A 72,089-nucleotide genomic window follows, 5' to 3' on the forward strand; every position below is an offset into this window, starting at 1 on the left:
CTGCAGCTCCCCAGGACCGGCGCTGACACCGCGCCAGTCCTGAGGAGTGGAGCTGCGGGCAGGAGTTTTTAGTTGAGGCCGCGGCTTTGGCCTAGTCCGCGAGGCCAAACGCCGCAGACTAGGCCGAAGTTGCGGCCTCGCCTAAAAACTCCTGCCCGCAGCTCCTCAGGACCGGCGCGGTGTCCAAAAAGGAAAAAAACTTGATTCGAATCGTGAGTCGTTTTGTATTAAAAAAATCGCTGATTTTTTTTTTTTTTGGAGAAAATCGCCCAGCTCTAGCTGATATTAATTTGTACTAACAAGGGGCAGGATTGCTTTCTAATTACTGATAGATTTCAGCTGGTGATTTGCTTTCCATGCCTTTTTGCACCTCCCTTTCTTCATGTGTTCAATACCTTTTCCCTGTGTCATTCCAGTTTATTACACATAACTTCATTTCTGAACTTATTTGTTTTGGTTTCTTTGTATGTATGGATTGCATGGGTTGTTACCGACATGTGGTGAAAATGTAATGTCAATAGCACCTTTAGAAATATATTTACCTAGAAAAATGGTGACGTGTTCAATACTTATTTTACCTGCTGTATATTACCGTTCGTTTTTGTGTGCATTGAAATAGTTTTTTTTTTCTGAAAATATAAATTTGATAAATAGCATAAATGTCATGTTACATACCAAAAAGCGACTGCAACCATTTTAATCGGACAGGATTTTTACTTTCAGAAAATATTTAGTGGGAGATGTACAAAAACTGGAGCACACAGAATCTGGTGAAGCTGTGCATAGTAACCAGTCAGCTTCCAAGTTTTATTGTCAGTTTCATTAACCACTTCAGCTCTGGAAGGGTTTACCTCCTTCCTGACCAGGCCATTTTTTGCAATAATGCACTGCGTTGCTTTAACTGACAATTGTGTGGTCGTGCGACACTGTACCCAAATACAATTTATGTCCCTTTTTCCCCACAAATAGAGCTTTCTTTTGGTGGTATTTGATCACCTCTGTGTTTTTTTTTTTTTTGCGCTATAAACAAAAAAAGACCGACAATTTTGAAAAAAAAAAAAATTTTTTTACTTTCTGCTATAAAACATCCTGTAAAAAAACACATTTCTTCATAAATGTAGGCCAATAAGTATTCTGCTACATAGTTTTGTTAAAAAAAAATCGCCAATAAGCGTATATTGATTGGTTTGCGTAAAAGTTATAGAGTCTACAAACTTTGGGATAGATTTAGGGACTTTTTTTTATAAGTAATGGCGGCGATCAGCGATTTTTAGCAGGACTACGGTGGACAAATCTGACACTAAGTGACACTTTTTGGGGACCAGTGACACCAATAGTGATCAGTGCTAAAAAAAAAAAAAAAAAAAAAAAAAAAAAAAGCACTGTCACTGTATAAATGACACTGGCAGAGAAGGGGTTAACATCAAAGGGTTAAATGTGTTCCCTATGTGTGCTTTCTTACTGTAGGGGGAGTGCTTTCTACAGAAACATAAGATCTCCATTTTCTTTCTGGACAGAACAGCGGTCTGCCTTGTTTACATACTCTCTACGAACGTTTACCGGGTTCCCGGCAGATGTGGCGTCCGCCGGACCCAATGATTGGCTCCTACGGCGCACGCGCGCCCCAGACCCGAAGAACAGACGTGATTATGCGCTAAAGGCCTGCCCTGCCGCAGTATATGTATATGTAAGTGGGGTGGTCCTTAAGCGGTTAAACAAGCTGAAGTTAGAAGCTGATTGGTTACTATGCACAGCTGCACCAGATTCTGTGTGCACCAGTTTTAGAAAATCTCCCCCATAATGTTTTGAGGTTTTAAGTGCAATTTTCTGTAAAATGTCCTTTTTTTGTGTGTGCGCAAAACAAATAATAAAAAAGGCTTTGACAGCAAAAGGGTTAAGCTTACCAGTGAATGCGTTAGGGTTTGGCATACACAAGATTCTTCACCTATTTTCAGAGAAAAGGTATTTTCTTAACAAAAAGACGGAGACAAGGGTACCACTGATATTTTTATAACTTCTCTCCATACACACATAACAATGAGGAGGAACGATCCAATTCATTATGCTATATGTAGAAGCAAAAGCTCTGAAGATGCAAAATCTACAACTGAGTCCTAAACCTGTACAGATCCGAGAGGCACAGAGAGCGTTTAATACACTACAAGATATCCTATCTGCAGCTTTTATTGGCCCTTAATCTTCCATCAACCACACCTTTTATTGTTGAGTCATGGCTACATATTGCTCAATGCTTCAGTACTAAGCCACTTAGTAACCCATAATGCCCAGCTTCCCAGATGATGATCTGAATTTTCAGGACAGATTATTTTCAGTAACTTCTGCTTTGGTCCCTGACCACAACACACTTTATCAATAAAGGATTCATACAAGCAACACAATTATATTCACGTACATTTCCAAGACTGCTTATGCACTGCGCAATAAGAGGACAGTTACAGAACAAACTTACCAGATAATAAAATAAACTAGGGGTATTTTAATTTGGTACAGGCTGCACTTGCAATGACATGATTGAACTGCAGAAATTCCCACTTTCACAAGTGATGCTATTAATGCTAGATTTTCTTTATTAAATCATTCCACTTCTAGTTTTGTGTATTAGCACCCTTTCACACCAGGGTTGTCTGCCATACAACCTTTACCTATGTAAACCTATGCAGGCAATTGAAAAGGTGTCATTGTCATAAAAGGAAAACCTGTTGAATTAAATAGGGAGTTTGCTGATTCAGAAGGGGAATCCTGAACATCAGCTTATTTGTAAACACTACACAAAGGCTTCACAATGGCCGCACAGCCAAATTTTAAAGGGAGTTTTCTCTCTTCCCTAGATTAACCATGGATATTTACAGCCTACATCACTCTATGATTTTTGGTATCCCCACCACTGCCAACGTCAAAAATCCATATCCCAATCCTGCAACTCTGACTCCACGGGAGAGGCTTCAATGATGTTAGGTGATCAATAATACAGGAGACAATAAAGGGGGTTTGCAGAGGTTGGATTTGAGCAGGTGTATATACATTGAGCATGTAGATGTACAGCTGAGGCAATTGTAGTTAGCGAGGGGGAGGGGGGGCAGCCAATGATGTAACACTGACAACAGGATGAGTGACGTGATGATCAGGCCAGAGTGACTTGTTTTTCCTCCGGGGTTTCCTCCAGCAGTTGCATAATCAGTTCATGAAGTGGCCTGCAGACCTTAGCATAGCCAATAGCCGTGAGGTGGAGGAAGTCGAACATGTCGTTTCTAGAGATAGTGCCATCTGAGTGAACAAAGCCAAAATCAAAGTCCAGCAGCTGCACTCCAGGAAGACGTGGGAGCCATGAGCGCAAGAGCTGGTTGACGCGTGCATTCTTCTCTCGCAGTGGATTTGGCTTCTCTCCACGTGGCAGTAATCCCTGTAGGGTGGAAACAAAGGGTCAGGCACAGAAAGTATTTTGAAAATGTAAAACTTTTGCATGACAAGATTGTTTTGGATCTCTCAGATCAGTTTTAGGTCCATTTGTAGACATTCGAGCCGTTACATATTTATTTACTATTCCATGACGATGCCGGCCTATACAATACCTTGAAAAAGTATTCATACCCCTTGAAATTTTCCACATTTTGTCATGTTACAACCAAAAATGTAAATGTATTTTATTGGGATTTTATATGATTGACTAACACAAAGTGGCACATAATTGTGAAGTGAAAGGAAAATGATAAATGGTTTTCCAATTTTTTTTACAAATAAATATGTGAAAAGTGTGGCGTGCATTTGAGAAGAAAAGGAATTTTGGGACTTTAAATAAAGCAGGAACCAAAGGGGTAACTGCCTCCATCCCTATCATTGATTAAAATTGAGAGCAAGTGGTGGGACTTTATATGAAGCACACAGCAGCACAAAAGGAAGTCAAGTGACTGGGAAATACTGTTTATTCATGTTGTATAATCTAACATACAACTAAATGGGTATATAACCTTTATATAAAGTCCCACCACTTGCTCTCGATTTTAATTTGTGACGTGCATTTGTATTCAGCCCCCCAAGTCAATACTTTGTAAAACCACCTTTTGCTGCAATTACAGCAGCAAGTCTTTTTGGGGATGTCTCTACCAGCTTTGCACATCTATAGAGTGATATTTTTGCCCATTCTTCATTGCAAAATAGCTCAAGCTCTGTCAGACTGGATGGAGAGCGTCTGTAAACAGCAATTTTCAAGTCTTGCCACAAATTCTCAATTGGATTTAGGTCTGGACTTTGACTGGGCCATTCTAAGACGTGAATATGCTTTGATCTAAACCATTCCATTGTAGCTCTGGCTGTATGTTTAGGGTTGTTGTCCTGCTGGAAGGTGAACCTCTGCCCCAGTCTCAAGTCTTTTGCAGACTCGACAGGTTTTCTTCTAAGATTGCCCTGTATTTGGCTCCATCCATCTTCCCATCAACTCTGACCAGCTTCCCTATCCCTGCTGAAGAAAAGCATCCCCACAACCTGATGCTGCCACCACAGTGTTTCACGGTAGGGATGGTGTGTTCAGGATGATGTGTAGTGTTAGTTTTCAACCACACATAGCGTTTTGCTTTTAGGCCAAAAAGTTTAATTTTGGTTTCATCTGACCAGAGCTCCTTCTTCCACATGTTTGCTGTGTCCCCCACATGCCTTCTTGCATACTGCAAACGGGACTTTTTATGGCTTTCTTTCAACAATGGCTTTCTTTTTGCCACTCTTCCCTAAAGGCCAGATTTGTGGAGTGCACGACTAACAGTTGTCCTGAGGACAGATTCTCCCACCTGAGCTGTGGATCTCTGCAGCTCCTCCAGAGTTACCATGGGCCTCTTGGATGCTTCTCTGATTGATGCTCTCCTTGCCCGGCCTGTAAGTTTAGGTGGGCTGTCATGTCTTGGTAGGTTTGCAGTTGTACCATACTCTTTCCATTTTTGGATGATGGATTGAACAGTGCTCTGTGAGATGTTCAAAGCTTGGGATATATGTATTTTTTTTTTATATAACCTAACCCTGCTTTAAACTATTCCACAACTTTATTCCTGTCTGGTATGTTCTTTGACCTTAATGATGCAGTTTGTTCACTAAGGTTCTCTAACAAACCTCTGAGGGCTTAACAGAACAGCTGTATTTATACTGAGATTAAATTACACACAGGTGGACTCTATTTATTAATTAGGTGACTTCTGAAGGCAATTGGTTCCACTAGGTTTTAGTTAGGGGTATCAGAGTAAAGGGTGTTGAATAAAAATGCACGCCACACTTTTCAGATATTTATTAGTAAAAAAATTGGAAAATCATTTATCATTTTACTTCCACTTCACAATTATGTGCCACTTTGTGTTGGTCTATCACACAAAATCCCAATAAAATACATGTATGTTTTTGGTTGTTACATGACAAAATGTGGAAAATGTCAAGGGGTATGAATACTTTTTCAAGGCAGTACATGTATGCATGGTCACCTGTACCAAGGCTGAACATGGTTTATGGACATCAGAGAGTTTAACTAAGCCTTTAAAAAGTGTCAATTTGAAAAACAAATTGTGGATGTAATTAATACTCCCAAATCACTGCGTAAAGGCAAAAAACAAAGGATTTATGTATTTTTAAAAGTTTGCAGCACATGTTCATACAACCAAAGCAGCAACGCGATAATGGGGTCCCATACATATACTGTAAGTATTGTTTGCAGCTGATGAGGAAAAAAAAAAAAAGGATGTAAGCACAACAGTCTTTGAGTGGTCAGAAGACTTACAACACTGTAGCATTTGCTCAAATTCAACAACTAATGTACCTAAAATCCACCTAATGCCACAAATCAATATTCAATCAGATTGACATTTGTACTTGTCTCCATTTTTAGTGTACTCTAAGACTGACCATATATTATACAACTTTCGATTCATCAAAATCATATAAAATCAGGTCAAACCTAAACACGTTCAAATTGTATGCAATCAGGCAAACCTTTGGACTACATAGTCGAAGGTAAATCGAAAGGAAATTGAATTAGAAAATTGTATAATGTATGGCCAGCTTAAAGCTTTACTAAACCCACAACAGTAAAATTAGTCTGTTTATGCAGTAAAGCATGCTTGCTATACTCACTGTGGAACCTAAGGGATTCCACAATCCTCTGAATTGTGTAAAAATGCTGTTTTGCTCCCCTTCTTTTAATGTCCCCAATCTATCTGCTGATAGAACAGAGCACTAAGAGGCACCCTGAACATGCTCAGATTGTTGTATATTGCTACAGAGGTTTTTTTTTCCTTGGGAGGGTGCCTGTGATCAAGCACAGGGCCAATCAGCACTGTCAAGACAGAGGGTCAGGAGTCATGCAGCCTCATAGGACAGAGTAGAGTGAAAATTCCTCCTACAAGCTTTAACCAGATACTGATAGAAGTCACAAGACTGCTATATACTGTTGATGAGAAAGGGTATTTAGCAGTTTTTATATTTACTAAAATAATTGCATTTCCATGTTCTGTGTACTGTGGGAAACCAGATATAGCGAATGCAGGGTCCTGGGTTTAGTAACACTTTAAGGCAGTGGTTCTCAACTCCAGTCCTCAGGACCCACCAACAGGCCAGATTTTAAGTATTACCTTGGGGAGATGCAGACTAGAATACTGCAATCACTGAGCAGGAAATTATATCACCTGTGATGTATTTCAGTTATCTTACAAACCTGGCCTGTTAGTGGGTCCTGAGGCCAGGAGTTGAGAACCACTGCTTTAAGGCCTCTTTTTCATGGACGGCAAGAGAGGAAATTTCAAAAAGAAAAAAAAAAAGGTTGGGTTTTACTGCTCCTTGGCTTGCCTAGACGGAAGTAAACATAACCACCTGCCATGTTAGTACAGACTACCATGGTTGCACTGCCAGCACTCAACACAGTTCGCTTCAGCAGGCAGCATTGCATCCAAATGCCACCTATACCTATAAATTGGGCAATGCTTAACCACTTGCACTACATGCAGTTGTGGTGAGGTGCTATGGGCTTTCAAGGGTTAAAACAGACATCCAGGAGGTGATATATCATAGTTACATAGTAGGTGAGGTTGAAAAAAGACACAAGTCCATCAAGTCCAACCTATGTGTGTGATTATGTGTTATATCGCATCTGAGCTTTCTGTCAAATGACTCTGGAAAATGATCCACTGCGGATCTCTTTTCAGAGGGATGGGAATGACAGCTGCAAGTAGAAAAAAACCCTAAGAGCCCTTACACACCGAATGCAATTGGCCACAGGTTGAGGCTGGGTTCACACTGCAGCATGGAGCGGCTCACAGCATGGGTCCGGTGCATCCCCGTTAACTATTCCAGGTCCGATTTCAGTCCGAATTTTTGGCTGAATTCAGATCTGAAATGGACCAGAAGACGCACAGGACTCCTGTGCAATTTGCACTGGAACCGCTTCGGAGATGGCTCCATAGAGAGCCAGACACAATCTCCTGACATGCGAATTGGATGCGGATCAATTCGCACTAGTGTGAACCCAGCCTGGTGCATTTTGAACTGCACAGACAGCCCAAAATCAAGGTAATCCTATTGGCATAGTTTACACCATTGCAGTTCAGCGCAGTTAAAAAAAAAAAAAAAAAAAGTAGAGCATGCTGCATTTTTCTGCACCACAAATGCAGGGAATGCGCTATAATCATGCTTTAAATGCACTGCACCACGCCCTTTAAAGTGATTGTAAACGATCACCTTGTAAAACAATCCATTCAGTTTACAATAGAAATACAAGGCAAAACATTTGTGTATAGATATTTAAAAACAATATCAATACCTTTTTTCCCCTTTTTTTATAAGTGATCATATTCCCTCTGTTCTCAGCTGCATAGGAGCTGGGGGGGAGGAGCAGCAACAGTACACTGAGCTTCCCAGTGAAAAGCTGTGCAGGGAAGGCATGTCAGGACAAGTCTGATCATTGGAGGAGAGCAGGCAGAGTTCCCAGCAAAGCTAGAGAACTGAGCACACCGTGCTATCCTGCTTAGGGTGGTCAGTTTTTAATAGGAAAGCAGAGGGACTGACAGGACCACTAGGGATTTCACACAAAGGAAGCAATACACAGAGAACAGGATACCTTTACATACAAGTACATGTTACAGCAGGCACATATCGGGAATATGAAATGTTGGGGTAGCAAACACTTTAAGCCAAGCCCAAAAACATATAGAAAAATGCACTGCTAAGCGCAGCGCAAAACGCATTTAAACGAGCTTCAAATGCATGCAAATATGCAGTCAAAAACGTGGTTATGTGCAGTTTTTGGTGTGAATGAGCCCTAAAAGGCCTGGTCAAACACACCTCCTTTCTTTCTGTGTAGTACAAGTGTGAATGAGGACATCTGTAATGACTGAGTGAGGACTGTGGCCGTTTTTCATCTATGCCTGCAGAAAGCACTGGGAAGCAAACACATATCCGCTAAGAGAAAATTCAAGTTAGACTTAACGGTAACTTGTTTTCCTTAAAGGGGTTGTAAAGGTAAAAATTTTTTCACCTTAATGCATTCTATGCATTAAGGTGAAAAAACTTTTGACAGTACCGCCGCCCCCAGCCCCCCCGTTTTACTTACCTGACGCCTCGAATCTTCGCTCCTCGTCCTCGTCAGCTTCATTGCAGCTCAGCCTGGTCGCTGATTGGCTGCAGTGGATGGATTGAAAGCAGCGCAGCCATTGGCTCGCGCTGCTGTCAATCACATCCGATGACGCGGCGCGCCGGGGGGCGGGGCCGAGTGATACAGCGAGCGGCTATAGCCGCCGGCTGTATCACGGGAGCGCGCCCGCAAGCACTCACCACCGTGCGAGGGAGCTCGCATGAAGGTGGTAAATGCTTGCGGGGAGGAGCTGAAGCAGCCGCCGAGGGACCCCAGAAGACCAGGTTCGGGGCCACTCTGTGCAGAACGAGCTGCACAGTGAAGGTAAGTATAACATGTTTGTTATTTTAAAAAAAAAAAAAAAACATCTTTACAACCCCTTTAAGTCTTTCAGGACAGCACCTGAGAGATAGTGACTCTACTGGACCATATCAAACACCTCCTTCCTCCAGATCTTTAAAGGGAGTCAACTCCCTACCACACATCAGTTGTAGAAGAGAACCTCTGGCCCCAGCTGGAAGACATAAGTTAGTCACAGCATAATACATAGAAACTAAGAGGGCGGGTCATGGCTGTCCTGAAAGACTTATGGAAAACAAGTTACCGGTAAGTCTAACTTGAATTTTCCTAAAGCGTCTTTCAGGACAGCACCTGAGAAGATAACACAGACTTACCCCCTTAGGGTGGGACAACAGCCTGCAGGACCTTCCTGCTAAATGCCTGATCGCTGGCAGATGTGAGGCCCAGCCTGTAATGTCGCACAAAGGTGCGAAAAATTGACCACGTTGCAGCCTTGCAAATTTGTTCAGGGATGGCACCAGCAATTTCTGCCCAAGTGGCCGCAAGCGCTCTGGTTGAGTGTGCAGGAATTCCAGCTGGCGGAGACAAACCTCTATGCCTCGGGATGGATAATTTCAGCCATCTGGCTAATGATCTTTTAAAGGCCTGGTTACCTTTTCTTGTTGCCCGAAAAAAGGACAAATAACGAATCTGTATGTCTAAAGTCATTTGTTATTTCTAGGTAATATGAAAAAAAAGTCTCCTTCTCCCCCGATGGGTTAGAGCAGAAGGTTGGGAGCACAATATCCTGTGAACGATTATGCATTGAGGCTACCTTAGGTAAGAATTTTGGGTCTGTCCTAAGGATAACTCTATCCGGAACCACTGAGAGATAAGGTTCCCTAATTGACAGAGCGTGTAGCTCACTGATCCTGCGTGCTGAAGTAATGACGATCAGGAACACAGCTTTAAGAGTGAGACATTTGAGTGATGCTGCATCCAGAGGTTTAAACTGACTCTTTGCTAGGGTTTGCAGGACTACTGACAGGTCCCATTTTGGGAAACCTTTAACCGGCGCTGGCTTTGATCTTGCAAGAGCTTTAAAAAATCTGACTACCAGCGGTTCAGAGGCCACAGGTTTCTCTAAAAAAAAACTGCTAGTGCAGCAACCTGTACCTTCAAGGTACTGACTAGTAGTCCCCTATCTGCCCCATCCTGTAAGAACTCCAAGATGGAAGCAAGGCTCCTTGGGTCTTGGGTAGATGAATTGCACCATTAGTTATAGACCTTCCAGACTTTAGTATAGATGGCTCGTTACTTTTTTCCTACTCAATAGCAATGTTGCAACTAGACGATCTGAGAACCCCTTACTCTTTAGGAGCTGCTCTTCAGATACCATTCTGCAAGCGACAGCCTGGCCACTTCTGGGTGATTTACTGGACCTTGGATTGGTAAATCTTGCCTGAGAGGTAGATGCCAACAAAGTTTGGTCACCATCCCCAGAACGGTCGAGAACCAGGCCCTTTTTGGCCAAAATGAGTAATTAGAATGATTGCTACTCCTTCCCGTTGGATCTTCTTTAATAACGGTGGGATTAGCTGGAATGGGGGAAAAGCGTAGCAAAAGTGAAATCTCCACGGATGGGCCAGGGCATCTGTCCCTAGTGACCCGTCGAGATTGTTCAGAGAAAAGTAACAAGGGACCTGAGCATTCTCCTTCGAGCGACCAGATACACCCCTGGCTGTCCCCACATCCTGGAAAGCACCACAGAGACCTCTGGATTCAGAGACCACTCTGCCTCCTGAATGGGGTACCTGTTTAGGAAGTCCGCCACTCTGTTCAGGGTCCCCTTTAGGTGGAATGCCAACAAGGATAGTAAATGTTTCTTTGCCCATATAAGGATCTCTGTTACCTGTGCTTCTAAGGATCTGCTCCTTGCAGATGCACATGATAATACTGGAGATCTTGTGCGAATATCACTAGAGATAAAGCGATCGCCTTCAACTCTCTCCAATTTGAGGACCTTATTGCTTCCTTCTTGGACCAACTTCCCTGGGCAAAGTTTTCCTCTAGGTGGGCCCCTGATCCCCAAGAGCTGGGGTCCGTTGTTAGTCTTCTTTCGACTGGGAAGCCCCAAGCCAGGCCCCTTGATAGGATCTCCTGATTCCTCCACCACCATAGTGACCTTTTCACCTTGGTTGGAATCTTCACCTTCATGTCCAGGGATCTTAAGCTGTGATCCCATGACCTTAGGAGAAAGGCTTGTAGACTCCTGAAGTGTAGTCTTGCCCACTGAATAGCTGGCATTGTTGAAATCAGGACCCCTAATGCTGACATTAATTGCCTTACTGTTATCGGTTGGTGGGTCTGCAGCATAGCAGCCGTGCACCGAACCTTGTCCTTTTCTTGCGGGAGAAAAATTTTCTGTTCTTTCAAATTGATTCAATAGCCCAGAAATCCCAACCTCCTGGGACGGGTCTAGGGAGGACTTCTGGAGTTTCAGAATCCAACCCAGAGACTCCAGATGGTTGCGTGCTTTGACTAAGTCTTGCTGTAACCTCTCCCCTGAGGGATGCCCTGTAGTCACTTTGGTGAAAATCCATGCGGATAACAGACCAAATGGTAAGGCCCTGAACTGTAGATGGTGAAAAACGCCTTCCATATCTACTGCCAAACTGAGATACCTCTGGGACTAGGGTGAAATTGGGACATGCAAATATGCATCCCTTAGCTCTACTGACGCTATGTAACATTCTGGGGTCAGTAGATTTCTGACTGAAAAAATAGAGTACATCTTAAACCTTCTGTACTTCACGGATTTGTTACGAGGTTTTGGGTTGAGGATCAATCAGAATTTTCCCGTTGGTTTTTTTTACCAAGAAAATGTGAGAATAAAATCCCTGTTGCCGCTCTCCTGGTGCCACTTGGACCACTACACCCTGCTGCATCAGCTCCTTTAACCACTTCAGCCAAGGAAGATTTGGCTGCTCAACGACCAGGTCATTTTTTGCGATACGGCACTGCATTGCTTTAACTGACAATTACGTGATCGTGCGACGCTGTACCCAAACAAAATTGAGGTCCTTTTTTCCCCACAAATAGAGCTTTATTTTGATGGTATTTGATCACCTTTGCGTGTTTTTTTGCGCTATAAACAAAAAAAGGAGCGACAATTTTGAAAAAAAACAAAAAAAACACTATCTTTAACTTTTTGCTAAAATACATATCCCAATTTTTTTTTTTTTTTAAAAAAAACAAAATATTTTCCTCAGTTTAGGTCGATATGTATTCTACATATTTTTGGTAAAAAAATAAATAAATAAAATAAGCTTATATTAATTGGTTTGCGCAAAAGTTATAGTGTCTACAAAATAGGGGATAGATTTATGGCATTTTTATTATTTTTTACTAGTAATGGCGTTGATCTGCGATTTTTATCGGGACTATGATATGATATTGCGCGCGGACAAAATTGGACACTTGACACATTTTTAAAACCATTGATAATTATACAGCGATCAGTTCTATAAAATGCACCGATTACTGTATAAATGTCACTGTCAGGGAAGGGTTTTACACTAGGGGGCGATCAAGGGGTTAACTGTGTTCCTTAGGTGTGTTCTAACTGTGTAACACGATCTCTCTCCTCTCCCCTGAGAGAACTCAGTGTGTTTACACACAGGTCCCGGTTCTCGCTCTGTCATGGGTGCCCGGCGGTCATCGCGCCCGCCGAGCACTGGCATCAGCTCCGGGCACACGCTGTGGGTGCACGCCTCCTACAGCGTCTTAAAGGCCCGACATACAGCTACGACGGTTCGCCCAGGGAGCCATTCTACCACAGTATAACTGCGGCGGCCGGTCGGGAACTGGTTAATAAGGACTTCATGGCCAGGGCTTTCACTGGATTGTTTGGGGAATTCGTCACAAAAAATCTTCTTGGGGGAGATTCCGTAAACTCTATTGCGAAGCCTTGAGAAAGAGTGGTCAGGATGAACTGATTTGACGTTATGCCTGACCACTGCGGAAGTAAACTTTGCAGCTTTCCGTCCACCCGCAGGGTCAAGTCATTGGGATTATTCGGTTTGCGCAGGAGGATGGAAAAGGATTCCGCCCTTGCCTTTAGCTTTTTGCGCAGTCCAATTCTTCCTCCTCCCCTGGGACTTATCCTGCTCCTGAGCTTTCGGAGGTCGAAAAAGGCGCTTCGGGGGTTATTTCTTCTTCTTTACTGGAAAGGATTTCTTCCTATCGGCTGTCCTGTCCAGGATGGTATCTAGATCAGAACCAAAGAGAAGGTCACCCAAAAAGGGAATCCCACAGAGTTTACTCTTCTACGCCACATCGCCTGCCCAAGTCTTCAGCCACAACGCTCTTCTTGCAGAATTTGTTAGGGCTGTTGATCTACCAGACATTCTAATTGCCTCAGCTGAAGCATCCGCCATATAGGCTACCGTGGAGGACAAGGTAGTAAAAGAATCCCAAATTTCCTGTTTGGGTGAATCTGCTAATACATGAGCTTTCAGCTGGTTAACCCAATATTCCAGGTTTCTAGCTACACATGTCGTAGCCATGGCTGGCTTTAAATTGCTCATGATCGATTGCCAAGATCTCTTGAGCAAAAGATCCAATCGCTTGTCCATCGGATTCCTTAGGATCCCCATGTCTTCAAAGGCTACATCAGTGGACCTAGAGACCTTGGAGAAGGCAGCGTCGAGCTTTGGGACTTTGTTCCATTCCTCGAAAAGAAAGCGTCTTGTGGGCTCTCGAGAAAAAAGTTTTTTGCTCCGGATCTTGCCATTCCTTCTTTGTGGAATCTGAGATGACAGAATGCACCGGAAATGTTCACCCCTTAGGCTCACTTAGACCTGCTTACATAAGGTCATGTAGTGCAAGTTCCTTTTTCTCTTCGCTTAGGCCAAGAGTAACATGTATGGCTCTAAGGAGACCATGAACTTCCTCCAGGGATAGCATAAACTTGGAGGGGGCCACTTCTGCCCCCTCACCCTCCTCCTCTTCCGAACTGTCATTGGAAGGTGCAGGGGATTGTTTTTCCCTGATAGACAGACTGTCAGACAGAGTTTCTACCACTGAGACAGAAAGTGAACCCTAGGAGGACTCTGATGTGGAGGGCTGACTCACAGCCGGATTAACTGAGTGTTAATCAGGGAATGATTGAATCGTGGCATAAAGTTCCTTCTTTACCGAGGCAAAAAAGTCATCACACACGGAAGCAGTTTCCTCTTTCACTAAAGAAGTAGTAAAAGTACTGCATGAGGCTTTTTTCCAATTTTCTCCCATCTTGGCCTTGCATGAGGGGCATTTCGTTTTTCCCAAGTCAGAGCTTTTGGCCTGAGAGAAAAAATATAAAAAAGGGAAAAAAACAGGGGACCCTTGGTGAGACCCAGTCTCTGCTTGTGGACCCCCCATAAGGTGCACTAAGAGGGGAAGAAACACAGCCTCCAGTGCCCAGACAGGCCCCCACCACCAGGGGGAAAAAAAAAAAGAAGACCTGGAACCCCAGGAAAGGAAAGGGCAGACTTAGTTAACTGCCCCCTACCTAAGCCTTGCTGGTGCCTGTCCCCACCACTGTAGACACCGTGTCTCCCATACCGGGTGTGCAGCGCTCCACTTGTGGCTTTGCATGCCACTTCCGGACTCCCATAGTGCCGCTGCACCGGACCGGAGGCAGAAACAGGTGCCAGCTCCTGCCCTGCCTCCTCCCCCTGTGCCCGGCCGAAAAGAAATCACACTGGGTGCCGACCCAGTGACCCGCTCATAGGTACATCACTTCCGGCGCAGCTGAGACTCTACTCGGCCTCTGCAAAAATGGCAGCAGCACATGCAGCCGTCGCTTCTGGAAGCCTGGAGCAGGGTCACTGGACCACACGGCTCTCCTCGAGCACCTAGGAGGAAAAGAGGAGCCCGTCCTTACCGCTGTAGAGACCCTGGTAAGGCGGGAGGGCTGGGGTCCTAGAAAAAAGGTGAGGAAACCCCTGTCTCTCAGGACCACCCTAAAAGATCATGGCTCCCCCACAAAAGATGTTCCCTCTGGGCCAGAAGAAACACAAGAACTGATGTGTTTTAGGGAGTTGCATCCCTTTAAAGATCTGGAGGAAGGTGTTTCCTATAGTCCAGTGGATGGAGTCACTATCTCTCAGATGCTGTCCTGAAAGACGCTTTGGAAAAACCCATTAAACTTACCGGTAACGGTATTTCCATGAATCTTCCAGGACAGCTACTTGAGAGATGATTGGCTCCGCCCTCTATAGGAAACACAAATCAGACACAATTTAAAAGGCCCCTCCCTCTCATCTGACCCTCAGTTGTTTGAAGATCAAGTAAACCTCCACCAAAAGTGCATTCGGCAGAGGAATAACAGAAACACACTAAAACACCACCACCCAATAAAACACCACCACCCGATAAACAATAGGAGACCAGTGAATACAGAATAGGGTGGGAATATAGACGCTGTCCTGGAAGATTCATAGAAATACCGTTACCGGTAAGTCTAACGGGGGTTTTTCCCCCTCATCTTCCAGGACAGCTACTTGAGAGGATAAGCAAGATTCTATACCTTAGGGAGGGACGACAGTCTGAAGTACTTTCCTACCAAAGGAGAGGTCCTGGCTGGAGAGCATCTGGACTCTATAATGCTTGATAAATACATGAGGAGGACCAGACTGCAGCTTTAGAAGTTTCTTCCCATGATGCTCCCGCTCTTTCTGCCTATGACACGGCCAAAGATCTTGTTGAATGAGCTCTAACTCTGGAAGGAGGGGTGTGACATGACGCTCTGTAAGCTTCACAAATTGCTTCCCTAATTCATCTGGAAATGGAACTTTTAGATGCTTTGGTCCCCTTCTTGGGGCCACTGAACAACACTAAGAGTTGGGAGGATCTCCTAAATGCACTAGACCTTTCTAAATAAAGCAGAAGGCATCTCTTCACGTCCAAAAAACTAAATCTTTCCTCTTCCGCATTCTTGGGGGAGGAACAAAACTTGGAAGAACGATCTCCTGGGACTTGTGAAAGCTGGAAGAAACTTTGGGCAAGTACCATTTGGGCCTAATCACTACCCTATCCTCTAAATCCTCAGGAAAGGGTCCTTACAGGAAAGGGATTCTAGACCAGAAATCCTTCTCCCCAACGTAATAGCCAAAAGAAAGGTAATCTTTAAGGAAATCAATTTCAGAGAGGCCTCATGCAATGGCTCAAAAGGAGCCCTAATAAGAGCAAAAAGAAAAGAGAAAAAAAACGACAGATCCCAGGGAGGATTCTGTTTAACAGCCCTGGGTGTACGCCTAGTTCTGGCTGAAAGGAACCTCTTGGCCAAAGGGTCCTTAGCTAGTCTTCTTTCTGCAAACAGAGACAGGGCAGCAACCTGAACCCTAAGGGTGCTGACAAAAAGTCCTTTCTCCACTCCTCTCTGTAAAAAAATCGAGTATAAAATGGAGTAGAGAAAGAATCCATTCCTGTCTTCTGCCAGGAAACAAAAGTTTTCCAAACTTTCCCATAGATCTTTCTTGTGACTAACTTAAGGCTGTCCAGGATAGTCTCAATAACCCTCTCTGAACACCCCCTTAACTGTAGGATGTGCCGCTCCAGGCCATCAAATGGAAGGTCTGAGGGTTTGGATGGAGTACCGGCCCCTGACTGAGAAGACCCCTCAGCTCCGGCAGGGGCCAGGGGTGTTCTACTGAGAGCTCTCAGTGAGGAGAACCAACTCCTCCGCCAGAACATTCGCTGTCCCACTTATGTGCACCACCCTGACTGAAAAGACATTGTTCTCTGCCCAGGACAGAATCTGCTGGCTTAACATTAGAAGAGTATCCAAGTGAGTGCCCCCTTGCTTGTTTAGGGACGCCATGGTCGTGGCATTGTCTGAAAAAATCAACAGGTCTTTTGAGTTGACCCTTTCCTCCAGAGCAATTAAAGCCTTCCCCACTGCTAAGGCTTCATGCACACGAGACGCTGGTGCAAACTCTGCTGAACACGTTTTTAAAAGCTGAAACCGAGTTTAGAAACGCCCGTTTTGCAGCGTTTGCATGCCGCGTTTAGCTGCGTTTGCGTCTAGAAGCGTCTGCAGAGCAGAGAATGACATTTTGCGACCCAAACTTTTCTGCAGCAGAGAATGACATTTTCCGACCCAAATTTGGGGCCCCATATCTCGGGGCCACTTGGTGCTATGAACCCCAAATTTGGATATATTATATTGTTAGTCCAACTGTGTTAGCACACTAAATTTGTGATTCCTAGCACCAAGTGGCCCCGAGATATGGGACCCCAAATTCAGGTCGGAAAATGTCATTCTCTGCTGCAGAAAAGTGCTTGACATTTTGCGACCCGATTTGGGGCCCCATATCTCGGGGCCACTTAGTGGTAGGAACCCCAACTTTGGTGTTCTAACACAGTTGGACTAACCCTATAACACATCCAAACTTGGGGTTCCTAGCACTAAGTGGCCCCGAGATATGGGGCCCCAAAGTCAGGTCGGAAAATGTCATTCTCTGCTGCAGAAAAGTGCTTGACATTTTGTGATCCGATTTGGGGCCCCATATCTCGGGGCCACTTGGTACTAGGAACCCCAAATTTGGATATGTTATATTATTAGTCCAACTATGTTAGCACACCAAATTTGGTGTTCCTAGCACCAAGTGGCCCCGAGATATGGGGCCCCAAATTTGGGTTGCAAAATGTCAAGCACTTTTCTGCAGCAGAGAATGACATTTTCCGACCTGACTTTGGGACCCCATATCTCGGGGCCACTAGGAACCCCAAAATTTGATATGTTGTAGTGCTAGGTCCACTGTGTTTGCACACCAAATTTGGGGTTCCTATCATCAAGTAGCCCTGAGATATGGGGCCCCAAAGTCGGGCTGTAAAAACACTTATAAACGCAAACGCGGTACCGGCGTTTAGCCGCGTTTGGCGTCTGAAACGTGGAAAACTTTTGCGTCTGAACCCATTTTTTTGCTTCTGGAAAAATTAGGTTAAACGCAACTGCCTAAAAGCACCAAAAAACGAGACTGTGTACATGGACACATAGGATAACATTGAATGGGTTCAGGGGCAGTTGAAAAAGGTGTCCAACTGCCTCTGAACATGAGTTTAACAGCGTCTTGTGTGCATGAGGCCTTACAGTTCTCTGAAATCCGACGACTGGCATGCCTCCTCTGGCAGCCAGGCTCCCGAGTGAGCTCCCCAGCCCCACAGACTGGCATCTGTAGTCATTTTCATTGGGGAACACTGTGCCCAGTCCTTCCCTCCCTGCAGATGTTCCCGTTGCTCCCACCAGGACAGATTGAGAAAATCCTCTCTTGGAAGCTGTATGAGCTGATTCAAAGAGCTTTTTCTGCGATCCCAATGATGCAGAAGAAATGCCTGAAGGGGCCTGGAATGCAATTGGGCCCATGGCACCCCCGGAATGGCTGCAGTCATTAAGCCCATTAACTGCATGATCTGACGAAGGGAGGCCTATGGGAGCAACCTGAAGTTCTGCACTGAGAGAAGAATCTTTCAAATCTTTTCTTCCGGAATAATCTTTTGTGCAACTGTGTCTATTAGGTAACGAGGCAAGACTTCTGCTGATTGACCTTCCACCCCAATTTCTGAAAGGTCCGTAAGATCAATTGCAGATCCTGAACTAGGCTCTCTTTCTCTCAGGCAAAGACCAAAAAAATCGCCTAAATATGGAAGGATCGATACCCTCTGTATTCGAAAATAGGCCATGACTTCGGCCATGATTTTCGTGAAAATCCTTGGTGCTGCCGAGAGACCAAAAGGGAGGGCTCTGAACGGCCAATGACTTGGACCATTCTCAATGAGAACTGCATATCTGAGGACCTTTTGATGATTCTGGCAGATTGGTACATGAAGGTAAGCGTCCTGAAGATCCAGGGTTACCAGTAACACTCCTGGTAATAACAGATTCCTTACAGAATAAATGTTTTCCATCCGGAATGGTCTGTAGTCTATGAATCTGTTCAGGACGCTTAATTTGATGACCATCCGAAACCCACCCAAAGCCTTTCTTAACAGAAAGACGTGAGAATAAAATCCTCTGAATTTTTGATCTTCCGGAACGGGAGAAATAGCCCCCTCCGTTTCCCACATCGCAATCAGATTCACCATGGCCTGCCGTCCTTCTAGGTCCCTTGGCAGATGGGTAAGAAAAAACTCTGGGGTGGGGGGCTTTTAAATTCCAACCTGTAACCTTTTTATATCATTTGGGGGATAAAAGTATTGCTGGTAATCTCTGCCCATTTCTTAATGAAATGGGACAATCTCCCTCCTACCCCCGCTCTGGCGTCCCTGGGGATTTTTGGTAGGGGCTGAAGGAGCAAAGAGTGCCTCCCTTTTTGCTTGTATTTGTTAAATGACCACTTCTTCTTTGCCTGTTGCCTATTGGTCTTAAAATTAACTTTGTTCTGAAAGCCACAAAAAGGCCTCTTATTCTGGGGCTTATTCTTTTGAGAAGATGGAAACCGGTTACTCTTCCCTGAGGAACGAACTAGGACTTCCTCTAAGGAAGAACTGAAGAAGAGCTTGCCCTCAAAGGGTATGCCGCAAAGTTTATTCTTGGAGGCAAGATCACCTTCCCAAGAAGGGAATTCTTGGGAAGGTGAATCCTTGCAACACAGGTGGATGCTACAGCTGGCCCTAAAGAAAAAGCAGAGGCATCCCAGGCCTTATGTAATAAAGAGTCGGTCTTCCTATCTATCTGATCCTTAAGGACTCCAGAGTCCTCAAATGAAAGATCTGACTTTTTAGATACTTGTGACATAGGAGCATCTTATCTAGGACATTTGAGAACTCCTCAAAATCCAACTGAAAGGGAAACCTCTTATGTCCTCTAGACCGGAACAACCTTCTTTCAGGTTCTTTCCACTCAGAAAGGATCATGTCCTTGAGTGAATGATGCACAGGAAAAGACCTAGTTTTCTGTCCTTGTAGACCTCTGTACATCTTATCCTGAACAGACTGGGCTTGCTGAGGCATCTCAATCTGTTCAGAAGTATATATTGACTTATATAGTTTGTCAATATCTTCAACTGGGAAAAGATACCTAGTTGAGCTACCAGTATCCTCATCCTCTGATGCAGACTCCTCATCAGACGTAGATACCGGATTCTCACCTTCTTCCAGGTCAGAAACATTACTTGAACTAACGGTCTTTGATACTAAGAGAGGTAGAGATCTAGCTGAGACTGAAGGCTCCTGAGTCACAGACTTAGATGTGGAAGGACCTAGCCCGGCTACTTTGTTGTCAAAGGACCAAAAAAAGCCACTACCTCCTTCATAGAAGTCATCAACTCCTTTATAGAGGCAGTAGACCCAGAACCTGCCTTTGACGGAATACAATCCTCACAAAATAGCTTCTTCCAACTATCAGAAAGCCTGGCTCTACAGTTCCCACATTTTTTCTTTACAGGTTTATCAACCTAGAAAAAAAACAGAAAATAAAACCATAAAAAAGGCTTATACAGACCCCCCTGCTGCAGTAGCTCTTTATTCACAGATAAGGGCTTACCTTGAGGGCAGTATTGGACCTATCTCAACTCGAGCAGGTGCTTCATGCTCAGTCCTGTCCTCAGATTCCATAGAGGAGAGTGTAAACCAGCTGGTGAGACTCCTCTGACCACCGCTGCACTGTTAAACTAGTCTGCCCTGTATTTGACAGACTGTTTCCAAAGCAGTGAGTCCCCTGGATTGTACCACGCTGAGATCCTTTAGGAAAACAGCGTCCAGGAAGTGCGTCATGTCACTTCTGGTTCCATCTTGCCGCATCACCGGAAGTCCTCAGACTCCATTTTGGTACACCCAACGCAGGGAAGACACGAGGAAGATGCTCCACACAGCTAGATGCTGGACATGGAAGGGAGTTGCCGCTGCTAAACCACCAGAGAGGCAAGTAACCCAATACACATAGGGAGCCCTTCTCGGTCTATAAACATAGAAAAACACCCCAGACATGGCCACAACCAGTCCCGGTTATCACCAACAGAAGGGGGTCCACCAACCACAGTTACCAGACCTATAAAAAACACAAACACTACTGTGTGCTCCTGGAGGGTCTGGAAACACAAAACAACTGAGGTTCAGAGGAGAGGGAGGGGCCTTTTAAATTGTGTCTGATTTGTGTTTCCTGTAGAGGGCGGAGCCAATCATCTCTCAAGTAGCTGTCCTGGAAGATGAGGGGGGGGGGGAAAAAAGGTATTTTATGGCATTTCCAAATGAAAATCAGTTAAAAAATAACATGCAGGCTGTATGACTATTATAAGAGAAGTGTGGGAATCAAACAAAACAAACACATACTCACCTAGATGGCTGCAGCATGGATCTGAGCTGCAGCTGTACCCCACCGGCTCTACACTGAGAACTGAGCGATAGCAGGCTGCCGATTGCTCACTTCTTGTGTCTGCACAGACATTTGCAGACAGCTAGCTCTAGCCCACTGTCAACTGAATCTGGGTCATGGGAGTGCAGAACTAACCCACAGAAGTATGGACAAAGGAGCTTTGACCATTCTTCTCCTTTATAACATAAAAAGATGTGAGACTTCAGTTGGGGTTTAGGACCTGTGTTAACAGGCTTTGGGTCTGTGTCAATCACATCCATTTTACAGGCTTCTAAATTTGTTTAGACTTCCAAAAGACCTATAGACTTGTATGAAAATGCAAAAACTGCTTGAAGCGAACATAGTCTATTGAAATAGACCCTTGATGTGTAGGCTTGGCAATGTCAGGAGGACATCTCTTATCGTTTTCTACTTACAATGATAATTATTTTGGCTTGTGGCTGCAATGTGTTGATGAGTTTTATGATGGCTTCCACTCCTCCGGCCACTTCATCTGCAGAATTTTCATGGTTATTGGTGCCAATCCATAAAACAATAACCTATAGAATTAGGACAATTTATTTAGACTGCAAATTGTGTATTTTGACTTTTTTTTTTTTTTTACAGATTGGGTCAAAAATATCTAACAAGTTTTCTTACTTTCGGTTTGATATTCTCTAGTTCTCCAGTTTGAAGCCTCCAAAGGACGTGGCGTGTGGTGTCCCCACCAATGCCGAAGTTCAGTGCATGCAGTGGAGAGAACAATTCCCTCCAAATCTGTTGGAAGATATAGGGAGATTAAATCTTATTGTACGATTACAAAACCTGAAAATAAAATATTGCTTTTAAACTCCACAATGAGACCAAAACAGGCAGATTGTGAACATTTATTTAGACTGCATCTACCTACCTTATAAGATATTAAAATGCATTGTGCAACTTATGGTAAAATTACTACATTACATCTTTTTTGACTGTGCCTTCAACCATCATGTTTATTCTTTGCTACTGACTGTTGCTTTTTTCCCAGCCCCTGAACCCTAACAGCCTGCTATATATATCCAAAGCCTGGGTTTGCCCCGAATTTTGACTTTAAGGCCCCAAGCACACAGGATGTTTTTTTTTTCCCCCCTTTTGGATGCCTTTGCTCCAGGGGAGAAAAAAGCAGAGGTAAAACGCACCTAAAGCCACGTTTTGCAAATGCATTTAGGCGTGTCAAACATCTGGGCGCTCACCCTCCATTGGCCAGAATATTAATTTATTCTGGCCATTGGAATGAATGCTCATGCGCAAAATGCACCTAGCGTTTAGGCATGCTTAGACATGTTTACACATGCTTAGGTGCATTGGGCCTTATTTTGTGGCAAAATGCTCATCTCCTTAATGCGTTGCCACTGGGTTTTTTCTTTCTGTAACCCACCTAGGTGTGCAAGGACACACAGGCTAACATAGAAGGGAATTTAGAAAAAAATGCCTTGAACAGCCATGTTTTTAATGCCTTGTGTGCATGAAGCCTTGAATTTAAGTTTGGACTTTGGAACAGATCTGGTTAGAATTGGGAGCTTTGGAATGCATTGTGTTCTAAAGCTACACACAGAGGGTGGAAAGCATGTGGAAGGTGATTGCAGAATTCAATCATTACAGAGTTCTTATTTGGAAGATAAGACAACAAGTAGAATTAAGAAAGAAAAATACTTAAAGGGTAAGTTCAAAAAAAAAAAAAAAAAAGAAAAAAAGGAAGTGGATTTATTATTCTACAGGAGTCTGCAACACATTGCAATTGCAATCAGTGGATCCCATGTGCAATGTTGGACTCCTGCAGACTCTTCCTTTAGCTTTCTGCCGGCACCTCTGTATGGACTTTCAGGCAGAGAGCTGGAGGAAGTGGAGGATATGCAGGATAAGCGAGATAAAGGGGTTAATATACAGGCACAACAAAAACAGGATGCGTGGTGGTGGTGGTGATGTTATAAAAAAAGTGATCCCACAATAACATTTACTAACCCCCTACCTTGAATCTGCTGCTACGTTAACAAATTAACCCCCATCGTGAAAGAAAGGGGAAGGCCCTCAAATGTAAACAGTAGTACTATTTATAATTGTGTTTGCTTTGACTGGCCACCTCAGTGATCACAGGGCACAGAGCCACTCTGATTGGTTCTATGCATATTTCCTAAGATCTGCACTGTTCAATGACAATGCGATTATAGGCACTTGTTTGTGCACACACACCATGTAAACATGGTGGCGTTTAAAAAAGGCACTCCAGAACACCACGGCCACCACTCTTACCAGCCTGTATATACCCCTTCACTACCAGGCCATTTTTCATTGCTGTGATAGTCTAACAGAAGTTCAGTCAATTTTGTGAAACATGACTTTTTTTTTGTTGTATTTAATAACTGCATGTTTTTTTTTTTTTGTTTTTTTTTACTATATAGAAGGAAATGAAAACAGAATTTGAAAAAAAAACTGTCTTCCTTACTTTTTTATTAAATAAAAATACCAGGACAGTACAAACACACCCAAAATGACCCCTTTTTTAGAAGGTAGACATCGCAAGGTGATCTCATTTATAGGTTGAAAAGTCATCTCTACAGCACAATCTATACATTCTGCCCTTGCTATAAATACTGTTTGCGTTAACCCTTTTGCTGCTAGAGTTGTTTTTTGCACAGCCTGATTCACACCTATGCATTTTTTAGTGCATTTTCAGTTTTGCAGAAACACACTAAAGTCCATTTAACATGATTTCCTATGAATGTAGTTCACATCTGTGCATTTTATGGAAAGGGCCAGGGTTTTTTTTCTTGTTTTTTGTTCCATAAACATCAATGGTTTAAAGATGTGTATTGAAAAAACGCAAAATGCACCTGCAGTATGCAAACTGCAACCTGCACAAGTGTGAATCAGGCCTTAGTGTGTAATGTTAATGGGCAGGACAAAGGCAGTTTTCATTATGAGTGTGTGTACTGGAGGAGGAATAAAAGAGAAAGACGTGCGTGTTCAATATGAAAAGACTGATCTGTGTGCTGGAGGTGGGATCTCATTGGGGAAAGACCAGTCCTCTGACTTATTCAACTGTGTCTGTATTCACTTGTTTAGTCTTTAACAAAATAAGGAAAAATATAAAAAAACACTATATAAAAAATGCAGTACATTATAATATGTATTAGATATAAATCCTAAAAATAAGCAGCTTAGCATGTTTTAGAGGCAACCTACTTACAAAAAAGAAAAAACGCTTATTACCTCATACTGCTGCATTAACTGCACCATGGAGTCACCTACAAACAAGACATCTGGTTCTTTGTCCTTGCAGTCCAATACAAACCTGTTGTGCTGAAAGAGTGAAAATAAATTGTTTCAATTAAACATTTTTAGAAGTAATTACATTACATTGTTATTCTCAAACAATAAAAAAACCTACAGCTTTTTCATGTATGTTGTTAATGTGCACCTGTTAGAGGACAAGTATGTAAGTTTCCATACCTGACTTCTTCCTTTATAGATGTTAGTTTCCTGCATGTCACGTTGAGACTTTGCCTTTTAATGCTTACCGAAACACTGACATGTTAAAGCTCTGGCACCTATAGTTACCTAATCTTCAGTTCTGTCCCCAGCACTCTTATTGATCCAGCGGTGCGGCGCCCCTCCTATTTCAGGTTAAATGGCACTTTGCATTATTCAATCCACTTCCTGTGAGCACAGGGCATCAAGAGGGGAACCACCATAGTGTAGTATCTTTTATTAGTTTTTATTTTATTAGCATCTTTTATTAGTTTAAAAAGAATTGCTGCCATTACACTTACATAGGTAAGGCAAAGAACTGCATATAAACCCAGAAGCACCGCGCTGCGTGCGCTCCATGGGCCAAAAGTGACGTCACCTGGAAGTCCTGTCCTGGGAGCGCACGCAGCTTCCGGGTTTATATGCGATTCTTTGCTTTACCTATGTAAGTGTAATGGCAGCAATTTTTTTTAACTAATGAAATAAAATTTAACAAAAGATACTACGCTATGGTGGTTCCCCTATTATCTATTTGAGAGTGCCTAGGAGGATTGATTACACTGTGGTGGCTGGAGGAGAGGCGTGGAGAGAGAGTGACATCTGGTGGCCAACACAGAACATTACCCAGGAGGGTGAATCCCACAAGCACATTTGACTCATTGCTCTACGGTGTACAGCATAGGGTCAATTGCTCTCTGGTGAGTGTGGAAAAAAAGCACAAATTGTTTTGCATGGAGCACAGAGAAGATTCCATGTAATTTCACACAGCACTTATGAACTATTTTGGCAAGAGCACTTTGCCTTGGATGTATGGACTGGTTATTCACTAGAGCAGCGTCTAACAGGTCATGTTTTCAGGATTTCCCTCAGATGAAACGGCTGTGGTAATTACTAAGGCAGTAAAACTGATCAAATCACCTGTGCAAAATTATGGAAATCCTGAAAACATGACCTGTCGGGGCGCCTTGAGGACTGAAATTGGGAAACACTGCACTAGCGGACTTTATTATATTATTTTGAGCACTCTTTTTGGACAGCCGGTCACACTGATAATCATTGAAAACTACAATTGCATTTGCATGATGGGAATTTAATTTGTTTCAGCAGGCTGTGAAAGTGACACTGCTGTTCCTTAATCCCTCCTCATGATTCCTGGGCTTAGCTCCATTACCCTGTATTCATTGATGATGTCACAAGGTAAATGTAGCACAGACTATGCAAATGTAGATTGAATAACATGCTAGTATTTATTCTAGCCGAGAACAAGAAGAATTTAGGAGATTTTTAAACTTCTAACCCAGCTTTAATAATTTAGTAGCACAGGATAAGCCTGTTTATTGTCACATTTCAATACTGTTGAAAATTAAGCATCTGCAAACAATAGGAGTGCAAGTCTTTTATTTATAAGAAAAAAAACTGCCCAAAAATTCCCCAGTATTACCTGAGAGAGCCACCGGTCATCCCCGTGTACATCCTCAGCAGCATGAGGGACAGCAGCAGAGTTTGTGTCCCCCTGACTCATTATGCAGACAATCTGCCTGTAAAAACAAAAACGTGTACATGAGTTATATGTGGTAATTAAAACAAAATACAACGCAAACGGGTATACTGATATATAAAAAAAAAATGCACAGCAATTTGCCCACTGTAAGTGCAAGTACATTCTTTTTGTGCAAAATAGCAAATGTTATTAGGCTATTTTCTGTGCTAGCTGAATATTTTTTATTGTTTTAAACAGAAAAAATACTGCATTTGGCCACCATATTGGTGCTAAGTATCTTTACTTAATACAACCATCGACAGGAGCTCTTTAGAGCGGTTGAAGAGAATGGTGGAAGCCTGCTGAAGGAAGAAATTAGGTCAGTATTACAGCTTCTTTCTCTACCCCTAGACTAGGGCTAGGTTCACACTAGCCTGCAAGGCAAAACACAGAGTGTTATCGTGCAGGCTAGAGCAGTGTCAGCCCCAGCTGGGAGTATTGTGATGTGCGTTTCGGAGCACCACACCACACCTTCTTTTTTAAAATGTATTTCAAGTGTCCAATAGTGAAGCCTCATTTGTTGTGCTCCTCTGTGGGGACATGCAGTGCAGTAAAATAAAGACATGCTGATTTTTTTTCTGCACTGCAGGGCATGGCACACAATCCTTGGGGTGCGAAAGGGCCTCATAGAAAAAAAAATTGTTTGTCTACCCTTATCCAGTGCAGAAATACGCAGTCACATAGTGTGAATGGGCCCACTGCAAGGGTGTAATTCAGCTTTAAAAAGGGGAACTAAACTTGCACTGTCTTGGCATGTTAAGAACAGATAAGGACTGTACACTGCACTGAACCTTGTACCTAGAAAACAAAAAGTCACCAGGAGCTGCAGAAAATATCTTTTGACTGTGTGCATGGCACTGTCCTAATCTATTCTCATTAGTGATGAGCTCAGTCATGTTCACATTCTACACCAGTCCGTCTCCACCTGAGTGAGCCCCCAAGGAAGCTTTCAGTGTAATGAAGACTAGAGGTATTGAAAATAATGGTAGAATCGATGCATCGCGATGCAGTCTTAAACGATTCTGCATCGATGCAGAGAACGGCTGCATTGCAATTTAATCAATGATGCCATCGGCCCCTGTCAAAGTCCTCCCCTCTCTGCCTAAATGTATATGTGTGATCACACACAGTGGGGATGTCCTGCTATAACACTGACCTTGGATCTGAAACACCCGGCGGCCGTTGTAACAGTCCTGCCTGCTAGACCGTCTCCTAGGATAGATGACACATTGATCCAATGCCGGAAAAACATTTTATTTCACATTTAAAATTTTTATTGTGTGCACCAGTAAGGACAAAACAAATCCCAATGTTGGGAAATGTAATCAGTGTGACGTGTATCATTGGAGCCAGTCTAGGAGGTGGGACTTTGTTACAGCAGCCGCTGGGCAATTCAAATCCAAGCTTTGTGTAACAGCAGGAGATCGCTGCTCTGTGTGAACCAGGTACTGATGAGGATGCATTGATGGGCACTGGTAGGCTGCACTGATGAGGCTGCATCGATGGGCACTGATGAGGATGCACTGATGGCCACATATAAGTCATATCTTTGACAGGATAATCGTAATCAAATCAAATCGTGACCAGTGAAGGTGCGCACCTCTACTGAGGACGGACTAGAATCTGAACATGCCTGAACTCATCGCTGCCCGGTAAGTTGCTGGAGGCAGTGCAAAGCCTTGTTCACATGGGAATACCTAAAGTGGAAGTCCATGCAAAATCTAAAATCCCTGCATCTATAGACACCAGGGATCCAACATTAACCTCTCTATCACTGTAAAGAAAAATTGAGTATACATACCTTTCTGAAAGCCGATCTAACCCGTGTCGACCGGATCCCACGCTGAACTGTCGGCAGAGGAGACGGAGGACAATGGAAGCCCCATAGTAACTCTATGGGTGACGTCACTTCCCAATTATTTCACAGCCGTTGTTGTCCATGTCCTCTGCAGAGCTTCCGGCGCTGGAGATCTGGCCGGAACGGGTCAGATCGGCTTCCAAACAATTTGGGGATGACCCCTTTCTGTTCCAACATGACTTGCACACTTAGTGCACAAAGCAAGATCCATAAAGACATGGATGAGCGAGTTTGGAGTGGAGGAAATTGACTGGCCTGCACAGAGTCCTGACTTCAACCCGATAGAACAACTTTGGGATGAATTAGAGCCAGACCTTCATGTTTAACATCAGTGCCTGACCTCACAAATGCGTTTCTGGAAGAATGGTCAAACATTCCCATAGACACACTCTTTAACCTTGTGGACAGCCTTCCTAGAAGAGTTGAAGCTGTTACAGCTGCAAAGGGTGGGCCAACTCAACATTGAACCCTACGGACTAAGACTGGGAATCCATTAAAGTTCATCTGCGTGTAAAGGCAGGCGTCCCAATACTTTTGGTAAAATAGTGTATATCATAGTTTGTAGACGCTATAACTTTCACGCAAGCCAATCAATATAAGCTTATTGGAATTTTTTCCAAAAATACGTAGCAGAATATATATTGGCCTAAATTTATGAAGACATTTGATTTTTAAAGAAGTCCAGCCTGATTTTGTTTGTCTGGGCTTCTTCTATGGGTCTTCTCCTACGGTCTGAAGTCTGCTCTCTGCTGACATCACAGGAATCAGACCAGGCACCGCGTCATCGCGGCAATAAAGTCTGGATCTGCCAGGTGCCTGGACTGATGCACGTCTCAGCCTCTCAGCAAGCCAGTGAGAGACTGAGATGGCCACTCTCCACAGCTCAGCGCTCCAGTGAGCATGGAGGAGCAGAGAGGAGAGCTACTGATTGACAGTCAGCAGCTCTCCTCTCGGGTGTCTGTCAAAACCGAGCCATCGGCGATGTTCGATCACTCGGTTCTCAGTGTAGAGACGCCGGGGGACAGACTTCTCTTTTAAACTCTTTTATTGGATATGATTTATAAGTAAAAAATATTGTTCTTATTTCAAAATTCTTTTTTTTTTCCGTTTAAAGCACAAAAAACAAAAAACGCAGTGGTGATCAAATACCACCAAAAGAAAGCTCTATTTGTGTGAAACAAATTACGATTTCCCCCTGATTTTAAGGGGGGAAAAGTGCATGTTATACGCCAATAAATACGGTACATAAGATTTAATTTGTGTACACAGCGTTGTATAACCAAAAATTGTCAGTTAAAGTAATGCAGTGTCAAAAAGCAAAAGATAGCCTGGTCATGAAGGGGGTAAATCTTCCAGAGGGCAAGTGGTTAAAGTGATACTAAGCCCCCGTTCGCACTGAATGCAGCTTTGATATCACGCTACTTCAGCGCAGTTTCAAGGCCACCAGTCAGTGCGATTTCATTTTCATCTGTGCGAAATCGCCAAATTGGTGCAAGCCGGAATCGCACCGATTTGAACGGTTCCATTGGCATAAACCATGATGCGACTTGTCTTGCTATTTTGAATCCTCAAACTGCATGACACGTTGCACCAGTGTGAATGGGGGTTAAAGGTTTTTTTTTTTTCCTTTGAAATAGAAAAGGATTTTATACTTACCTGCTCTGTGCAATGACATTGCACAGAGCAGTCCCTCACCTCCTCTTCTGGAGTCCCCTATCAGGGCTCTCTGCTACGCCTTTCTTCCAGGTGCCAAGGGGGCATGCTCCCGATCTGGGCTGTATGCTCCATAGACACAAACAGATGGTAAGTCCCACCCCTGCACAAAATCTAACTGACAGCAGCAGGAGCCTATGAGTCCCACTGCTCTCAGAGTCTCCTGGGAGACCAGGAAGAGAGGAGATTGGAGCTGCAGATGGGACAGTTCTGGATCATGAGAAGACTCGGGTGTTTGTGAACAGGGTAACGGTCCTGAGCTGGCATCTTCCTCTAAATGTCGGTCGTTGTTCCTCTTCATTGGCCGGTGGGAGATGACATCACTCCTGTACATGCGCAGGGGGCCATCTTTTTAGAGGGTCCCAGCTCCCACTTCCTCCTGGCGCACCCGCGGCACCGGAAGGGAGATCACCTCTCCCCCCTCCCTCTCGGCAATTATCTGGGACACGTCACCGGTCCCAGATGATTGCCCGGCCAGTCACGGTGCGTGGCGCGGCTCACGCAGTGGGTGCCCGGTTGTGAAGCCACAGCCAGGCGCCCACAGTTACAATGGCGACACCGCAGAGAGGAGGGGGAGACGAGCGGGGCTTTGTTCCCCCGCATCGCTGGACCCTGGACAGGTAAGTGTACGATTATTAAAAGTCGGCAGCTGCAGTATTTGTAGTGGCTGACTTTTGATTTTTTTTTTTAAAGCAGAAATACGCTTTAAGATAAAAAAAATGTGGACTTTATAACCCCTTTAATGCGGCTTCTGCACTAGAATATACGTGGCTGGGGGCGCCATGAGGACCATGGCCAATGGCAGCGAAGGGGAGGAGGAGAGGTACAGGTGAACACAGCCCCTATGAGGTGTACAGCACAGGGTGGGGATGGAGGAAGACATTTGGTTTTTTTTTTTGTTTCCTTTAATGACAGGTTTCTTTTATCCCTGGCTGTGTCCGGTTCTCTATCAGCTCAGCCTCCTCTCCATACATCAGACCTCACATTCTCAATGAGGCCTCTGCTTAGCTGGACCAGCACACAGCACGACCACCATAACAGCCCCCTCCCGGTCCTCCCATCGGCACCACTCTACCACCAATCCCCTGACTTTACTCACTCGGTGCTCCGGTAACTCCACCCCTTCCGGTCTAAGAGCCCCCGGTGCTGCTCTTGCTGGCGCGACCGTCGCCTTTACGCAACTTCCGTTTGTGCCAGTCACGAAGCGCTAGACCAATGAAAGCCGGCGGAAGTGACGTGTCCCAAAGCGCCGGAAGGGACCGGAAGTCCTGCATGGTAGCGGATAGAGAGTGAGGCGACGTACGGGGGTGGGAGGGTTGAGGCTGGCTGAGCCACAGTAAAGGCGAGGAGCCGGTTATCCCAGCCTGGAGGTGCTTCGTGTATCTGCGTACTCCCAGGCAGGTCATTGTTTCCAGACTCTCTGTCACCCGGAGATTTTATGAGCGTTTAATGCCCCATTCCAGACAGGAAGACAAATCATAGCTCCCAACTGTCCCTGATTTGGAGCAATGTCCCTCTTTTCTGCACATTTGTCCCTCATTTTGGTCTGATCTATATAGTTGGATATAAAATGCACTATTTATCTTTCAAAAAGTGTTTCCCGGTGGTAAACCTTTCATCCAATTTCTAAATTGCTGAATTTGTACATTTCAAAAGCCAATATAAAGGAATAATAGTGGTAAAAGAGCACTTGTGGGTTTGATTTTTTTTTGTACAATTTTCCTTTAAGGGGGCGTGGCAGGGTGTGTGTCCTATGCATGCATACGTTTGCTAATAGGTGTCCCTCATTCCCATCTTAAAAAGTTGGGAGGTATGGACAAATGACCCTTGTAGCAGACTTTCACTCCCTTTTATATCTTCACTGCAGGTTACTCCTCACCCTCCACCCCCTTTTCTGGAAATTGTATTATTTGAGGAGGGAGGGGGGACCTCTTCTGCCCGTGCTTCCTCTTTTCATCCATTCTTAGGTAAAAATGTCCCATTCCCCCCCCTCCCCCCAATCATCTCCTCCTGGACACAGATTCACCCATCCGAGAAGGGTTCAGGGTTATGTACAGCAGTGCTTCTCAACCTCAGTCCCGAAGTACCCCCGAGGGGCCATGTTTTGGGAACTTTCCTTACATAAAATAGCTCTTATCAATACCATGTCATTGATATTGATTTAAAGTAGCTGTGCAAAGTAAAGGGAAACCTGAAAACATAGCCTGTTGGGGTTACTTGAGGACTGAGGTTGAGAACCACTGATGTAGAGCACACTGTATGTGCAGTGAAGTGTCATCAGGGGGTTAGGTGCTAGGACCCAACGGAGACAGCCAGCCTCCTGATGGCATCTGCCAGGAAGATGAGCTGTACAGAGGATTTGGGCAGATCACAGCAGGACAAGGATGGAATCACTAGGCAGGCCAGTATGGGATTTCAGCTCATTAGAGACAAGGTAAGGTGGAACTATACTCCCCTCCACTCCAGAGGTGCGATGTGCAGGAATTCCATGCCAGCCGCTGACCTCTTCAGTTGATCTTCTTACGGGCTCCAATCTTAAGCTGTTTTTGTATGCGTGGGAGTTTTATCTTTGCAGCAAAACTTAGACCCTGAGCTGCATGTGCTCAGCTCATTGTACAGAAGGGCCGGTAATGCTGAAGAGACAATATATCTTCTGTATGTACAAGCAGGCCTATTTGCATTTTTATTAAAGGACAAGTTCACTTTTACAAAAAATAATGCACTGCTTTTTTTTTGCAGGTAAAACAATGCATTTATTTTTTATTAGGGACTTGTAAAGCATTGCATCCATGATCAGCAGATCGCATAGCTTAATGTTTCTCAACTCCAGTCCTCAAGTACCCCAACAGGTCATGTTTTCAGGCTTTCCATTATTTTGCACAGGTGATTTGATCAGTTTCACTGCCTTAGTAATTACTACAACCATTTCATCTGAGGGAAATCCTGAAAACATGACCTGTTGGGGGTACTTGAGGACTGGAGTTGAGAAACATTGGTGTAGCTGTCTGCCTGTATCTCCAATATTGGCAGGCAGTTACACTCTGACAGGAAGCTTAATTAACTACCTAATGAGCTCAACAGCACACCCCGGTAGTTCAGCCGCAAAAGCTATCGAGAACACTGTGAATTGGTGGCGTGGCCGGACAGGTGGAGCACCGCATAGCTGTATTTTTTTTTTTTTTTTTTTTTTTTAAATTTGGCAGCAAGCGGGGGCAAAAGATCCCCTACTCGCTGTGTCAAAACCAGGGGGGGGGGGGGGGGGTTTGCAGTGCCGGAGCATCTGTAACATTTTACATCCTCAATATGGGTGTAACATGTTACAAAAGGTCAATATATCCTTTTAAAGCAAAATTTAAGTCTGTAATACTTACCTTCACTCCAGAAGCACCAATTTTCTCCTGGGCTTCTTACAGGTGCCAATCTTCAGCTGTCTTGAATGGCTGGCACACGATGAACTAAATCATGTGCATGCGCAGGAGTTCAGTCATCCCAGCTCAGTGGCTATTTTAATGAAGACTGCGGGCAGGCAAGTTTATTACAGAGAGGCCTTGCATATCTCTTCTGCATTCAAGAGCCTGCCTGCTTAAAAAAATTAACCCCGGGGGAGGGGGGTTCAAAAGATCTACAAGCCTGGCTGTAGGGAGTAAGGTGAAATACTGACCCCATGAAAGGCCTGAGACTGCTGCTGGGCACCACACCATCTTGATCTCAGCTGTTGTACAAGTAATACTCTATAGCAGGAGTCTCCAAACTATTGTTCTCCAGGTGTTCAGAAACTACAATTCCCATCATGCTTGGTCATGTCTGTGAATGTCAGAGTTTTACAATACCTCATGGGACATGTAGTTCCACAACAGGCGCGCCCCCCCCCCCCCCCCCCCCCCGACAGCTACACAAAAGGTTATGTAGGGAGGGGGAGGGGGGGAGTTGGGTCAGCATGCACAGTAATTAGACCCTTCTGGAAAAAGGTACACACTGAGAAAATCAGAAGAAAAATTCCAATACGGGACACAATTGTTCGATTTTCGTATAATGTGTACACAACTTTCAACATCTGATTGAGACTTTTCAAACGAAAATTTCTGAAGGGACAAACTCCAAAATTTTTCTTGTTCAAGAACAGAACTAATGATTATTGTTTAATGTGTAAAACCATACGAGAAAAATTGGATATGAAAGACTGCGCCTGATCAGAAACAATAAACAGCAACAACAAAAAAAGCATTTGTTATAGGAGAATTTTTGTACAATTAGTGCCATCCTCGGTTTCGACCTGCTGTGAAACATCGAGGAAAACCCGATAATTGTTTGGCCAATTTTCTTATAGTGTGGAGTGGGCTTTATAGTTTGGACTGGGCTTAAGAGGGCTCATATGTTTACGTGGGGTTGGATAAATAGTAACTACAAGTTTCCAACTCGTATTTATAATGTGAAAAGCCCCCCAAGTGGTACGAACCACTCAGGGAGCTTCTCGCATCACATGCAGAAACGACAAGCCATGTGTGAACACAGCATATGATGTGCAAAGAGGGGAGGGCTGTGCTAGGAAATTGACTCTTTCTTGACTGGTCATATTTTCTGGCACGTGCAAAGGCATATTGTAGGCAAATATGAAGTCATTTATGGAAAGAAAAGCCACTGGGGTTGATTTACTAAAACTGGTGGTGCAAAATCTGTTGCAGTTCTCCATAGAAACCAATCAGCTTCCAGGTTTTATTGTCAAAGCTTAATTAAACAAGCTGAAGTTAGAAGCTGATTGGCTACCTTGCACAACTGCACCAGATTTTGCACTCTTCAGTTTTAGTAAACCTCACTGCAAGTAAGAATTTAAAATACTTGGTCTTGCAATTTCATTTTAAGTTGAAGACCGTACTAATTTGAATATTTAAACTAAAACGAGCATTTTAAAAGATGCTTATGTGTACTTGCAGCTAGTAGCAGTCGGTTACATTTATTTAACTGGGCTTGTTCTGTAATGTTGTAGATGTTTTACAGCTTATCCAAGCTCATGCTTTAGATCCAATGAGTGTCAGGAACATACCCCCTCGTTGTTATCCATACAGATAACACAGTCACCTTAAAGTGGTTGTAAACCCTTTACAACCACTTTTTACTACAGGTAAGCCTATAATAAGGTATACCTGTAGCTGCCCAGGATATCTCCTAAACCGGCACGGTTTAGGAGATATCCCCTGTATCTGCATGTGCCGACATCATCGACACATGCGCAATAAAGCAATGGCACGCACGTGCTGTTGCTTGAGTTAGTGTGCTGTTACCTATGGTTCCCGCACACATGCGCAGGAGTGACATCATCGCGGCTCTGGCCAATCACAGCGCCGGAGCCCGCGATACCTGGAAGTAACTCCGGGAGCGATGTCGCCGGCCAGAGCGTTGGACGACGACCGCTGCGGTGGCTTCGATCTGTGGTAAGTAATTCATAAGGAGCTAGTATGCATAGCATTATGCTTTTGTTTTGCAGGTTTTTTTTTTTTTTTTTGGTTAGTGGGTTTACAACCACTTTAATTCATTCACCATGGACTGTGTCAAGGCAGATATCCAAGAATAGGATGAGGGGAGGGGGGAATCAAAAAATTGTGGAGCCACCCTGTTGTAATTACCTCATCCAATCCCATGGTATGAGGAATGTTTGCAAAAGGTGCTGGTAATGTAAAAATGACAGGGTAGAGATGATTAGATGGCATTTTATGTGGAAGACAGATGGTAATTAAGGCCTGACTCTCAATTTAGCAAAGGTTGTTCCGGTTTGATATTAATGGCCTCTTGCAAGCCAGTTGTACTTTCTGTCCAAAATGTGTACCTCACTGTCCTTGATAAAATATCAATTTACAGTGATCTATTCATGTTTAAATATTGGCATACACCTGCATACAATAAAGGAATATAGTACAGGATCAGTGTGTGTCTCATTTGTTATTTTTGACAGTAAAAGTTTTTTATTTTGAAAATAAAAATAAAATTAAAAGAGGTTTACAAGCGATGCATTGACAGATCAATAGGTACAGTTCATGCACAATATTACATTTCACTTAGTTTCCTTAGGTATAAGATTGAGCATTTTAGACATAAAAGTTACATAGGTAAAAGCATGTCTTATAGGAATATGTAATACTTCAGATAAGGAGAAAATTGATGATACAGAAGAGCATCTACCCTATGGCAGTCCCACCCCCCAGTTCCCAAGGGGGGAGGGAGGGAAAAGGCAGGTCTGCTGGGGGAAGGGGGGGGGGGGGGGAGAGCAGCAGATGTGAAAAAAGGGGGGGGGGGGACGGAAAGAGGGACCAGGGTCACCCACCACACTTGCTCGTTCGCTGAGGTCAAGTATCCCGTAACTTCATAATACTCAGTGGGGTGTAGTATGCTCTGTGTAGGAACTTCAGTTGCGTGAAACGATCTCTAGAAGAAATCATGGAAGGCATGTAAGAAGAGACTAATTCCTCCCAAGTCTCGTCGTCTAGGCTGGGAATATCGGCCTTCCATTTGCCTAGGATGGACTTGGTGTCAGTGTCATGAGTAACCGTAAGGTGTAAATATAGGGATCTCATTTGTTCTTTAACCATGGAAAGCTCTCAAACCCATGGGTTGTCAAAGAAATATGTAAGAAGATAGAACAGTAGTCAATCCTGCGGGTTCTGGAGATAAATTGATGGGGGCTTTTACTGGTCCCTCTTATCATGTTACTATCTGTCAGGCTAATTGCCGCCAAGTGAAGGGATGCACATAAAATTTTTAGCTAATGGGGAAAAGGAACATTGTCAATAGTGGAAGATCTTTAAAGAGAAACGGAGAAGACAGAATAATGTAGATAGAAAGGAAAGGAAAGAAAGGAAAGGAAAGAAAAAAAAAAAAACAGTTACACCCAAGCCCCTTAAAAAAGTATATCTATATGCTACACATCTATGTAAATGCACCCATTCTGGGTGCTTGGGTATGAAAATGTCACTTGCGATACACATTACATATTGCCATGCATGCCATGAGTGAGATCAATAATTCTAGGCCCGTTATTCAACGGTTAACTCTAAACTGATGACCTGTAGGGGCTTTTAGAACACTGCCTATGGAAAATGTAGGTTGCCTATGTTTGTTATCATTTTGCAGGCAAATTTAACCACTTAACCTCCTGAAGGTTTTGCCCTATTCAGGTCCTTGGGCATTTTTTGCTATTTAGCACTGTGCTATTTTAAAGCGGAGTTCCACACAAAAACGGAACTTCCTCTTTTCTGGTTCCTCTCCCCCTCTGGTGTCACATTTGGCACCTTTTAGGGGGTAGAATATACCTGTCTAATACAGGTATTTTGCTCCCACTTCCAGGCATACAACCCCTGGCAAAAATTATGGAATCACCAGTCCCTGAGGATGTTCCTTCAGTTGTTTGTTGTTGTAGAAAAAAAGCAGATCACAGACATGGCCAAAAACTAAAGGCATTTCAAATGGCAACTTTCTGGCTTTAAGAAACACTAAAAGAAATCAAGAAAAATAATTGTGGTGGCCAGTAACAGTTAGATTTATAGAACAGGCACAGGGAATACATTATGGAATCACTCAATTCTGAGGAAAAAATTATGGAATCATGAAAAACAAACAAACAAAATAACACTCCAACACATCACTAGTACTTTGTTGCACCACCTCTGGCTTTTATAACTGCTTGCAGTCTCTGAGGCATTGACTTAATGAGTGATAAACAGTACTCTTCATCAATCTGGCTCCAGCCTTCTCTGATTGCTGTTGCCAAATCATCTTTGCAGGTTGGAGCCTTGTCATGGACAATTTTCTTTAACTTCCACCACAGATTTTTAATTGGATTGAGATCCGGACTGTTTGCAGGCCATGACATTGACCTTATGTGTCTTCAAGGAATTTTTTCACAGTTTTTGCTCTATGGCAAGATGCATTATCATCTTGATAAATGATTTCATCATCCCCAAACATCCTTTCAATAGATGGGATAAGAAAAGTGTCCAAAATTTCAGTGTAAACCTGTGCATTTATTGAAGATTTAATGACAGCCATCTCCCCGGTGCCTTTACCTGACATGCAGCCCCATATCATAATTGACTGTGGAAATTTGCATGTTTTCTTCAGACAGTCGTCTGCATAAATCTCATTGGAACGGCACCAAACAAAAGTTCCAGCATCATCACCTTGCCCAATGCAGATTCGAGATTCATCACTGAATATGACTTTCATCCAATCATCCACAGTCCACGATTGCCTTTCCTTAGCCCATTGTAACCTTGTTTTTTTGTGTTTAGGTGTTAGAGATGGCTTTCTTTTAGCTTTTCTGTATGTAAATCCCATTTCCTTTAGGTTTCTTACAGTTCGGTCACAGATGTTGACTCCAGTTTCCTCCCATTTGTTCCTCATTTGTTTTGTTGTACATTTTCTGTCTTCAAGGCATATTGCTTTAAGTTTTCTGTCTTGACGCTTTGATGTCTTCCTTGGTCTACCAGTATGCTTGCCTTTAACCACCTTCCCATGTTGTTTGTATTTGGTCCATGTTTTAGACACAGCCGATTGTGAACAACCAACATCTTGTGCAACACTGCGTGATGATTTACCCTCTTTACCTACATACTAACAAGCAGATTTAATCTGATGCAGGTGTTAGTGTTTGTAATGAAAATTTACTGGGTGATTCCATAATTTTTTCCCCAGAATTGAGTGATTCCATAATTTATTCCCTGTGCTTGTTCTATAAATCTAACTGTTACTGGCCACCACAATTATTTTTCCTGATTTCTTTTAGTGTTTCTTAAAGCCAGAAAGTTGCCATTTGAAATGCCTTTAGTTTTTGGCCATGTCTGTGATCTCCTTTTTTTCTACAACAAACAACTGAAGAAACATCCTCAGGGACTGGTGATTCCATAATTTTTTGCCAGGGGTTGTAGATACCCGAGGCACCCACAGGTATCTTGCCACTCCCCCCCTTGCTTTCTTCTGGGAGACACACGGGTCTAAGAAAACAGCAGGGACCAGTGGTAGAGCGCAGCGCGAGTCGCGCATGAGCAGTAGGGAACCAGGAAAAGGCTTCACTTCCTGATTCCCTTACCGAGGATGGCGGTGGCAGCAGCATCCGACAGCCGAGGGACAGAACGGCTTCAGGTGCCGACATCGCGGGGGCCCTGGATGGGTAAGTGTCCTTATTCGTGCGAAAGTTATAGCGTCTACAAACTATGGTATATGTACTGGAATTTACACAGCTATAGGCACTATAGTGTAATGGTGGTGAGCAGTGACTTATAGTGGAACTGTGATAGGGTGGCGGACAATCTGGAGCTAACACACACTATCTAGGAGGGTTATTGACTGACACTGACGTTGCTAGTGCCAATAATACAGATGGTTTACACCTAAATAGAAGGAGGTCTGCTGTGCTGGGGGAGAGGTTTATGGGAAGGCTGGAGGAGTTTTTAAACTAGGATTGAGAGAAGGGGGTGAATTTGATTATAATGGGGCAGACAGGGGTCAGTAGGTGGAATGGGGGGAGGGCTATGGCAGATGATAAGAAGGTTCCTATGTTGCAAAAACCATTGGAAATGGTATTATTTGTACTAAAATAAATAAGTATGCAAAATGTGACAATGATTTAAAGTGTTTGTTCGCCAATGGCAGAAGTCTGCCAAGCAAAATAGGTGAGTTGGAAACTTCGATGCACAAAGAGAACTTGATTTAATTGGTATTGCTGCATCTTGGCTTCATTCTTCACATGACTGGGCTATTATTATTATTCCTGACTATGCGCTTTTAGAGAGATGAGGTAAAATGGAAAGGTGGTGGTGTCTATGTGAGAAGTGAACTCAAAGCGAGTGTGAAAGAGGACCTAGTTGATTGGGAGTGTGATGAGGCTGAAGCATTATGGGTGAAACTGCACATGGGTGTGTGTACTACAAAGGTAATCATTGGAGTTTGTTATAGGCCACCCAGTATTACTGAGGAAGTGGAGACTCAGCTCCTTGCACAGATAGAAAGGGCTGGGACAGTGATAATAATGGGGGATTTTTAATTACCAGGAAATTGACTGGAGTAATGGCACTGCAGGAACAGTTAGGCTGGGTTCACACCTATGCAAATTGGGTGCTGGTTTCCCCGCATTCAATTCACATAGCAGGAGAATGTGACCGACTCTACGGAGACGGTTCACGTATCTCCGGAGCAGCTGCGGAGCGTCTTTGGCTCAGTTTCAGGGCCGAATTCAGGCAAAGATTCAGCCCTTATTCATCCCTGAAATGGAGAACAGGGGCACACAGCGTTCCCGTGCGATCCGTGGCCATTTTAGATATGAACCAAGCATTATAGGGCAGAAAATTCTAAACTTATTACAATTTTATGGTCCAGTTCACAGAAGCCCTGACTAGGAATGATGCATTGCTGGACCTTGTAATCTCAAACTATGCAGAGCTTATTACTAATGTTCATATAAAAAGAACATCTGGGTAGCAATGACCATAAAATGGTTTAATTTAAAATTAGCTGTAAGCAACAAACACATACTAAAAGGATAAAAACACTTAACTTTAAGAGAGCAAATTTTCCAAGGATGAAGGCTGCCCTCCTAGACTTATGCCCCGTACACACGGTCGGATTTTCCCATGGAAAATGTCCGATCGGAGCGTGTTGTCGGACATTCCGACCGTGTGTGGGCTCCATCGGACATTTTTCATCAGATTTTCCGACACACAAAGTTTGAGAGCAGGCTATAAAATTTTCCGACAACAAAATCCAATTGCGTCAATTCCGACCGTGTGTGGCCAGTTCCGACGCACAAAGTGCCACGCATGCTCAGAAGAAATTCCGAGACGGAACAGCTCGGTCTGGTAAAATTAGCGTTCGCAATGGATACAGCACTTTCGTCACGGTGCAATGTCAAAAATGGTTTAATACAGCGCACTCTCTTCTTCTTTATAATGTGAGAAGAATTAAGTAGTTTTACTGCTCATATTCACACAGACTTCTTTCTTTATTATTTATCGGGACTCCCTCAATATATTTGGATTTGTCACATCTGATAACATTTTTTTTTTTTTTTTTTTAAAGGCTGTTTTTGGTTGTTTTTTTAGGTTTGTATTTTTTTCAAGTCTGATCTTTGTTCTATTTTATTTTAAGTTTTACTCCATAATATTTTTGTGTGTGTTTTGTGTGTCAAGTTACCACAACACCATTGATATCTTATATTATTTAATCTCAAGGAGATTGTTTGGTGTTTGTGTCCCTTGTTAATTTCACATTGTACTTTAGAAATGTACCTGAATCCTCACAAACTGTCCTTTTTGAAGGAAAAAACACATAGGAGAGTATAATTGAAACAAAAAATCCTTTATTAAGGGCTCAGAACCAAACAAAGAAGGAGGCAACACTGAAGAAACAGCTGAAATTAGCGAAGCCTTGGACCCCCAGGGCGGACATCAATTCTTTAACATTAAAATTAGTAACCTAAGGAGTCCTTATCTAAGGGAGTGCAGTCTGGTCCAGAAGTCCCAGAGATCCGGAAAGCAGCAGATGACATCTGTGTCCCCAGGCTGTGGTACTACAAGAGCCTGCATCTTTTGCCAGACCAGACTGGACCCAGGGTCATCACTTTCTGGTCTTCTTTCCACGCTTCCTTCCTGGCTGTGGCTCAGGTGTTGGAGATGTGGCAGGAGGAGGAGTAGGACCTGGAGGAGAAGGAGGACTAGTAGGACTTGGAGGAGGAGGACCATGTGTGAGGTCACAAATGTGGGTAGCAGATGTTATTTGGCCCCTCAACCCCTTACTGAGAGCTTCCAACATTAAGGACTCACACAGGAGTTGTTGGCCCTCCTCCATCTGCCTCATTTTGCAGGCAGTTATGCAAGCAAAGTCCTCCTCCACAGTGTGGGGGCTTCTCAGGGCCTCTGTAGCCTTCCAAAAGAGGCCTATGGCAGCCTCCTCCAGGGTACTCCTCTTCCTGCCACTCTGTCTTTGCGGATGTAGGGGAGGGACCTGCATATCAGGCAGCCTGCTTGGCCCGGCCACCTCCTGGCTGAGACTTCCCTGTGTATGAAAAAGGGACATGGTTTTAGTTTTTGCATCATCAATCACAATCATAAATTAGTACTCCAAACTAACATCTAGTTAACATCATTGATTGGACAAGCAGAAATATTTAGAGGAATGCTATACCTGGCTCAAGCTGGGCTCCTCCACATGTTGCTGGCTGGAAGTCCCAGGTTGGGCGTCAGAAGCCTCAGCTGGGGGGGAAGGAAGACTGGAGAGTGATGACCTGGGTTCAGTCTGACCTGCCAGAAAATGCAGCCTGTCATAGTACCACAGTCTGGGGACATAGATGTCATCTGCTGCTCCGGATCTCTGGGAATCCTGGACCTTCTTGTGCTCCCTTAGATAAGTGCTCCTCAGGCCACCAATTAGGATCTTCAAATAGGTCATGTCTGCCGTGGGGATCACCGTCTTCACAAATTCCAGCAATTGATCCAGTGCTGCCTTCCTCTTTGTTTGGTTCTTATAATGTGGGTGGTTTATCTGCCACAGACAAGGCAGGTCCCTGAACATATCAATGAAGATTGCCATAAAGTCGTTATCTTTCAAGATATCCATTTTCACTGCAAGGTAAACACAAGACAAACCCTAATGTCAGGCCAAACTCTCCTAATCTTGTTACAATATAGGCCTCAATCTAGAAGCAGTATAGGCCCAAGTTTGGCTCTTACCTTCGTTATCACGATCGGCGCCTCCGATACTCCTTCCTCCGCTCACAGATCGTACGTACTATGCACGCGTGTTAAGCTTTAAACACACTGTGCATGCGTTTAACTCCGCCCGCCCCTGACGTTCTTTCTAGTCTATTCCCCGCCCCTTTTTGTTCGGCGCAGTGGGGGAAGAGCACATGGCGGAGACACAGCAGGTGGGTGCTAATTACAGCAACGAGGAGGAGAGGGAGGAAAGCCCGGATCCGGAAACGTCTAGATCAAGAAGGAGAAGATTTAAGGCCTCAAATATGTTCTTTGGGGAGATGTTGGAGATGGTCGACATCCTGAAGAGGGCCGACTATGATGGAAAATATGGACCTTACCCCAACCCCAATGTCAGAAAGGCCAAGATAATGGCAAAAGTGGTCAGGAGTCTGCACCGGAATTTCGGGGTACGACGATCAAAAGATCAGCTCAGGAAGCGGTGGTCAGACCTAAAATTAAGAGTACAGAAAGATCCGGAGAGTGCTGCAAAAAAGTAAGTAGTTGTCCAGTGTTCCTATTCTTTTTGTGTTTATTATGTTCGTGCTGATCCATGTGCTTTTCTGAACTGTTGTACAGTTTGAAATGGCAACTTTCATGTTCATGGGCACATTATTCGTTCGTATCAAACATTTTTCTTTCGGACTATAAAACACCATTGTTTTTGCCATATGCATTTGACCACATTTTTTAGGGGCTACTTGTATGAAACTAATTTGGTTGTGTAGATGTGTTTGTTACTAGAATAAAATGCAAACTAAATTCTGTGTAAGGAGAAGACACTCAGCAGCAGTTTTCACATCTGGACACTGGAGCACTAGTGTGGGACACAAGAACACCCTTTTTATTAGGGGGCCCACACAGGTGCTCCAGTGTATACTATAGGGGGGTCTCCATCTGTGAAGCTTGTACAAGACAGGTAAAGTATTGAAGCTTGACAAAGGACACTACAAATTATACATCTTGGAACCCTGCCAAAATAGACAATTGTACCCCACTTCCAAGCAATGTTTCATATTTATAGTTCTACCATCAAATATCTGTGTGTTAAGTATACCTTTTTTCTTTCACATAGGGGAGAAAAGACTCGGAGGACACCCTTCATCCGAGGAGACCGGAGACCCCCCACCTCTGGAAGAAGGAGAAGAAGAGCAGGAGGAAGAAGACGTGGTGGAACTAGTCACCACAACAGGTGAGTGTCTGCGACCACAGGCTCAGGTAAGAGATGGATGTTGGCATATTTATAATACATGTTTTTTTTGGTTTCTCTCTTTTTAGGTGATCGTGATGTTGTGGATCCTGATCCTTTCACCTCGGAAAGTGCCCAGATCCTGATTGGGGAGATCATGGGGTGTAATGTTGCCTTGGAAAATATCACCAAAAACATCAATGATGTTATTAATAAAAATAAGAACATCATTGATGTTTTGGGGAGAGTTTAAAACCATCCAAAGCCCTTTTGTTTATGGTGTACTACAATTTTAAATTTTTTGCGCAAATTGTAGAAAAGCCAAATTTTAGGATGCACACAGTGTGCCAACATGTGCTATCTGCCATCACGGGAGATCAATGGACATGTTTTGGGGGTGCAACCCCTTCCTCAATAATAAAGTAGCTGTGAGGAAGGGGTTGCACCCCCAAAACACGTCCCTTGATCCCCCGTGATGGCAGCTAGCACATGTTGACATTCGTAAATTGGTGTGCATCTTCAAAATTTGGCTTTTCTGGGGGTGACTTCACCCCATCTGAATGCAATATCAAACACAGTTCCTAAATACTCATGTCTGATATTGCCTTCAAGTTCTACCAAATGTGAACTTTGTAAGTTCAAGATTTGTGTCTTTCTTGTTGGTTTGAAACATGCCTGTTTTATCTTAAATGGACATTTGTACTTTTTCTAATGCCACCCCAAAAATTGTTATACAACAAACATGTTGGTTTGTTTTAAAAACCTTTTCTAAATGCATATGTGATTGTGCTGGTATTAAAAAGATTGTTAATCAAGAATGTGTGGATAATTGTCTCAACACTACAACACTTTTGTGGTGCTCCAATTGCTGCTTTATGTGACAATGGGGGTTATTTAATAAGGGCCAATACACTTTGCACTACAAGTGCAGTTTCAAGTGCACTTGTAGTGCAAAGTGTCTTTGCCTTTAGTAAATAACACCCAACAGTGCTTTGTAAGGTTACACAATCACGCCATTTTCACAACTCACCACATTTCTGACAGGGTCAGCGAAACAAAACACAAGCAATAAATGTCACCAAAGATTTGCTGTTTTTTTTTTAATTTGATAAAGGTTTCACACATTGTCTGGCATATTGATGGCCCCCCTACCCGCAAAGAACTCAAGGTATCTTAGCTGGACATCACGGGCACTCAGAGAGGGCAAGCCAGGACGGCCACTTTCAAGCGCTGTCAGGGTTGTTTCATTTATCATTCTGGCCTCAGGCCCAACTGAGCCAACATAGTTGGCAGAATGTTGACGTAAAAAGTTATGTAGAACACAGCACGCCAGGATAATATGATTCAATTTATACTCCGCCATATGTATGGGTGTCAGAAATAGGCGGAACCGGCTGGCCATGATTCCAAATGTGTTCTCCACCACTCTTCTGGCTCTGGCCAGCCGGTAATTAAAAACCCTCTGGTCCGGGGTGAGGGTCCTCATCGGGAATGGCCGCATAAGATGGTCCCCCAGCGCAAATGCTTCATCCGCAACGTAGACGAATGGGAGTCCTTCCACATTCTCTTCTGGAGGTGGCAAGTCCAAGCTGCCATTCTGAAGACATCTGTAAAACTCAGTCTGGGCGATGACTCCACCATCGGACATCCGGCCATTCTTCCCCACGTCCACATACAGGAACTCGTAATTAGCCGACACCACCGCCAACATCACAATACTATTGAACCCCTTATAATTAGAATAGTATGACCCTGAGTTGGGTGGTGGGACGATGTGGACGTGTTTCCCATCAATTGCCCCTCCGCAGTTAGGAAAGTCCCACCACTGGGCAAAGTGGGAGGCCACAGTCTGCCATTCCTGTGGCGTGGAAGGAAACTGTTGAGGAAAACAAAAAAAAATAGTCTTTTTGCACATAAACATGGAAAGCAGATTAGACACAAACATTCTTGGCCAACATCAAGATAACATTTATTAATGGGAATTTTTAAAGACCAAAGTATAAGGTACACCTATCATATTCCCCCTCCCCCCTGTCATGGGCCATTTCTAACATTATAGGGGGGGGAGCTCTTGGACAGGTAACCCTCTCCACTTCATTGAGAGATGAATGCCTAAATAATGGGTATTACTTGGAACAGCCCCTCCTTAGTTACACTATTGGCAACCCACTGGACAGGTAAGAAGTGTCATAATACAAATATATAAATACACACTGTACACATTTGAGCACATTTGGACATTCTGCTATTACCTATCAAGATAATAATAGTATACAAAAACTTTAAACAGTACCATTTGAAAGTATACAGGCAGGCCCTTGCACTACATGCTTTGGGGAATTCATCCATAAATCTGACCACTAAAGAGATGGGTATAGTGTGTATGGGTTTGGCAAAGTCAGCAGATAGATGATTGAGGATAGATAGAGAATTGTTATCAGCTGACTTAGCAGTTGGATGGAGGGAGGGTTCCAAATGATTTGGGGACCCCCCAAAAAAGCCTCTGGCACTCTGCCTGAATTTAAAGCACAAATCACATTTAAAAACATTTTAGGGGGTGTTTGGGGTAAAGCACTACTATGGAGCTGATAAAATACATTGTTAAGTGACTAGATGAGGTGAATATAGGGGCAGGAGAGCATGCTGGGGAGGTAAGTGAAGGCAATATGTATGAAGGACAAAAAAATAATTACATTAAAATCCAGCATGCATGAGGACAAAGGGGACATTCACAGCATATTACAATCATGGTAATTAGGGAATGAGGAAAGAAATACAATACATTATCAAACATTATATACAATATTATGTGATATTAAAGGATAAAAATCTTACCTTAATATACTCCTTTTGCATTACCTGGATGATGGCAGAACAGGGCTCCGGGATAATGATCCCCAGAGCCTGGGGGGAGATGCCTGTCGAGAACTTCAAGTCCTGCAGGCTTCTCCCCATCGCCAAGTACCGCAGGATGGCGACGAGCCTCTGCTCCGGAGTGATGGTTTGCCTCATGCAGGTATCCTGCCTGCTGATATAGGGGGTCAGCGAAGCCAACAAACGGTGAAATACAGGGTCCGTCATCCTGAGAAAGTTCTTGAAATCATCAGGATTATTCTCACGGAGCAAAGGCATATGACAGAACTGGTCACGCTGAAGCAACCAATTCTTGGTCCGTGAACTCCTCCCCACCCTGTTCATGGACTGGACTTGTGTCAAGGACAGGACCCCAACACCAAGCCCCCGCACAGCACGAACTCTATGAGGAGTACGTATACGCAACATGGCTAGAAAATGGTCGACTGCTCAGAACGAAGTAACAGAACGCACTGAAGAACTGCAAGGCCTGTGAAGAGCGACCTGAATAACGAACGAACAAGAACACAATGACTAATCAAAGTCACGCGTAGCTTGCTGCACGCACTGAAGAGCAGATACAAACCCACAAGCACAAACTGAACAGCAGAAAACGATCTGAAAACCACGAGTCTGAAAAAGCGCGAATCGTCTCTCACCAAACTTTTACTAACACAAGATTAGCAAAAGGAGCCCAAAGGGTGCCACGCTTGGTTCTGAACTGGCCTTTTCTAGTCTCGTCGTACGTGGTTGACGTCACCGCGTTCTTGCCGATCAGAAATTCCGACAACTTTGTGCGACCATGTGTACGCAAAACAAGTTTGAGCCAACATCCGTCGGAAAAAATCCTAGGATTTTGTTGTCGGAATGTCCGATCAATGTCCGACTGTGTGTACGGGGCATTAGACTGGGAGGGTATATTGGCTTTGAACACAAATGGGAATTCATCAAAAAGACCATGTGAACATGCTGCAAAATATATTCCCATGGGCAATAAGTTGAAAAGGCCAAAAATAAAACCTAGGTGACTAATGGACAAAATTAAATAAAACTATAAATAACTACTTGCCGCCCGCGCTATAGCCGAAATATGGCTACAGCGCGGGCCTTAATTGCCAGGAGGGTGTCCATGGACATCCTCCCGAGCAAGTGCTGTCTGCGCATCCCTGCGGGGCGCGTGCGGCGCGCTCTGTGATCACAGAATTTATGAGACTCGGCTGATCACAGATCAGAGTAAGGGGTCGTTCCCGGCCCCTTACCATGTGATCAGCTGTTCACGTGTGGTAAACAGAAGCTCAGTAGTCGGTATTTAAAAAAAAAAGCTGATCACCAGCTTTTGTCAGAGGGACATTGGTCCCTTGCACAGAAAGCCACTGCATTTTCTGTGCCCACCAGTGTCAGTTGCCAGTGTCCACTGTGCCACCTATCAGTACCCACCAGTGCCACCCATCAGTGTCTCCTAATCAGTGCCAACCATCAGTGCAGCCTCATCAGCGCACATCAATGAAGGAGAAAAATTACCTGTTCAAAATTTTATAACAAACTATGAAATGTTTTTTTTTTTTTTTTAATTTTCAGTCTTTTTTTGTTTTATTTAGCAAAAAATAAAAAAACAGCAGCAATTAAATACCACCAAAAGAAAGTTCTCTGTGTGAAAAAATTATAAAAATGTAATTTGGGTATATTGTAGCATGACCGTGCAATTGCCATTCAAAGAGTGACAGCGCTGAAAGCTGAAAATTGGCCTGGGCAGCAAGGGGGTTTAAGTGCCCAGTAAGCAAGCGGATAATAGGAATGAGACTTTAGACCCCTTTCACACTGGGGCCGTGTTGGCGGTAAAGCGCTGCTCGTTTCAGCGGCCCTTTTCTGTTTGAACAGCGCTTTTCGGCCGCTAGTGGGGCGCTTTTAACCCCAAAGAAGGGGTTAAAAACTCCCGTATTGTGGAGCTTCGGAAATGCTACCCAATGCTATCCATTGTGTTCTAACTGTAGGGGGATGGGACTGACTAGGGCAGGAGAGAGATTGGTGTTCATACTTAGTATACTTAGTCCACTCGCATCGGCTGGGGGTGTGCGTGCGAGCCTCCTACAGCATCTTAAAGGGCCAACGTACAGTTACGGTGGTTTGCCCAGGGGAGCCAACCTGCCGCAGTATAACTATGGCGGCCGGTCGGGAACCGGTTAATAATAGCATGCAATGCCTAGTTGCGGTTTCCAAAGTGAGTAAAATCTTTTCTTCTATTAAGAGAGGTTTAGTGTCAAATATGTTTTTATTGACAATATCAAAGAATATTTATACACAAATATTGGTAGTCAGTTGTTAATGACAAAGACATAACTGAGTATTTCTTAGTCCAGTGTACAATGTTTGATTAGATCTTGCGTGAGAGGGGACCATCATCAACCAGCAATATTATATAGTAATGAATTGTCTATAAAAACCTATAAATTAGTCTAGGAGAGACTATAACCACTGACTATGAGGTCATATTAGAGTTCAGGAAAGCGAGGAGAAAGAAAAGAAAAGCGGGTGGAAAAAAGAAAAGAGGGATAGGATACAGGGGGGGAGAGGGGCGTGGAGCAGACCTCGGCACGACAATGTATGCAAGGAGTATTAAAGATGAATATTTGTGTCTAACCTTGAGTGGTCAATAAGGATTTCAGGGCGTCTGACGTAGAGTATTCAATCCAGATAAGCCATAGAGTTTTGAATTTATCAAAAGTATCGTTATCCATGGCCAACCTCTCCTCCATGCGCATAATGTCATTCATTGTCGACACCCATAAAGTAAGTGGGGGTCTAGTGGGGGTTTTCCAAAATAAGGGTATGATCTGCCTGGCAGCCGATAAAAAAAAGCGTAAAAGGGAGCGTTTCTGTGAGGTGATGGAACCAGGAAGCATAGATAGTAATGCAATTTCTGGGGAGGGTGGTAAGGGTTGATCATAGAGACTACTGTAAATGGAAAAAATCTGGGACCAAAGTGGTTGAATAGATGAGCAGTCCCACCATATATGTAGGTAGCGTCCGTTTTCTGAGCCACACCTTCAACAGGAGGATGGGACCGAGGGGAAAATTTTGGGATTGGGATTTGGGATTGAGGGTCCTTGTACCATCGGGAAAGAAGCTTAAAATTTTTTTCCTGGGTATAACAGGATATTGAAGATTTATGCGTAAAGTAATATGATTTTTGCCAATCCTCTGAACGAAGTTCCTTTCCCAGCTCCGTGGACCACTTCTTGGTGTATGAAGGAGGTTGGTTATGTAGCAGTATATTTTGTATCATGTATAAGGTGGAAAGTAAGTGTCTGGGAGTTTCCGTAAGAGAGCACAGTTGTTCGAATTCCGTTAAGGGTCTGTGGATTTGAGATGTGGAGAACAGGTCGGAGCAATAGGAGGATATACGGAGGGCTGTGAGCCAATTACCCTGTGTGTTTGGAAGGATGGGTGCACCAGAGGTAGGGTTTACAAATGATCTCGCCACGGGCCACATAGAGCGGGAATATGGGCCTATTGTGGTAGAGCCTTCATCCTGAGGGAGTGCGGGGTGGTCAAATAGGGAAGTGAGTGGCAAAGGGTCTGAGGATAGGAGAGTCTGTATGCCTTTCTTGTACCAAACATGTAAAGCTGCAATCGTCAGTGGGGAAGTAGAGGAGAGTGAATGTAAATGTCGTCCGTATCCCCAAAGCAAGGCCCTGAGATCTAAAGTGGATAGATCCTGTTCCACCATGGTGGACGCCTTGGGGAAAGGGCGAGGGAACCATTCTAGGACCCGGGATAACAGTGCAGCTCTATGTTATAGCTCATAGTCAGGTAGGCCCACTCCGCCTTGTATTTTGGGGTATGTGAGTAAGTTGTGACGAATGCGGGACATGCCATTTTGCCATATGAATCGTATGGACATAGAGCGAAGAGATGTGAAAAATTGTTTAGGGACCATAATAGGAACGGTTTGAAATAAATATAGTAATTTTGGTAGGGTGTCCATTTTCAATGTATTAATGCGCCCAAACCAAGGTAGTGTGGAGGGGTTCCATGAATCTAATTCCTTCCTAATCCGGGCTAGGAGGGGTATATAATTTAAAGCATAGAGATCGGAGAGATTGGCAGGAATCGTGATCCCTAAATAAGAGATGCCTCTGGAACCCCATTGGAAGGGAAAATTGGTCTGTAGTTGGGTAAGGGTGGTACTGGGTAATGATATGTTTAAGGCCTCAGTCTTAGACATGTTCAGTTTGAAATTACTAAACTGTCCAAATCTACGAAATTCGTGCATCAGGGAGGGTAGGGTAGTATGAGGTTGTTGTATGTAGACTAATAAATCATCTGCGTAAAGCGAAAGTTTATGTTGAGATGAGGGTGTCTGAATTCCTACTATAGATGTATTTTGTCTAATGGCCTGGGCCAGGTGTTCGATCACTAAAACAAAAAGAAGGGGAGACAGGGGGCAGCCCTGTCGTGTGCCGTTTGAAATCTGGAATGAGGCGGAGGAGGAACCGTTGACCAGGACTGACGCCGAGGGACGTGAGTATAGGGCCATGACCCTAGAGACAAAAGTGGAGCCAAGGCCTATCTGTTGCAAAGAGAGGCGTAAAAAGTCCCAATTGACCCGGTCAAAGGCCTTCTCGGCATCAAACGAGAGCAGGCAAGCTTTTAGATTGTGTTTTCGGATATAGGAAATGAGGTGAATGGTTTTTGTGGTATTGTCCCTAGCTTCTCGGCCAGGGACAAATCCCACCTGGTCTTTATGTATGAGTGAAGGTAGGATAGGAGATAGGCGGTTAGCCAGGACTTTGGCGTAGAGCTTAATGTCCAGGTTAAGGAGTGAAATGGGACGATAACTGCTACATTGAGAGGGGTCTTTGCCAGGTTTGGGTATTACTGAAATATTAGCTGCTAGTAGGTCTCTAGAGGGAAGATGGGTATCGTCTATAGAGTTAAATGCGCTAGTTAACAATGGGGTCAGATGATGAGCAAAGGATTTATAGAATCTCGGGGAGAACCCATCGGGGCCTGGGCATTTACCATCTTTCAGGCTTTTGATAGCGGCAGTGAATTCCTCTGTTGTAAAGGGGGTCGTCCGTGGCAGATGTCTGTTCAGGGTTTAGATGTGGTAGAGCTGTGTCAGAGATGTAGTCCTGCATGGAGGATAGGTGTGTGTCGTTAGTAGGGGTCGTCCCGTTTGGGGTGTGGAGATTGTATAAGTTCGAGTAGTATTGTTTAAATGCATCAGAAATGCCATTGGGGTTATTAATTTTTCGTTGGTCAGATGTACAGATTTGTGGTATAGGTCGGCGTGGGGGGCGAGGGTGAAGAACTCTCGCGAGGTGTTGTCCACATTTGTTAGCTAGAGTGTAATGTCGGTTACGTCCTCGGTCTCTGGCTATAAGGGAGTTAGCATCGAGTAGACGGAGCAGGTCTCTACACACATTAGATAAGTCGGTATATGTTGCAGGGTCTAAGTCTCGTTTATGTATAACTTCAAGCGTTTTAATCATAGATAAGAGACGTGAGATATCGGCCATTCTGGCTTTTTTTAGCCGAGAGCCATGCTGGATTAGTGTCCCTCTAAGTACACATTTCAGAGCTTCCCATTTAATAAGGGGATTAGTATCATCTTGGCGGTGATCTGCAATAAAGTCACTAATCGTTTTTTCAACTGCTGCAACACATACCGAGTCAGTCAGTAGATTGTCATTAAGTCGCCACGAGGACCGGGTGCGGGATTTTGGTGGATGGGCTAGGTTGAGGTGTACGGGTGCGTGATCCGACCAGAGGATATGTCCTATGGAGGCCTTGAGTGGTATATCTAGTAATGATTGGGAGATTAGAAAGTAATCGATACGGCTATAGGATTTATGAGCTACTGAGTAACAACTGTAGTCTCTCTCTAGGGGATGTTGTATCCTCCATATGTCTACGAGCTGTGCCGAGTTTAAAAGGGATTTTATGTGTGTAATGCCGCGTACACACGGTCGGACTTTCTATCCTACTTGGTCCGGCACACTTTCCGACGGACTTTGTCCGCCAGGTGCGCCGGACTTTAAAACGGACGGACTTGCCCACACACACCCGGACTTTCCGGCGGGCTAAGTCCGCCCGTCTTTCCGACGGACTTTCGCCGGAGTTCCGGCGGACTTTCAGAATGAACGGACTTGCCCACACACGGACAAGTCCGTTCATTTTGAACGTGACTCAGGTGCGACGGGACTAGAAAAGGATGTCAATCTTGCCGCTTTTATCGGCGAGATTGACACCTTGCGAGCCCCGTCGCGGGGCATACCAGGCCCTTAGGTCTGGTATGGATTATAAAGGGAACCCCCTACGCCGAAAAAACGGCGTGGGGTCCCCCCTAAAATCCATACCAGACCCCGATCCGAGCACGCAGCCTGGCCGGTCAGGAAAGGGGGTGGGGACGAGCGAGCGCCCCCCCCCTCCTGAACCGTACCAGGCCGCATGCCCTCAACATGGGGGGTGGGTGCTTTGGGGGAGGGGGGTGCCCTGCGGGGCCCCCCCACCCCAAAGCACCTTGTCCCCATGTTGATGAGGACAAGGGCCTCTTCCCGACAACCCTGGCCGTTGGTTGTCGGGGTCTGCGGGCGGGGGCTTATCGGAATCTGGGAGCCCCCTTTAATAAGGGGGCCCCCAGATCCCGGCCCCCCACCCTATGTGAATGAGTATGGGGTACATGGTACCCCTACCCATTCACCTAGGGAAAAAGTGTAAGTAATAAAACACACTACACAGGTTTTTAAAATATTTTATTAAACAGCTCGGGGGGGGGGATCTTCCTCCGGCTTCGGGGGTCTTCTTCCGGCTTCGGGGGTCCCTCCGCTTCATCTTCTCCCGGCGTCCGGTTGGTTCTTCTCCGCTCTCTTCTCCCGGTGTTCCTGTTCTTCGGCCGGCTCCTCTGCTGTCTTCAAGTAGCTCTCTTGCCAGCAGAGGTCCGGACTTCTGGGCTTCTGGGCTTCTGGGCTTCTCTTCCCCAGATGTTGACACGACGCTCTCTCCTGCTGGACTGCTCTCCGAGGGCTGCGTTGTGACTTATATAGGCGGAGACCCCGCCCCCTTTTGATGTCACAGTCCCTGGGCATGCTGGGACTGTGACGTTTTAGGGGGCGTGGTCAACATCACCCAGTGACCACGCCCCCTAAAACGTCACAGTCCCAGCATGCCCAGGGACTGTGACATCAAAAGGGGGCGGGGTCTCCACCTATATAAGTCACAACGCAGCCCTCGGAGAGCAGTCCAGCAGGAGAGAGCGTCGTGTCAACATCTGGGGAAGAGAAGCCCAGAAGCCCAGAAGCCCAGAAGTCCGGACCTCTGCTGGCAAGAGAGCTACTTGAAGACAGCAGAGGAGCCGGCCGAAGAACAGGAACACCGGGAGAAGAGAGCGGAGAAGAACCAACCGGACGCCGGGAGAAGATGAAGCGGAGGGACCCCCGAAGCCGGAAGAAGACCCCCGAAGCCGGAGGAAGATCCCCCCCCCCCCGAGCTGTTTAATAAAATATTTTAAAAACCTGTGTAGTGTGTTTTATTACTTACACTTTTTCCCTAGGTGAATGGGTAGGGGTACCATGTACCCCATACTCATTCACATAGGGTGGGGGGCCGGGATCTGGGGGCCCCCTTATTAAAGGGGGCTCCCAGATTCCGATAAGCCCCCGCCCGCAGACCCCGACAACCAACGGCCAGGGTTGTCGGGAAGAGGCCCTTGTCCTCATCAACATGGGGACAAGGTGCTTTGGGGGGGGGGGGCCCCGCAGGGCGCCCCCCTCCCCCAAAGCACCCACCCCCCATGTTGAGGGCATTCGGCCTGGTACGGTTCAGGAGGGGGGGGGCGCTCGCTCGTCCCCACCCCCTTTCCTGACCGGCCAGGCTGCGTGCTCGGATCGGGGTCTGGTATGGATTCTAGGGGGGACCCCACGCCGTTTTTTCGGCGTAGGGGGTTCCCTTTATAATCCATACCAGACCTAAGGGCCTGGCATGCACCGCGCTCACCGCAATAGGAAAATTTGTTTTTCCTATTGCAGAGAGCGCGAGATGCAATACCCTGCCCTCGCGTCGTATCTGGTCCGTCGGACCAGCCTACACACGAGCGGGCTTTCCGTCGGACCAGCACACACACGAGCGGACTTTCCGCCCGAAACTGAGTCCTACGGAAAGATTTAAAACTTGTTTCAAATCTAGGTCCGGCGGGCTTTTGGGAAGAAGTCCGCCGGAAAAGTCCGCCGCCGCCCACACACGGGCGGATTGTCCGGCACACTCTGGTCCGCCGGACCAAGTATGCCGGAAAGTCCGACCGTGTGTACGCGGCATAAGAGTCGTGTGGGACATGGCTGACTTACCCGAAGAAGTGTCCACGGCTGGAGAAAGAGTTGTGTTGAGGTCGCCACCTAAAATGACACAAGGACCCCCAAATGATAGCAATTTGTTTAGAACCTTGGACAGAAAGTTCCCTTGATCCTGGTTTGGTCCATAGACATTAGCCACTGTAAAGACAGAAGAATTAAATTTGAGTTTGAGGAATAAATAACGCCCTAGTGGGTCTATCAGGGAATCTAAGACTTCTGGGTGGAACGATTTATGAAAAGCTATAGATACCCTTTTGGATTTTGCATGAGGGTTCGTACTGTGGAACCATTGGGGAAAATGAGGGTTTTTAAGGGATGGAATCTCTGAACCCCGGAAATGTGTCTCTTGTAGGAGCAGGATTTTAGTTTTAGTCTTATGAAAGTGGTATAACACCTGGCTTCTTTTTTCGGGGGTATTGAAGCCTCTACAGTTATAGGACGATAAGGTTAGATGTTCAAGTGAGGACATAATAGGAGTGAGGAGAGGTAACAGTATATGTTAATAACGTTCGTGCCGAGGTCCATCCAGCCCAGGAATAGGGGAGTGAAGTAAGTGGGTAGGTAGGGGAAGAAAAAAAGGTGGGAGAGGAGAGAGGAAAAGGGAGGGAGAAAGTAAGAGAGAAAAATAGGTAAAAAAAAATAAGCCACTAGGTGGCAGCATTAAGTAATCCTTTGAATGTAGAAACATTTCTATAAAGTGCTTATAAACTAATATCAGTAAAGTGCGCAAACAGGCACTACAAGTCCTAAGGGGGGGATGTGGTGAGCACCTAGAGTGCCTCCCGGTCCCGGGGTCCACGGGGGGAGCAAAAGCTGGTGAAAACATTATATAACCATCAATTTGTTATCATAAGGTAACCTGGTAAGAGCATATAAGTAATAACTTGTCACATATAACGTGTATACCCCCACCCCCTCCCAAACACATCAGAAAAAAACATGGAAGCATTTCTATAAGGCTTTCGTATATTAATTCGTAGTTAAGAGCGAGTTTCAATATGGGTGGGGGGGATAAGCCATAATTATAGAACCCATCCGCCCCAGCCTTGTCCACAGAAAAAAAGAACAAAGAAAATGTAGGCAACAATAGAGAAAAAATTTGAAAGGATCATCCTGAAAAGGACATCCAACTAGGATAATGTGGGGGGACAAAAAGGCATCTGCAAAAATGATGATGCGAAAAAAGTAAAAAAAAAAAAAAAAAAAAAGGAGGGGGGAGGGGGGGGTGTTGGATCTGTAACACTGTAATGCCCCGTACACACGGTCGGATTTTCCGATGGACAATGTCCGATCGGAGCGTGTTGTCGGAAATTCCGACCGTGTGTGGGCGCCATCGGACATTTTCCATCGGATTTTCCGACACACAAAGTTGGACAGCAGGAGATAAAATTTTCCGACAACAAAATCCGATCGCGTCAATTCCGACCGTGTGTGGCCTGTTCCGACGCACAAAGTGCCACGCATGCTCAGAAGAAATTCCGACACGGGACAGCTCGTTCTGGTAAACTTAGCGTTCGTAATGGATACAGCACTTTCGTCACGCTGCAGTGTTAAAAATGGTTTAATACAGCGCACTCTCTTCTTCTTTATAATGTGACAAGAATTAAGTCGTTTTGCTGCTCATATTCACACACACTTCTCACAAAGTTTTATTTGTGTTTTTTTAGTGGGATTCCCTGAATATATTGTTATTAGTTGTCACATCTGACAGTTTTATATTTTTTTTTTTTTTTTTTTGGATTTTCAGCCTTTTTTTTTCTTTAATGTTTGGATTTTTTCCAAGGCTGATCTTTGTGCAATGTTATTTTTATTTTTACTCCAGAATATTTTTGTGTGTGTTTTGTGTGTCAAGTTACCCCAACACCATTGATATCTTTTATTATTTAATCTCCAGGAGATTGTTTGGTGTTGGTGTCCCTTGTTCATTTCACGTTGTATATTTGAAATGTACCTGAATCCTCACAAACCAACTGTCATTTTTGAAGTAAAACACATAGGAGAGTATAATTCAAAACAAAAATCCTTTATTAAGGGATCAGAACCAAACAAAGAGGAAGGCAACACTGGATCAACAGGAGAAATTAGCGAAGCCTGGGACCCCCACGGCAGACATCAATTCTTCAACATCAAAATTGGTGGCCTGAGGAGTCCATATGTAAGGGAGGGCAATCTGGTCCAGAATTCGCAGAGATCTGGATAGTAGCAGATGACATCTGTGTCCCCAGGCTGTGGTACCACAAGAGGCTGCATCTTTTGGCCAACCAGACTGGATCCAGGGCAATCACTGTCTGGTCTTCCTTCCGGGCTGTGGCTGTGCAGTTGGAGATGTGGCAGGAGGAGGAGTAGGACCTGGAGGAGGAGGAGGAGGAGGACTGGGAGGACCTGGAGGAGGACTGTGAGGACCTGGAGGAGAGGGGGGAGGAGGAGGAGGACCATCCCAAAGATGTGTGTGAGGTGTAATTTGGCCCCTCATACCTTTCTCCAGAGCCTCTGATATGAGGGCCTCACACATGGCTTTTTGGCCCTCCTCCATCCTCTGCATTTTATATGCTATGAATGCAGCAATGTTCTCCTGCATGGTGTGGGGTGCTCCCAGGACCTCTGTAGCCCTCCAAAAGAATGCTGGGGACATAGATGTCATCTGCTGCTCCGGATCTCTGTGAATCCAGGACTTTCTTGCGCTCCCTTAGATATGTGCTCCTCAGGCCACCAATGAAAATCTTTAAATAAGTGATGTCTGCCGTGGGGATCACCTGCTTCACAATTTCACACAATTGCTCCAGTGCTGCCTTCCTCTTTGCTTGGTTCTTGAAATGGGGGTGGGTAATCTCCCACAGACAGGGCAGCTCACTTAGCATATCAATGAATAGTGACATGAAGTCAGTATCTCTCATTAAGATATCCATGTTCACTGCAAGACACAACACAAGACAAAGCCTAATGTCAGACAAAACTCTCCTAATCTTGTTACAATATAGGCCTCAATCTAGAAGCAGTATAGGCACAAGTTTGTCTCTTACCTTCGTTCTTACGATTGGCGCGTCCAATGCTCCTTCCTCCGCTCACAGATCGTACGTAATACGCACGCGTGTTACGCTTTATACACACTGCGCATGCGTGTAACTCCGCCCGCCCCTGACGTTCTTTCTAGTCTATTCCCCGCCCCTTTTCGTTCGGCGCAGTGGGTGAAGAGCACATGGCGGAGTTACAGCAGGTGCGTGCTAATTCTAGCAACGAGGAGGAGGAGGAAAGCCCGGATCCAGGCACGTCCCGATCCAGAAGGAGACGTTTTAAGGCCACAAATATGTCGTTTGGGGAGATGTTGGAGATGGTTGACATCATGAAGAAATCCGACTATGACGGAAAATATGGGCCTTACCCCAACCCCAACATCTGAAAGGCCAAGATCATGGCGAAAGTGGTCAGGAGTCTTGAGAGGAATTTCGGGGTACGACGATCGAAAGATCAGCTCAGGAAGCGGTGGTCGGACCTGAAGTTGAGAGAGCCAGAGCAGTACCGAAAGATCCGGAGGGTGCTGCAAAAAAGTAAGTAGTTGTGCTGTGTTCCTATTCATTCTGTCTTTATTCCGTTCGTTCTGCTCCATATGCTTTTAGTAATTGTAACGTTTCAAAAGGTCAACTTTAATGTTCATGGGCCCATTATTCGTTCGTATCAAACATTTTTCTTTTGGCCTCTAGAACACCATTGCATTTTCACACATTTTTGGGGGCCTACTTGGATGCCAAATATTTGTTTGTGTAGATGGGTTTGTTACTAGAATGAAATGCCAACTAGATTGTGTGTAAGGAGAGGACACTGAGCAGCTGTTTTCACATCTGGACACTGGAGCACTAGTGTGGGACCCCAGAACACCCTTTTTATTAGGGGGGCCACACAGGTGCTCCAGTGTATACTATAGGGGGGGCTACATCTGTGAAGCTTGTACCAAACCGGTAAAGTATTGCAGCTTGACAAAGGGCAATAAAAAATATACATCTTGGAACTCGGCTAAAATAGACAATTGTACCCCACTTCCAAGCAATGTTTCCTAGTTCTAGTTCTGCCATCAAATATCTGTGTGCTAATTATACCATTTTTGTTTTACATAGGGGAGAAAAGACTCGGAGGACACCCCTCATCCGAGGAGACCAGAGACCCCCCCTCTGGAAGAAGGGGAAATACCGCAAACCCAAGAAGCTGAGCAGGAGGAAGAAGAAGACGTGGTGGAGATTGGCACCACAACAGGTGAGTGTCTGCGACCACAGACTCAGGTAAAAGAGATGGATGGTGGCAGATTTTTGAGACCTTTTTTTTTGTTATTTATCTCTTTTTAGGTGATCGTGATCCAGAACGCTTTACATCTGAAAGTGCCCAGATACTTATCGGGGAGATCATGGGGTGTAATCTCCAATTGCAAAACATCCAGCAACAAATCACTGATGTTATTAAAAAAAATAATAACATCATTGATGTTTTGGGGCGAATTTAAACCCCACAAAATCACCTGTTTTATGTTACTAAAATTTTTACAATGTTTAGAAAAGCCAAATTTGGAGGATGCACACAGTGTGCCAACATGTGCTATCTGCCATCACGGGAGATCAATGGACGCGTTCTGGGGGTGCAACCCCTTCCTCAATTATAAAGTCGCATTGAGGAAGGGCTTGCTCCCCCAAAACACGTCCCTTGATCCCCCCTGATGGCAGATAGCACATGTTGACATTCGTAAATTGGTGTGCATCTTCCAAATTTGGCTTTTCCAGGGGTGATTTCCCCCCATCTGAACGCTATATCAAACACAGTTCCTAAATACTCATGTCTGATATAGCCTTCAGGTTTTACCATATGTGAACTTTGTAAGTTCAAGTTTTTTGGCTTTCTTGTTGGTTTTACACAGGCCTGTTTTATCTGAAATGGATATTTCGATTTTTGATAATGCTACTGCAAACATTGTTATGCAACAAACATGTTGGTTTGTTTTAAAAACCTTTCGTAAATGCACATGTGATTGTGCAGCTATAAAAAAGTGCCTTACTCAAGAATGTGTGGATTATTGTCTCAACACTACAACACTTTTGGGGTGATGTAATTGTTGTTTTATGCACAAATGGGGGTTATTTTCTAAGGGCAATTACACTTTGCACTACAAGTGCAGGTTCAGTGCAGTTGCAAGTGCACTTGTAGTGAAATGTGTTTTGGCATTTAGGAAGTACCAGCCAACACTATTTTTTATAAGGTTACCCAATCACGACATTTTCTGCACTCAAAACATTTCTGTCAGGGTCAGCTAAAACAAACTGTAAGGTACCTGGTAGTTGAGCCTGACTGGTGGAAGGAGACCTCTCTTAAGCGCTGGTTCAGGAGCCACTGGAAGTGGGAACAGTGGTCTCTTGAGCGCAGTGGGTAGGAGGGCCTGATGCGGTTCCGGCAGAAGCAGATGATGGTCTGGAAGGATGCCCCTCAGGGATGGCTGAGCTGCGGATGTAGGTAGGCAGATGCAGGCCGGTAGGCAGGCAGGTAGCTGAGAAGGCAGCAGCAGGATGCTTGACAAGCAGGCTGGAAGCAGCGTCACAGGACACAGGCAAAGCAAAGTCAGACAGTCCGTTCAGCAGGAGATCAGGCAGATATGAACAAAGGGATGATCCAGGAATAGTCAGGCAGGCAGGGGTTCGGCAACAAGTAATCAAGATAAACAAGGTCAGACAAGCCGGGTCGGATTGGAGACTGGAGAATGGTCAGACGTAGCCGGGTCACTAGCAAATACAACAACAGGCGGAAAACAGGAACTCAGGTACAGAGCTGCAGACAAACAGCACCTGACAGAAGCACCTGTCATTCTTTTAAAGGGCCCTTGGCGCCAAAACAGCGCTAGCGCGAACGGGCGCGCGCGCGTACAGGCACACGCGGGAGCGCTCCGGCGCCCCCTGGTGGGGAATTAAGCGGAATTGTCCTGGAAGAGCTTCTTGTGCACCTGCGTGCACGCATATTTGCCCGACGGCCACTGATATGCCCCTGACATTGCCCCCTCCCAACGGGCAGCCTCCGGATGCCCAGAATACCCTTCTTTTCAGGATGAGCAGAGAAGTAAGCATGGATCAAACGTCTGGCATGAATATTACAGTCAGGTTCCCATTAATTATTTTCCGGACCATACCCCTTCCATTTAATCAAAAACTGTACTTGCCCAGATCTCTTTCTGCAATCAAGGATGGCCTCCACTTCATATTCCTCGTTGCCGTCCACCAGAACCGGTTCAGGGACCCTGGTGCTCCTGTCAGGAAAAGGATCATCTACAGCAGGTTTCAAGAGTGACACGTGAAACACAGGGTGGATCTTGAGTGAATCAGGTAAACACAATTCATAGGACACCTCATTAATCTTTCTTTTCACAGGGAAGGGCCCAATGAACTTAGGAGCAAGCTTCTTAGTAGGACAGGTTAATCTAATATTATCAGTAGACAGCCATACCTTGTCACCAAGCTGAAGGTTTAGGTCTCCTCTTCTTTTCTGATCAAAGAATCTTTTGTTGTCCGCTTGTGCCTTGGATAACGCTTCCCGTAAGATTCGGTTATTATGACTGAGGAACTGCGCTGTGTCCTGGACCGCTGGAACTGAGGTTTCTGAAAGAAAATCTGGTAAAAAAGATGCATGAAAACCATAGTTGGAAAAGAAAGGGGATTGACCGGTAGCAGAGTGGCTGGCATTGTTATAGGCGAATTCCGCTAGGGGCAGCAGAGATACCCAATCATCCTGCACAAAAGATGTAAAACACCTTATGTACTGCTCCAGTGTCTGATTTGTCCTTTCAGTTTGCCCATTTGTTTGGGGATGGTATGCTGAGGACAGGGCTAATTCAATTTTCAGAATTTCACAAAGGGCTCTCCAAAAACGTGATGTAAACTGCACCCCATTATCGGACACTATATTTGCAGGGATTCAATGTAGCCTGACAATCTCCTTAATGAACACACGGGCCGTCTCCACAGCAGAGGGTGTTCCTTTTAGGGGCACAAAGTGGGCCATTTTGGACAGCCGGTTGACAACCACAAAGATCGCCGAACATCCTTCAGAGCAAGGCAGTTCAACTATAAAGTCCATTGCTATCATCCTCCAGGGCCTATCTGGTATAGGCAATGGTCTCAGTAGTCCCCAAGCTCTGTTCCTGGGAGTCTTATTCTGGATGCAGACAGAACATGAGTTGACATATTTCTTGCAGAATTCCTTTAGGTTAGGCCACCAAAAGGTGCGCTGCACCAGCTCAAGGGTCTTACGGACCCCAAAATGTCCTGCAAGTGGGTGGTCATGCAGAAGTGTCAGTACCTTGACTCGGGCGCTCTCTGGTACAAAAATTTGACTTCCTCTCCACAATAGTACATCACGAGGTGTTAAAGAGGATCCCTGAAGACTTGAAGGTTCTGGAGATGCTTCTCTGATCATGGACAGAAGATCTGTTTGAAGAAGAAGGAAGCTATTTGCCGGCAAAATAGTGTCAGGTACAGAAAAGTCTTTAGGGTTATCAAACACGCGCGACAGCGCGTCTGGTTTTACGTTTTTGGATCCAGGCCGGTAGGTAATGTGGAAACAGAACCGTGTGAAAAATAGAGCCCAACGGGCTTGTCTGGGTTTTAACCTCTTGGCAGATCTTAAATATTCGAGATTCTTGTGATCTGTATAAATCAGTACTGGATGGACTGCGCCTTCTAGCAAGTACCTCCATTCCTCCAAAGCTGTCTTGATAGCGAGTAGCTCTCGATCCCCCACATCATAGTTCCGCTCAGCCGGTGAAAGTTTCCGAGAAAAGAAACCTACGGGATGCATCAAGTCCTTGTTGCCTTGTCGTTGGGAAATAACAGCACCCACGGCTACTTCGGACGCATCAACCTCCAGGATAAAAGGTAAGGATGGATCCGGATGGCTAAGGATCGGGGCTGATGTAAAAACGTCTTTTTAATTCTTCAAAGGCCCCCTGGGCTTCCGGGTTCCAATGGAAGCGAGAGTTCTGCTTGGTTAGCTGCGTGATGGGGGAGATGATAGCAGAAAACCCCCTAATGAACTTCCTATAAAAGTTTGCAAACCCAATGAAGCGTTGTACGCCCTTTTTGTCCATGGGAGCTGGCCACTCTAACACAGCAGATACCTTCTGAGGGTCCATTTTGATGCCGGTTGGGGAGATCACTAACCCCAGGAACTGAATCTCCTTCTGTTCAAATTCGCACTTCTCCGCCTTAGCATACAGTCTGTGCAAACGGAGTCGGGTCAAGACTTTACGGACATGTTCCCTATGTTGCTCAAGTGAACTGGAGAAGATTAGAATGTCATCCAGATAGACAATTAAAAAGATGTCCAGGAAATCTCTAAACACATCATTGACCAGATGCTGTAACGTGGCGGGAGCATTGCATAGACCAAAGGGCATGACAAGATATTCATAGTGTCCGAAACGGGTCCGGAAAGCCGTCTTCCACTCGTCCCCGGCCCGAATGCGGACTAGATTGTAAGCCCCTCTCAGATCCAGCTTGGTAAAGATAGTAGCCGACCTTCTGGAACAGTTCAGGTATCAGTGGCAGCGGGTAACGGTTTTTGACTGTAATGTTGTTTAACTCCCGATAGTCCACACAGGGGCGAAGAGACTGATCCTTCTTAGAAACAAAAAATATTCCGGCACCAGCTGGTGAAGTAGAAGGTCGGATGAAGCCTTTTTCGAGGTTTTCATTTATGTAAACCTTAAGTGCCTCTTGTTCCTTTTCGGACAGCGGAAAAATGCGTCCAAAAGGAATCTCAGCCCCAGGAAGCAGCTCAATTGGGCAATCATAGGGACGATGGGGAGGCAGGGTGTCTGCCCCCTTCTTGCTGAACACATCCGCAAATTCCCGATAGACTTCTGGTACATCTTGGAGCAGGTCTGGATCAATGTCCATACAAAGTAAAGTAGCAGCAGGTTTAGAGGATTCTGGTAGGCAATGTCTTTGGCAATAGGGTGACTGGAACTTGATCTCGCCCGTGACCCAGTTAACAAGAGGGTTGTGGGCCTGGAGCCAGGGCATGCCCAAAATGATTGGAAATAGTGGAGATGAAATAACATCCAGGGTTAGGATCTCTTGGTGCTGAGATGAGCAGGTGGCAGACAGAGGAAGGGTTTCTTGAGAGACCTGTCCAGATCTTATGTGGGACCCATCGGCCAAAAAAACTGAGAGTCTGTGTGTCTTGTTCTTTAAAGGCAGATTCTGTTGGGTGGCAAAAGCAGAGTCCACAAAGCAGCTACATGCCCCAGAATCAACAATGGCGTTGACCTGGATTGTTCTTCCCTGGAGCTGTAATGAGAGAGGGAGGACAAGTTGAGTTGTATTGGTGGTTAAAGCGGATAAACTAGTCGGAGTAGAAGAAAAGCACTTACGAGTCTTTACTGGACAGTTGCTCACATAGTGGCCCGTCCCACCACAGTAGAGACAGAGGTTTAACTGGCGTCTGCGCGCCCGTTCCTCTGGGGTCAGGGTGGCATGCATAAGTCCCAGTTGCATAGGTTCGGGGGCATCGGTTGTTTGGGTGACTGGACTTGGGTAAGCAGAAGGTAGGTATCGGGAGGCAGGAACCGGAGCTCTTGCAGTCATCCACATAGGGCGTGTTTGTTGTGAAGAGCGTTCAGACCTGCGCTCACGAAGGCGTCGGTCAATCTGGATGGTAATGGCGATGAGTTCCTCAAGGGTATCAGGCATCCCTACCCGAGCAAGCTCATCCTTAAGACCTTCGGATAGCCCCATGCGGAACTGGTGACGTAAGGCTGCGTTGTTCCATTGAGTGTCCGCGCTCCAGCGTCGAAAGTCCGTTACATAGTCCTCGGCCAGCCTACGGCCTTGCTGGAGCGCGAACAAAGCTGCCTTAGCGGTGGCAGTCCGTTGAGGGTCCTCATAAAGCTGGGCCATGGCTTCAAAGAAGGCAGGCAAGGACTGGACCTGTGTAGCGTTGGTTTCAAGCAGGCGGTGGGCCCAGGTCTGAGGTTCCCCCTGAAGAAGGGATATAACAAATCCCACCTTGGTAGCCTCCAAGGAAAAAGTCTGTGGTTGTAGAGCAAAGTAGAGTTGGCAAGCGCTGCGGAAGGCCAAAAATTTTGTTCGGTCACCAGAAAACTTTTCGGGGGTAGGCACTCTTGGCTCAGGTGGAAGCATAACCACAGAGGGCGGTGCAGCAGCCTGTACTGGAGCGGCTGCAGAAGTAGGGGCCACACTACCGGGCCCACTGAGGTTTAATACTTGACCCTCCAGTCTGTTGTAACTGTCTTGTAAGGTCTGCACTGCCTGGGTAAGTGCTGCTAGGTGCGTGCAGATCTCCTTGATGGGAGAGGTCTCTCCTGCAGGCTCAGTCATGGCTGTTTGTACTGTAAGGTACCTGGTAGTTGAGCCTGACTGGTGGAAGGAGACCTCTCTTAAGCGCTGGTTCAGGAGCCACTGGAAGTGGGAACAGTGGTCTCTTGAGCACAGTGGGTAGGAGGGCCTGATGCGGTTCCGGCAGAAGCAGATGATGGTCTGGAAGGATGCCCCTCAGGGATGGCTGAGCTGCGGATGTAGGTAGGCAGATGCAGGCCGATAGGCAGGCAGGTAGCTGAGAAGGCAGCAGCAGGATGCTTGACAAGCAGGCTGGAAGCAGCGTCACAGGACACAGGCAAAGCAAAGTCAGACAGTCCGTTCAGCAGGAGATCAGGCAGATATGAACAAAGGGATGATCCAGGAATAGTCAGGCAGGCAGGGGTTCGGCAACAGGTAATCAAGATAAACAAGATCAGACAAGCCGGGTCGGATTGGAGACTGGAGAATGGTCAGACGTAGCCGGGTCACTAGCAAATACAACAGGCGGAAAACAGGAACTCAGGTACAGAGCTGCAGACAAACAGCACCTGACAGAAGCACCTGTCATTCTTTTAAAGGGCCCTTGGCGCCAAAACAGCGCTAGCGCGAACGGGCGCGCGCGAACGCGCGTACGGGCACACGCGGGAGCGCTCCGGCGCCCCCTGGTGGGGAATTAAGCAGAATTGTCCTGGAAGAGCTTCTTGTGCACCTGCGTGCACGCATATTTGCCCGACGGCCACTGATATGCCCCTGACACAAACACAAGCAGTAAATGTCCACCAAGAATTTCTTTTGTTTGTTTTTTATTTGAAAAAGGTGTCACAGATTCTCTGGCATATTGATAGCCCCCCTACCCGCAAAGAACTCCAGGTAGCGTAACCGGACATCACGGGCATTCAGGGAGGGCAAGCCAGGACGGCCACTTTCAAGCGCCGTCAGTGTTGATGGATTTGGGATTCCGGCCTCAGGCCCAACTGAGCCAGCATAGTTGGCTGAATGTTTTCTTAAAAAATTATGGAGAACACAGCAGGCAAGTATTATATGGTTCAGTTTATACTCCGCCATATGGATGGGTGTCAGAAATAATCGGAACCGGCTGGCCAGGATTCCAAATGTGTTCTCCACCACTCTTCGGGCTCTGGCCAGCCGGTAATTAAAAACCCTCTGTTCCAGGGTGAGGGTCCTCATCGGGAATGGCCGCATCAGGTGGTCCCCCAGCGCAAATGCTTCATCAGCAACGAACACAAATGGGAGACCTTCAACATTGTCCTCTGGAGGTGGCAAGTCCAAGCTGCCATTCTGGAGACGCCTGTAGAACTCCGTCTGGGCGATCACTCCACCATCGGACATCCGGCCATTCTTCCCCACGTCCACATACAAGAACTCGTAATTAGCCGACACCACCGCCAACATCACTATACTATTAAACCCCTTGTAATTATAATAGTACGACCCCAAGTTGGGTGGTGGGACGATGTGGACGTGTTTCCCATCAATTGCCCCTCCGCAGTTAGGAAAGTCCCACCGCTGGGCAAAGTGGGAGGCCACAGTCTGCCATTCCTGTGGCGTGGAAGGAAACTGTTGAGGAAAAAACAATAAACATTACTATTTTTTCACAGAAACATGGCAAGCAGATTATACACAAACATTATGGGGCAACCTCCAGATAGCATTTACTAAGGGGAATTTAACAACAACAAAGTATAAGGTACACCTATCATATTCCCCCTCCCCCCCTCTCATGGGCCATTTCTAATATTATGGGGGGGGAACTCTTGGACAGGTAACCCTCTTCACTTCATTGAGAGATGAATGCCTAAATACAGGGTATTACTTGGAACAGCCCCTCCTTAGTTACACTATTAGCAGACCACTGGACAGGTAAGAAGTGTCTGAATACAAAGATATAAATACACATTGTACACATTTGAGGACATTTGGACATTCTGCTATTACCTATCAAGATAATAATAGGATACAAAAACTTTAAACAGTTCCATTGGAAAGTATACAGGCAGGCCCTTGCACTACATGCTTTGGGGAATTCATCCATAAATCTGACCAGTAAAGAGGTGGGTATAGTGTGTATGGGTTTGGCAAAGTCAGCAGATAGATGATTGAGGATAGAGAATTGGGATCAGCTGACTTAGCAGTTGGGGGAGGGAGGGTTACCAAAAATTTGTGGACACCACAAAAAAAGCCTCTGGCACTCTGTCTGAATTTAAAGCTAAAATAACATTAACAAACATTTTAGGGGGTGTTTGGGGTAAAGCACTACTATAGAGCTGATAAAATACATTGTTAAGTGACTACATGAGGTGAATATAGGGCAGGAGACACCATGCTGGAGAGGTTATTGAAGGGCAAATATCTATGAAGGACATAAAATAATAATTACATAAAAATCCAGCATGCATGAGAACAAAGGGGACATTCACAGCATATTACAATCATGGTCATTAGGGAATGAGGAAAGAAATACAATATATTAGCAAACGTTCAATACAATAAAATGTGATATAAAAGGAAAAAAATCTTACCTTCATATACTCCTTCTGCAGGACCTGTATGATGGCAGAACAGGTCTCTGGGATAATGATACCCAGAGCCTGGGGGGAGACGCCTGTCGAGAACTTCAAGTCCTGCAGACTTCTCCCTGTGGCCAAATACCGCAAGGTAGCGACCAACCTCTGCTCCGGAGTGATGGCTTGCCTCATGCAGGTATCCTGCCTGCTGATATAGGGGGTCAGCGAAGCCAACAAACGGTGAAATACGGGGTCTGTCATCCTGAGAAAGTTCCTGAAATCATCAGGATTATTCTCACGGATCTCACGGAGCAAAGGCATATGACAGAACTGGTCACGCTGAAGCAACCAATTCTTGGTCCATGAACTCCTCCCCACCCTGTTCATGGACTGGACTTGTGTCAAGGTCAGGACCCCAACACCAAGCCCCCGCACAGCACGAACTCTACGAGGAGTACGCATACGAAACATGGCTAGAAAATGGTCGGCTGCTCAGAACGAAGTAACAGAACTCACTGAAGAACAGCAAGGCCTGTGAAGAGCGACCTGAAAACCAGTAACGAACGAACAAGAATACAATGACTCCTTAAAGTCACGCGGAACTTGCTGCACGCACTGAAGAGCAGATACAAACCCACAAGCACAAACTGAACGGCAGAAAACGATCTGAAAGCCACGAGTCTGAAAAAGCGCGAATCGTCTCTCACCAAACTTTTACTAACACGAGATTAGCAAAAGGAGCCCAAAGGGTGCCGCGCTTGGTTCTGAACCGGCCTTTTCTAGTCTCGTCGTACGTGGTGTACGTCACCGCATGGTTGTCGATCGGAAATTCCGACAACTTTGTGCGACCGTGTGTAGGCAAAACAAGTTTGAGCCAACATCCGTCGGAAAAGATCCTAGGATTTTGTTGTCGGAATGTCCGATCAATGTCCGACCGTGTGTACGGGGCATTAGTGTAGTAGACAGGTAGGTAGTCCAGGGAGATCTTTACCACTTAAAAGTGGTTCAAGGGTAGATGGCCTGCACCGCTTCCTATTCTTTCCTTCCTTGAGGGAAAGAAAGGAAAAAAAAAAAAGAAGAGATAAAAAAAAAAAGGAAACAATACAATAGTCACGGTGGCAGGGTAAAGATGTGGTGTCTGCAGGGCCTAGAGACCAGTTAGCCGTCTGGAGACTTCTGAGGGGAGCTTCTGGGTTGCTTGTTCTTGCTCACTTTCTGCCATTGTGTGTGGAATGGAAGTCCCGGAGTAGCAGAAGGAAGGGGCCAGTCTGGCAGGGAGATCTGGGGTAGCTCCAGAGTGCTCAGGAACCTTGGTAGATCTCCTAATGTGCGGAAAAGGGCCGTTTTGCCTTCATGATGAACCCGTAATTGAAAAGGGAACCGCCATTGATATTTGATCTTTCTTTCCTGAAGAACAGATGTAATCGGTTTAAGTGCACGCCGCATGGCCAGAGTTTAGCGCGACAGGTCAGGCAGCAGCATTACTGGGGTGTCATTCAGCCGAATGGAGTCCTGTGTGCTGGCTGCTTTCATGATCTCCTCTTTAACTTTATAAAAGTGCACCCTGCAGAGCGTGTCCCGAACAAAGGAGGAATCAGAACTACGCGGGCCTGAGGTTCTGTGAACTCTGTCCAGCTCAATAGGGGTATCTTTGGGATGCTGCAGGATTTGGTTAAATATGGCAGTGACTGCTCCATGCAAATCATTGTGATCTATGGTTTCTGGTATGCCACGGATTCTAATATTGTTCCGTCTGCTACGGTTTTCGATGTCATCTTGGTGGTACATGAGCTGTTGTAGTATGTTAGTATGGGTATTAAGGATCTCTTCATGGGACTGTAATGTATTGCACATACCATCAGTGGTATTTTCTACATCCTCCATTCTAGTCCCTAGATCCCTCTTGAGCTCAGCAATCTCTTTCCGGTATGACTTCTCCATGCGGGAGACATAATGTTCAAAGTCAGTTTTAGTAGGTAAAGAGCGGAGGTAGGCATGCATGGATCGCATCTGCGACTCCATGTCCCATCCATCCCTGGAGCACAGGGAGGCCTGGGAGAGGCTTTGGGGGTTGTGTGGTATAGTGGGGGCTCCAGATCCGTGAGGGAGACTGAGCGGCCTCTGGACAGTACCTGTTCGGCGTCTGCATGTGCTGAGCGGGCCGGAGACGGAGGCGCCGCCGCCATCTTGGAGGCTCTCTGGCTCTGGTAGGCCACAGAGGAACGGGTCACAAAATTCCCCAAATCGCCCTGTGTCCGGTCACCGGCGAGCTTCGAGTGGTCCCTGGGCTTTCCTTTACCCATCAGGACGTTCTTGGTAGCTTGATGGGTGATGGTAAAGGAGATAGAGCCCCGTGGAGATCGTCAGGACCGGGAGCTGCCGCGATGTGCGTCCTACAGCTCCATGCGCTAAGCCACGCCCCCCTATTAAGAGAGGTTTAGACTCCAGAGATAGAGATGTAATTTTGCCCCTGTACAAATCATTAGTAAGACCTCATCTGGGATATGCAGTTCAGTTTTGGGCACTAGTTCACAAAAAGGATATTGGGGGACTGGAGAAAGTGCAGAGAAGAGCAGCCAAACTGATAAGAGGGATGAAGGAGCTCAGCTATGAGGAAAGATTAGAGGAACTGAATTTATTCTTTCTTGAGAAGAAGAGATTAAGGGGGGATATGATCAACATGTACAAATACATAAGTGATCCATAAAGTGAACTTGGTGTAGAGTTATTATCTTAAAAGTAAGCACAGAGGACATGAGGGCATTCTTTATGTCTGGAGAAAAACTGATTTAATCTCCAAATACGGAAAGGCTTCTCTTCACAGTAAGAGCTGTGAAAATGTGGAATAGACTCCCTCAAGAGCTGGTTCTGCCCAGCTCAGTAGATTGCTTTTAAAAAAGGCTGGATTTTTTCCTAAATGTACATAATACATTATACATATAACTGGATACTAATATTTATAGGTAAAGTTGATTCAGGGAATATCTGATGGTTAGATAAGGGGCACCTGCCAGCTGCTCCAACACCTCATGGTTCCTGGGCATGGGTTAGGCCACAATCGCAGGGCTAGTGTTCAGTTTTCAAAGGTCCCCACAAAGTATGATTCCTTTGGAGACCAGGACTACTGGTGATGCCCTGACGGCAGCATTCTCTCTTTGGCCCGGTCTGTTTGTGCATTCTGTGAAATGAGTTTGGCCGAAGGCATGAGGGAAGGATGAACCCTGCTGCTTGACAGCATAGTGTGCCCTCCCAGGGTTTCTCTGACACTATATACCACAAACATTGTCAGCAGCTAATGTACCTGGATGGAGAAGAAAGGTGACTTGAGCTGAAGGACTAGGCCCACTCCCTGAGTGTCAGCTAACCAATGTAGCAGGGGACCTAGATCTCCCAATTCAGGTGTTCTGCCCCTAGACATGACATGTGCTGTGCTGGACTGTTGTGTGTGAATCAAGACCACAAATTATGGTGTGGCACATTAGCTCTGGCTCTAGTAATTTCACATGGATCTACAAGAACAGTATCAGGTGACACCTTCAATACATGTCGCTAGGTTGGCTGGACACAATGAACATCTGTTTAACCCTTTCAGTCTCCACATCCCCTGCCTGTAGAGCTTTCGATCCCAGCTTCTTATTGGCCACCTGCCTGTAGAGCTTTCCAGCCCAGCTTCTTATTGGTCATGTCAAGCTTTTGTGTACTTTTCTCAGCATTGGAGCCAACAGCCAAACTGCTGAATGCTGCAATGCTTTGATACGTCTTCAGTGCTGGCTGAGCAGTGGAACCACAAGTACCAACCAGCTGTCCTATGATACACAAAGGCAACTACTGGGGTGTAACTGTCACGTACCTGGTGGAGACTGAGCTGTAGAGAGGGCTTCTCTTGCACCTCCTGTCTAGCACCCCTGATAGAGATGACAGGGAGTGAAAGACATAGAGTGGCACGAGGGCCGATGTAGCAGGTGGCTCCGGACGGGTTCTGGGCAGGAGCCCGATAGCTGCAGATTACCGGACGGGCACCGAGGTCTGGAACTCCGTGTTGCTGGAACAGCAGGCGTGTCGGTGGTCGTGGTCGGTACAAAAGCCAGGAGGTCATCAACAGCCGAGCAGAGCAGGTACTGGAACGTGAGACAGGATCAAACACGGGATACAGGCCAAGTTCGGTACACAGTCGGGCAGCGCGGTACAGGAGCATGAAGCAGGGACAAGGTCAAAACACAAGCCGGGGTCACAGGAAGGCAGGCAGAAG

The 72,089-nt window shown here is 45.3% G+C and overlaps 1 protein-coding gene across 1 annotated transcript; it reads right to left on the reverse strand.

The window, feature by feature from the left end:
* Nucleotides 1–1,994: 1,994 nt before the first annotated feature.
* On the reverse strand, nt 1,995–31,097 carry PAFAH1B2 (platelet activating factor acetylhydrolase 1b catalytic subunit 2). Its single transcript, XM_073602378.1, has 6 exons — nt 30,951–31,097; nt 26,182–26,278; nt 24,483–24,572; nt 21,891–22,007; nt 21,668–21,790; nt 1,995–3,421 (listed from the first exon to the last, which is right to left on the reverse strand). Exons 2-6 carry the CDS (start codon nt 26,260–26,262, stop codon nt 3,143–3,145), a joined length of 690 nt encoding a protein of 229 aa, XP_073458479.1. The 5' UTR covers nt 26,263–26,278; nt 30,951–31,097; the 3' UTR covers nt 1,995–3,142.
* Between the last annotated feature and the right edge of the window lie 40,992 nt (nt 31,098–72,089).

This window comes from Aquarana catesbeiana, linkage group LG10 (assembly GCF_042186555.1).
Source record: "Aquarana catesbeiana isolate 2022-GZ linkage group LG10, ASM4218655v1, whole genome shotgun sequence".
NCBI lineage: Eukaryota > Metazoa > Chordata > Amphibia > Anura > Ranidae > Aquarana > Aquarana catesbeiana.

What these genes read in the sequence shown, in the direction of transcription:
- PAFAH1B2 (XM_073602378.1), bottom strand. Translation starts at nt 26,262, where the DNA reads ATGAGTCAGGGGGACACAAACTCTGCTGCTGTCCCTCATGCTGCTGAG. An exon ending in TAGAGAATATCAAACCGAAA is followed by an intron (nt 21,791 to 21,890) that starts GTAAGAAAACTT and finishes CTAATTCTATAG; the next exon opens with GTTATTGTTTTATGGATTGG. An exon ending in AAGCCAAAATAATTATCATT is followed by an intron (nt 3,422 to 21,667) that starts GTAAGTAGAAAA and finishes TCCACCCTACAG; the next exon opens with GGATTACTGCCACGTGGAGA.